The 72,089-nt window shown below is 38.3% G+C and overlaps 1 protein-coding gene across 1 annotated transcript; it reads right to left on the bottom strand.

Moving 5' to 3' along the window:
- Nucleotides 1–15,740: 15,740 nt before the first annotated feature.
- Nucleotides 15,741–55,582, bottom strand: NR2E3 (nuclear receptor subfamily 2 group E member 3). The gene is made up of 8 exons (XM_053719303.1): nucleotides 54,932–55,582; nucleotides 30,679–30,854; nucleotides 25,678–25,781; nucleotides 18,447–18,695; nucleotides 17,624–17,805; nucleotides 16,904–17,144; nucleotides 16,688–16,793; nucleotides 15,741–16,372 (listed from the first exon to the last, which is right to left on the bottom strand). The coding sequence occupies exons 1-8, from the start codon at nucleotides 55,580–55,582 to the stop codon at nucleotides 16,240–16,242; spliced, it is 1,842 nt and encodes a 613-aa protein (XP_053575278.1). The 3' UTR covers nucleotides 15,741–16,239.
- Nucleotides 55,583–72,089: the final 16,507 nt, after the last annotated feature.

Below are 72,089 nucleotides of genomic sequence, written 5' to 3'. Positions count from 1 at the left end.
CATTCTTACATTGTGTAGAAGACCTGTTAAAAATGGGAGTGATTCATCCTGTTCCATTAAGAGAACAAGGGATGGGATTCTACTCCAATCTGTTCATAGTTCCCAAAAAAGAGGGAACGTTCAGACCAATCTTAGATCTCAAGATCTTAAACAAGTTTCTCAAGGTTCCATCGTTCAAGATGGAAACCATTCGAACTATTCTTCCTTCCATCCAGGAAGGTCAATTCATGACCACGGTGGATTTAAAGGATGCGTATCTACATATTCCTATCCACAAGGAACATCATCGGTTCCTGAGGTTCGCATTCCTGGACAAACATTACCAGTTCGTGGCGCTTCCTTTCGGATTAGCCACTGCTCCAAGGATTTTCACAAAGGTACTAGGGTCCCTTCTAGCTGTGCTAAGACCAAGGGGCATTGCTGTAGTACCTTACTTGGACGACATTCTAATTCAAGCGTCGTCCCTTCCTCAAGCAAAGGCTCACACGGACATTGTCCTGGCCTTTCTCAGATCTCACGGATGGAAAGTGAACGTGGAAAAGAGTTCTCTATCTCCGTCAACAAGGGTTCCCTTCTTGGGAACAATAATAGACTCCTTAGAAATGAGGATTTTTCTGACAGAGGCCAGAAAAACAAAACTTCTAGACTCTTGTCGGATACTTCATTCCGTTCCTCTTCCTTCCATAGCTCAGTGCATGGAAGTGATCGGGTTGATGGTAGCGGCAATGGACATAGTTCCTTTTGCGCGCATTCATCTAAGACCATTACAACTGTGCATGCTCAGTCAGTGGAATGGGGACTATACAGACTTGTCTCCGAAGATACAAGTAAATCAGAGGACCAGAGACTCACTCCGTTGGTGGCTGTCCCTGGACAACCTGTCACGAGGGATGACATTCCGCAGACCAGAGTGGGTCATTGTCACGACCGACGCCAGTCTGATGGGCTGGGGCGCGGTCTGGGGATCCCTGAAAGCTCAGGGTCTTTGGTCTCGGGAAGAATCTCTGTTACCGATAAATATTCTGGAACTGAGAGCGATATTCAATGCTCTCAAGGCTTGGCCTCAGCTAGCGAGGGCCAAGTTCATACGATTTCAATCAGACAACATGACAACTGTTGCGTACATCAACCATCAGGGGGGAACAAGGAGTTCCCTGGCGATGGAAGAAGTGACCAAAATCATTCTATGGGCGGAGTCTCACTCCTGCCACCTGTCTGCTATCCACATCCCAGGAGTGGAAAATTGGGAAGCGGATTTTCTGAGTCGTCAGACATTGCATCCGGGGGAGTGGGAACTCCATCCGGAAATCTTTGCCCAAGTCACTCAGCTGTGGGGCATTCCAGACATGGATCTGATGGCCTCTCGTCAGAACTGCAAAGTTCCTTGCTACGGGTCCAGATCCAGGGATCCCAAGGCGGCTCTAGTGGATGCACTAGTAGCACCTTGGACCTTCAAACTAGCTTATGTGTTCCCGCCGTTTCCTCTCATCCCCAGGCTGGTAGCCAGGATCAATCAGGAGAGGGCGTCGGTGATCTTGATAGCTCCTGCGTGGCCACGCAGGACTTGGTATGCAGATCTGGTGAATATGTCATCGGCTCCACCTTGGAAGCTACCTTTGAGACGAGACCTTCTTGTTCAGGGTCCGTTCGAACATCCGAATCTGGTTTCACTCCAGCTGACTGCTTGGAGATTGAACGCTTGATCTTATCGAAGCGAGGGTTCTCAGATTCTGTTATCGATACTCTTGTTCAGGCCAGAAAGCCTGTAACTAGAAAGATTTACCACAAAATTTGGAAAAAATATATCTGTTGGTGTGAATCTAAAGGATTCCCTTGGGACAAGGTTAAGATTCCTAGGATTCTATCCTTCCTTCAAGAAGGATTGGAAAAAGGATTATCTGCAAGTTCCCTGAAGGGACAGATTTCTGCCTTGTCTGTGTTACTTCACAAAAAGCTGGCCGCTGTGCCAGATGTTCAAGCCTTTGTTCAGGCTCTGGTTAGAATTAAGCCTGTTTACAAACCTTTGACTCCTCCTTGGAGTCTCAATTTAGTTCTTTCAGTTCTTCAGGGGGTTCCGTTTGAACCCTTACATTCCGTTGATATTAAGTTATTATCTTGGAAAGTTTTGTTTTTAGTTGCAATTTCTTCTGCTAGAAGAGTTTCAGAATTATCTGCTCTGCAGTGTTCTCCTCCTTATCTGGTGTTCCATGCAGATAAGGTGGTTTTACGTACTAAACCTGGTTTTCTTCCAAAAGTTGTTTCTAACAAAAACATTAACCAGGAGATTATCGTACCTTCTCTGTGTCCGAAACCAGTTTCAAAGAAGGAACGTTTGCTGCACAATTTGGATGTTGTTCGCGCTCTAAAATTCTATTTAGATGCTACAAAGGATTTTAGACAAACATCTTCCTTGTTTGTTGTTTATTCCGGTAAAAGGAGAGGTCAAAAAGCAACTTCTACCTCTCTCTCTTTTTGGATTAAAAGCATCATCAGATTGGCTTACGAGACTGCCGGGCGGCAGCCTCCCGAAAGAATCACAGCTCATTCCACTAGGGCTGTGGCTTCCACATGGGCCTTCAAGAACGAGGCTTCTGTTGATCAGATATGTAGGGCAGCGACTTGGTCTTCACTGCACACTTTTACCAAATTTTACAAGTTTGATACTTTTGCTTCTTCTGAGGCTATTTTTGGGAGAAAGGTTTTGCAAGCCGTGGTGCCTTCCATTTAGGTGACCTGATTTGCTCCCTCCCTTCATCCGTGTCCTAAAGCTTTGGTATTGGTTCCCACAAGTAAGGATGACGCCGTGGACCGGACACACCTATGTTGGAGAAAACAGAATTTATGTTTACCTGATAAATTACTTTCTCCAACGGTGTGTCCGGTCCACGGCCCGCCCTGGTTTTTTTAATCAGGTCTGATAATTTATTTTCTTTAACTACAGTCACCACGGTACCATATGGTTTCTCCTATGCAAATATTCCTCCTTAACGTCGGTCGAATGACTGGGGTAGGCGGAGCCTAGGAGGGATCATGTGACCAGCTTTGCTGGGCTCTTTGCCATTTCCTGTTGGGGAAGAGAATATCCCACAAGTAAGGATGACGCCGTGGACCGGACACACCGTTGGAGAAAGTAATTTATCAGGTAAACATAAATTCTGTTTTTTAATTCTAGACGAAATTACACACAGGAAGAGGATTATATAAAATAACTGTACTATTAAAGGATAGATCTATCTGATTTAGAGAACACTTTACAAAGGGTTAATCAGATTAATCGCAAAGACCTTCTAAAGGTCAAACAATAAAATGGGGCTATGGAGGGACGTCCTAAGTTCATTACCACCTATAACATTGAACATCATAATATACGCCACATCCTTCAAAAGGATTGAAACATCTTAAAATTAGATCCACTTCTTAAAGAGTCTGAATTGGGAAAACACGGGGTGCTGTTCAAAAAGAGAGCTGAAAAATATCTAGCTCCCACTAAACTCCATACAAAAATTCAGAGACCCCTCAACAACTGGTGGGGAGGAAGACTAGGTCTCTTTATTAGATGTGGTAATCAGTGGAGGTTCTTGCAAAAAAAACTCGGTCCTCAGTGGCATACCTACTACATTGTTGCTGAGAGATACTCTGTGAACTCTGAGCTTAGATGTGGTAATAGTAAATGCTGTATGTGCCCTCATATTAATCGCAGTATTGACAATGCACAATTTGGGAACTACAATGGGTCCAAAACATTTAAAATAGATGAAGGAAAAGGAGGGGCAGGGTGGCCTTGCATGATATAGCACAGGGCCTCTCACTGTCGCCTTGCGTTTGCTACGAAAGGCCCCTGGCTGTATATAATACGATGACAAGTTGGCCAGTTTCCGTCATGGTCATCTTAACTGCTTCAAACAAAATACGAGGAGACACTTCCTGAGGACAAAGAAGATTTGCCAAATGGGGCTTTTTATGGCTTCAGACATTTCACAGCTGAGACAAGCTATTGAAGAGTGTATGCAGGCGATTTTAGAGTTCCCCGGGAACTCGGACAAGCAAAAAGATGTAGTGGTCAGACTTAATCATCTGTGGCTCAAACTGCAACAACTTAAAGAGACACTTAACCCAATTTTTTTTTTCATGATTCAGATAGAGCATGCGATTTTAAGCAACTTTCTAATTTACCCCTATTATCAATTTCTCTTCGTTTTCTTGCTATCTTTATTTAAAAAGCAGGAATGTGATGCATAGGAGCCGGACCATTTTTGGTTGAGAACCTGGGTTATGCTGGCTTATTAGTGGGTAAATGTAAGCCTCCAATAACCATGCCCTATCCATGGTACTGAACCTAAAATCAGCACCATGTCCCCTAGTTCGCATCAGGCAGTAATCGTCATAAGCATACTTCTGTGTGTTTATGTGAGAGGAGAGCGCTTCACAAGCGCTTTTATACAGGACACAGACAAATTATACAGTCCTATTGTATGGAAGCCACTACACTCAATGTAAGGTCATTGAGAAAGTTATATTGGTAACGACAAAACGCGCTTGACCTTGCCTTAACAGTGTGTACTGAGCTTTGCTATAAAGAAATAAAGAAGTATCATATTTTTATCAATCAACCTGGATTGCTACTTTGTTCCACCTTGTGCGGTTGTTGCTGGATATTTTGTTATCTCAAGCGATGGTGCAGCTCTTATTTCCGGCACCGGCTTTACATGGGTAGCAGTATACCTTCATTAGCTGGATTAGGGGAGGTTTGTGCAGCAGCTTGAAGAAAGCTGTGCAATTGCGACAGCAAACAGATCTGCTTGTATTCTACACAGTCAAAGAAGCCTGTTTTCTTTGCCAAATTTGCATGAAGGTGTAAACCCTGGTCTAGATCGTCCGGTAGGTGGACAGATTATGCCTTTTTTCCAGGGGGCTTGGTTTTATACTGTTCAAGATCCATGGGTTCTGAACTTTATTTCAATAGGATACAGAATAGGTTTCAGGGGAAGGTTTCTTATGACTCATATTCCAAAGAACCCTGTGAAGGCAACAGCTTTTTTTTCCGCCAGTCAATTTCAGATCAAGATTCTATGAGTGTAATAGTTCCAGTTCCAGAATTGGAACATGGTCAGGGTTTTTATTCTTACCTCTTTATTGTTCCCAAGCAAGAAGGAATTTACAGACTCATTCTGGATTTGAAAACTTTGTTTCTCAGGGTTCCTTTTTTCAAGATGGAAACTTTTTGGACTGTTCTTCCTCTTGTTCAACAAGGACAGTTAATTTCCTCTATAGATCTGAAGAATACTTATTTTCATATCTCTATTCTCAGGGATCATAGTCAGTTTGGTCTGGCTTCCACTCCCAGAAATCATACCAGTGTGCCAGCAAGTCATGGTTCTGGGGTCTCTCTTATCTGTGATAAAAGCTCTGGCTTTTGGTGTTGCCTTACCTGGACAATATCTTGGTACAAAAACAATCTTTACATATAGCAGCATCTTTTTACATCAGACTTTTGTTTCTTAAAGAGGATGGTTGGAAACTTTTCAAGAAGTTATCTTTCTCTTGAGTCCAGGATTATTTTCCCGGTTTTAATAATCGTCTTAGTGTCCATGACTCTTTCTTTGACAGATCAGAAAAGGATGAAGATTATCTCAGCTTGTGTAAATCTTCAGTTCCTTCTGTATCTCTTTGTATGTAAGTTCTAGGTCTGATGATTAACCGCTTCAGATGTGACTCCTTTTTGTTTGGTTACACATGAGGCCTCTTCAGCTTTGTTTGATATAATATGTCTATTCTTTTTTTCTTTCTGTATCAGTCATCGATCCATCAAAATTGGGACTGTGATCTCTACAGATGCAGGTCTTTTAGTCTCAGAGAGCACAGGGAGTTTTGTTACTTCGAGTGATGTTGTTCATATATTTTCTGGAACTATGTGCAATTTTCTTCAGGGACCTTCAGTTCTGGCCTCTGACTGGAAATGCAGATAAATCTCTTTCAATAGACAATGTCACAGCAGTGGCTTTCATCAATCATCAAGGAGGAACTCCCAGTTACCTGTCAATGATGGAAGTTTTACGAATTCTGACGTGGGCAGAGACCAGTCCCTTCATCAAGGGAAGAGTTTCTTTATCTGGAAGTCTTTAGTCAGATTGTAGACCTGTGGGGTTTTCCAGAAGTAGATCTGATGGCTTCTCATTTGAATATCTAGCTCCTCAGATTCTTTGAGGGATCCAAGGATCCTCAGGCACATTTTGTGGAATCTTTAGTACTTCCTTAGTTGTTTTTTCAGTCCTACATTTTTTTCAGCTCTTGTTCTGTTTCCAAGAGTAGGAGCCTGGATCAAGCAGGAGGTATCATCAGTGAGACCAATTGCTCCAGCTTGGTTTTGTAGGCTTTACGTTTTTGAGTTCTGGTACATATTTCCAATTGACTTCTGTGGCCTTTTCCTCTATGACACAACCTTTCTGTATTCAAGATCAATTTTTTATCAGGATCTAATATCTTTAAACTTGATGGCTTGGAGATTGAATGCTAGGTGTAAAGGCAGAGAGGTTTCTCTGTTTCTGTCATTGAAACTTTGGTTCAGGTCCTTAAACCTGTTACAACGTAGTTTTTCACAAGATGTGAAAGGCTTTTATTTCCTAGTATGTGGAACATGGGTTCAGTTGTCACTTCTTTTAGAATTCCTAAAATTTCTATTTCTTCTGGATGGTATGGGTAAGGGTTTATCTGCTAGTTATTTTAAGGGCCAGATCTCTGCCCTTTCTGTTTTGTTTCACACGAAGATTACTACATTTATGGGTATTGAAAATTGTATCCAGTCCTTAGTCAGATTATGTCTGTATTTAGACCAATTTCTCCTCCATGGAATCTTAATTTGAAGAGTTTAGCAGGTTCCTCCTTTTTGAACCTATGCATGTTTTGGATATTAAGATTTTGTCCTGAGTAGTAAGAGTATGGAGGTTATGTCAAACTTTTTTGACAAGTGGACACGCCCCTTTCTCCTCCCCTAAACCCGCCCCTTTCTCCTCCCCTAAACCCGCCCCTTTCAACTCCCACTTTTACGCCCCTTTTTGATATCAATTTGATATAAAATTGATATAAAAAGGGGATTTTGATACAAATTTGATATAAAATTGATATTAAAAAAGTGTTTTTAATACGAATTTGATATAAAATTGGTATTAAATTGTTGGGTTTTTTTATTAGGATTTGTATTAAAAGGTTATAAGAGGTTATTAAGCGTAATTATTTTGATATTGTTGATTAGGAGCTTTATAAAAGACTATAAAGTTTAATGTTATTAAAAAAAAAAAGGTATAAATTATACTTTGATATTGTATTCTATTAAAAGGGAGATATAAAATCTTAATATATATATCCTCTATAATGTTCAATAGGTTTAATAAGGCATGTCAGGACTTGCTATGAAAAAATGGATATAAAATGTGTTGATTAGGAGCTTTATAAAAGACTATAAAGTTTATTTAATTAAAAAATGTGTAAATTATACTTTGATATTGCATTCTATTAAAAGAGGGTATAAAATCTTAATATATATATCCTCTATAATGTTCAATAGGTTTAATAAGGCATGTCAGGACTTGTCTTTTGCCAGAAATTCTAACATTATGTTAGGGGGCGTGTCTTTTAACCAAAAACAATGAGGCGTGCCAGGACTTATCTTTTTGTCACAAAAAATGTTACGTGGCATGTTAGGACATGTATTTTACTCAAAACAGACTAATATCTCACACGTATTTTGTAAAAATCATATAAATCAATGTTTTATGAAAAACTAGCTGTATACTGCCTAAAGAATGGAGTCTGCTAACGGCAATCGTGGACTTGTATTAAGAGAATTATATCATAATCCTACAAACCCCGGGTCATTAGGCGGTGTTGAAAATCTGTACAAAGCAGCTAAAAAATATGGATTCAACAGAAAAAAAATTGTAAAATTTTTAAATCAGCAAGATGTTTATACTTAACATAAACCAGCCAGACATATTTTTGAAAGAAATAAAATATATGCACCTTCTTTAGATATACAATGGCAAGCTGACCTGATGTCCATGATAGATTACCATAAATATAATGATGGTATAAAGTATATTCTAACCGTTATAGATTGTTTTTCTAAATACGCTTGGGGTGTTGGATTACATAATAAAACTGGACCAAGCATCGCAAAGGGGTTTGAAACAATATTCAAAGATGGTCGTGTACCTATGAAAGTACAGACTGATAAAGGCAAAGAATTTTTAAATGGAACAGTACAGAAGTTATTGAAAAAAAATTAAAATTCAACATTTTGTCGCAAACAACTGTGTTAAAGCAGCAATCATAGAACGATTTAATCGTACTTTAAAGACTAGATTGTGGCGCTATTTTACACATCACAACACACACAGATATATAAACATATTGAACAAATTAATTCATAGTTATAATAATACATACCACAAAACCATACGTTGTAAACCGGTAGAAGTGACGCAAGAAAATTCACTTGTCGTCTGGAAAAATATTTACGGTTCCTCCCCAAAAACTAAAAAGGTTAAACCTGTTTTAAAAATCGGTGACCATGTTAGGATTTCGAAACATAAGGGCACGTTCACAAAAGGTTATGAGCAAAATTTCACAGATTAAATTTTTATAATTGAAGGTCTGAATACAAGAGGATTTAAAGGGCCACTGTAAGTAAATATTTTCTATGCATGTTACTAACTAACTACCCCAAATACGCTTTTTATCAATAGCATTTCATTAACATATCTCTACCGTATATCAGAAATCTTGTCTGCAAATTTAATTGTTTTCCAAACCCACTCCGTGGGTATCCTTTGCTCTGTACCAATCCGTTTACAATACCTAGGTTTCAAAATGGCGCTTTAAACACAAAGTTATTGGTTAAAGTATTTTGAACATGCAGTGCTGAAAATAGTGGGCAGGATAACGTGACATCATCGGCGAATAAAAGATATAACTTTTAGAACGTTATGAAACTTCGTTTTGGAGAAAATATAGGTCAGTAGGTTTTAATTAATGTTTATTAACTTTAATATGTTAGTTGTTTAGCTTAAAAATTATAACAGAAAGTAATCCTTTAAACCTCTTTACAAAGTGAAAGATTTAGCTGATGAGTCTATCGAAGGTAGCTTTTACCCCGAAGAACTTCAAAAAATAACATAAGATCAAAAACGCATTTACAAAATTGAAAAAATCTTAAAACAGAAAAGTTTTAGGAGAAAGGAGTACGTTTATGTTAAATGGAAGGGCTATCTGGATAAATTTAACAGCTGGATACCCAAAAGTCAGTTAACCGATATATAGAATAATGGAAGCATCACCATTTTACTTAACGTTACCTAGTAACGCATTGTACAACATTTTTCCTAAAAATAAGATATCTAGTTTTACAACAAAGTTAGCTAAACCCGTTATATTAAAAGGAGAATGGGAAGTGGCTCTGACGGAGATACAATACCCCCATACGTGGGACACCCTAGATGCCACTGATTCTAGAATAATTATTACGTCACCAAACAATTTAACTATGCCATTATCCGTAAAAGCAGGCTATTATAAAGATATAAACGATTTAATAAAAACTATCAATGAAAAATTAGTATCTCTCCAAGCCATTAACATAGATGTAAAGCTTAAATACGACGAACTGGGTAGAGCTGTGCGTATCTTAGGTAACTTTACCATCTCAACCTCAGAAAGGTTGGTGTATATATTTGGGATTAAAGGTGTAAAGAATGATGGTGGCAAAATATATTGCGATATAAATGCCGGCTTCTACACACTCTATCTATACAGCCACCATTCTTTTAGTAAAAGTTGTTCTTGTGCGGCCTAAAGTGTAGCTTAATGATTGCCTTTCCGTATTTAAATCCCACGTTCTTGTTCTGATTGTTCTTAATTTCAATTGTTATACGGTCAAAATGATGATTGTTTACAGGTATGTAGTCTGGCTTGGTGTACCGTTGAGTGATGATTTCATTATTGCCACCTGTAATTTCTACTGTTCTTAGTAATGGTACATATTCGTCACCCACACGTTGATGTTCTATGATGTCTGTACAGATAAAGAGTGTGTAGAAGCCGGCATTTATATTGCAATATATTTTGCCACCATCATTCTTTACACCTTGATTGTTAATCCCAAATATATGCGCCAACCTTTCTGAGATTGAGATGGTAGAGTTACCTAAGATACGCACAGCTCTACCCAGTTTGTCGTATTTAAGCTTTACATCTACGTTAATGGCTTGGAGAGATACTAATTTTTCATTGATAGTTTTTATTAAATCGTTTATATCTTTATAATAGCCTGCTTTTACGGCTAATGGCATAGTTAAATTGTTTGGTGACGTAACAATTATTCTAGAATCAGTGGCATCTTGGGTGTCCCACGTATGGGGGTATTGTATCTCCGTCAGAGCCACTTCCCATTCTCCTTTTAATTTAACGGGTTTAGCTAACTTTGTTGTAAAACTAGATATCTTATTTTTAGGAAAAATGTTGTACGATGCGTTACTAGGTAACGTTAAGTAAAATGGTGATGCTTCCATTATTCTATATATAGGTTAACTGACTTTTGGGTATCCAGCTGTTTAAATTTATCCGGATAGCCCTTCCATTTAACATAAACGTACTCCTTTCTCCTAAAACTTTTCTGTTTTAAGATTTTTTTCAATTTTGTAAATGCGTTTTTTATCTTGTGTTATTTTTTTAAGTTCTTCGGGGTAAAAGCTACCTTCGATAGACTCATCAGCTAAATCTTTCACTTTGTAAAGAGGTTTAAATCCTCTTGTATTCAGACCTTCAATTATAAAAATTTCATCTGTGAAATTTTGCTCATAACCTTTTGTGAACGTGCCCTTATGTTTCGAAATCCTGACGTGGTCACCGATTTTTAAAACAGGTTTAACCTTTTTAGTTTTGGGGGAGGAACCGTAAATATTTTTCCAGACGACAAGTGAATTTTCTTGCGTCACTTCTACCGGTTTACAACGTATGGTTCTGTGGTATGTATTATTATAACTATGAATTATTTTTTTCAATATGTTTATATATCTGTGTGTGTTATGATGTGTAAAATAGCGCCACATTCTATTTTTTCAATAACTTCTGTACTGTTCCATTTAAAAATTCTTTGCCTTTATCAGTCTGTATTTTCATAGGTACACGACCATCTTTGAATATTGTTTCAAATCCCTTTGCGATGCTTGGTCCAGTTTTATTATGTAATCCAACACCCCAAGCGTATTTAGAAAAACAATCTATAACAGTTAGAATATACTTTATACCGTCATTATATTTATGGTAATCTATCATGGACACCAGGTCAGCTTGCCATTGTATATCTAAAGAAGGTGCATATATTTTATTTATTTCAAAAATATGTCTGGCTGGTTTATGTAACGTATAAACATCTTGCTGATTTAAAAATTTTACATTTTTTTTTCTGTTGAATCCATATTTTTTAGCTGCTTTGTACAGATTTTCAACACCACCTAATGACCTGGGGTTTGTAGGATTATGATATAATTCTCTTAATACAAGTCCACGATTGCCGTTAGCAGACTCCATTCTTTAGGCAGTATACAGCTAGTTTTTCATAAAACATTGATTTATATGATTTTTACGAAATACGTGTGAGATATTAGTCTTTTTGAGTAAAATACATGTCCTAACATGCCACGTAACATTTTTTGTGACAAAAAGATAAGTCCTGGCACGCCTCATTGTTTTTGGTTAAAAGACACGCCCCCTAACATAATGTTAGAATTTCTGGCAAAAGACAAGTCCTGACATGCCTTATTAAACCTAATGAACATTATAGAGGATATATATTAAGATTTCTCTTGTAAGGTGTATCCAGTCCACGGATTCATCCATTACTTGTGGAATATTCTCCTTCCCAACAGGAAGCTGCAAGAGGATCACCCACAGCAGAGCTGTCTATATAGCTCCTCCCCTAACTGCCACCTCCAGTCATTCTCTTGCAGCTCTCGACAAGGGAAGTATCAAGAGAGATGGGGTGAATTAGTGTAGTTTATCTTCAATCAAAAGTTTGTTATTTTTAAACGGTGCCGGCGTTGTACTGTTTTTTAACTCAGGCAGAAATTAGAAGAAGAGTTTTGCCTGAGGTTTTTGATGATCTTAGCAGGTTATACCCACACCATTTGCTACACTTTAGCAGATTAGTGAGTGCTTCATATATCATCAATATGTGAGAGTCCACAAGTCCCCGTCCTATTATTTTTTATTGTGATTGTTTTTTTCTGGAGGCAGGTCCCCGTCCTATTATTTTTTATTGTGGTTGTTTTTTTCTGGAGGCAGTTTGAGTATGCACCTCCTTTTTCCATGCTCATTTTTTTGTATTTCTTTTATTTACTTTTCTTACCTTCTTCTTTTCTAGATTAGCTATACATCAGACTAGTTTCCATTAAGGTGAGAGGGGGTTTTAAGGGCTCTGGGAGTTTTGGAATCTTTGCCTCCTAGTGGTCAGGAGTATAATTCCCAGGAGTAATAGAGTGAGGACTCTCACCACCATGAAATAAATTAATTTATCAGGTAAGAGTAAATATGTTCATGAGTCAGATAGAACATTTACATTTACATTTGTATTACTTTTTATTTGTAATCTCCCTTGTTTCTTGCACCCATTCCGGACTGGGGTTAACTGCCTGTGGCTCTGGTGACATCACAGCTTTTTTGGAGTGCTATTTAGCACCCAGGGCTGGATGTTACTGAGTCACAGGGTGTGTACCTGATCCGGTCTTGGAGTGCAGTTCCCTTCCATGTTTTGTATTTTCTATGGGTGATTACAGCCACCTGTGCACCCCTTCTTTGTTCTCAGTTTGTTTAGCTTTGTGAGCTCGCATGATGGTGTGCCTGTGTTAGGGACTCAGGCGAAGGAAAGGACCTTGACGTGGTGCCTGAGCTTTCCCATTTGGCCAGATGCGGTGACTAAACTTTCCAGTTGTGATTTTATCTTATCTGTGAGCTAGCTGGTGAGTGCTGGGTGTTTCTATGTGTTGTATTACTTTTTATTTGTAATCTCCCTTGTTTCTTGCACCCATTCCGGACTGGGGTTAACTGCCTGTGGCTCTGGTGACATCACAGCTTTTTTGGAGTGCTATTTAGCACCCAGGGCTGGATGTTACTGAGTCACAGGATGTGTACCTGATCCGGTCTTGGAGTGCAGTTCCCTTCCATGTTTTATATATATATATCTCATGCGGTACGAAGCCCCATCGTACCTCATACCGTATATATATACACATTCGGAGCTGCAGTAAGCTCCAGCAGTCTCGAGTGTAAAGTAATGACCAAGACTGCTGTTCCTGAGCTGCAGGCCATCTGTCCTCATATGGAAACAGAGCACACTTGTTGCTCTGTAATATGAGAATCTGCACTCATTTGGTAACAGACACGGAATCCTTCAGTGGAAGAGAAGGAGGGAGTGGGAGGGGCCCTACACCGAGGGAAGGAAGGCTACACTACAGAGAAACAAAAATCGGGGGGGGGGGGGCTACGATGGGTGAGAGAAAAAAAAATGGCAGTAGCTAAGATGGTGGACACCATTAGGCGGCAGGAGGGTTAGAGAGTTGTTTGGGAGTGATTATGGAGGTGGGATGGTAAGGGGGGATCCTACACTTCAGAAAATAAATAAATAAAATGAATTTATAATTTATGCTGCAGACTGTCTGTCAGTACCTAAAATGGTGTTAAGGAGTGTGGATGTTGGTGGGGGAGTGCTGTTTGGGAGAGATCAGGGCAGTGGGAGGGTAATCCTTACACTAGAATACTATAACCCCTCCACTGCTAGGAATGTCACAATTATGGTGCGCAGTTGCAATTAGCAGCCTTCTAATTATCAACAAAAAAAAATGTCAAAGCCATGCATACCTGCTACTTCTGAACAAAGGGGACACCAGAATAGCTTTTACATCCATTTTTGTTATAACTGCACACGCTGTATGTAAATAATATCAATGAGTTAACCATTTTTTTTATATGATTGCATTTGATGGCAAAACAGTGGTATGAAATATCCCAAAAGTGGCCTAGCTCAATAACTTGGGTTGTCTACTAAAATATATATTTATAGTTTTGATTGGTAAATAAAAAAAGACTCTATTTCTGTTTAAATGCTAAAAATTGTACTGTATTTTGGACTTTTGGACGGTTAAACTTATTGCTCCCAACATACCCACACCATTAGCAGATTAGTGAGTGCTTCATATTGTATCCTTTATTCACTCTTTTTACTGATAATTGTGTATATACGTCTATGAGTCTGTGATTGGCTGATAGCTGTTATATGATAAGGGCTGCAAGGAAATTGGGGTTTGTCAGTAAGAAGAATGTACTGCACCATTGAAATTCAGAGTAAGTATTATCGCAATTTAAAAAAAAATTCTACTGTAATGCTTCTTTAATCAACAGTAATTAATATTTTACACTTTAAATGATTTCAAATATTTTATTTGAATACCTTTCTTGTGTGTTTGGATCACTTCTCAGACCACAGACGAACATAAAAAATTTGATTTATATTTAAAGGGTCACTAAACCCAAATTTTTTTCTTTCATGATTCAGTTGGAGCATGCAATTTTAAGTAACTTTCTAATTTACTTCTATTATCAATTTTTCTTTGTTCTCTTGCTATCTTTATTTGAAATAGCAAGAATCTAAACTAAGGCGCCAACCCATTTTTGATTCAGCACCCTGGATAGCGCTTACTGATTGGTGGCTACATTTAGCCACCACTCAGCAAGCACAACCCAGGTGCTGAACCAAACATGGGCCGTCTCCTAAGTTTACATTCTTGCTTTTCAAATAAAGATAGCAAGAGAACAAAGAAAAATTGAGTAAATTAGAAAGTCGCTTAAAATTGCATGCTCTATCTGAATCATGAAAGAAAAAACTTGGGTTTACTATCCCTTTATTAAAGGGACATGAAACCAAAAAAAATGTCTTTCATGATTCAGATAGAGAATACAATTTTAAACAACTTCCTAATTTACTTCTATTATCTACTTTGTTTCATTCTCTTGGTATCATTTGTTGAAGGAGCAGCAATACACTACTGCTTTCTAACTGAACACATGGGTGAACCAATGACAATCAGTATATATATGCAGCCACCAATCAGCAGCGAGAACCTAGGTTCTTTGCTGTTCCTGAGCTTACCTATATAAACCTTTCAGCAAAGGATAAGAATAGAAGGAAGCAAATTAAATAATAGAAGTAAATTGGAAAGTTGTTTAAAATTGCATGCTCTATCTAAATCATGAAAGAAAAGTTTTGGTTTCATGTCCATTTAAAGTGATGGTAAATTCACCTCACGAACTTCAGATATATTGAAAGCTCTGGTAATTATAAGCATATTAAGGTGCTTATTTTCTTCAAAAACAAATACAACTTTATATAAAAGACCTTTATTGTGAGGCTCCGTTACCTGCTTTAATACAGCCTCGTCATAGATTTTCTTAGTATGGTATTTGACTGGCAGCTCTTCCAGCCAATAGGAGCCTCACCATGCACCCTATGTAATTTACTTAAAGCACGCTCCCGTACTTCTAACTCTTAGCTGACTTAGCCTTGAAGTGCAACTGTGCACGCGCAGCACGCTACGCTAGATTACCTGTTACAGTAAGCAGCCTCACTGTTTCGGTTGCGCAAATAGCGTAGTGAGCTGCGTGTGCAGTTGCACTTCAAGGCTTAGTCAGCTAATAGTTAAAAGCACAGGTAAGAAGGTTTAAAAAATCCATTTGTAAACAATATAACCAGAAAATCAACTATATGTAATGTCCTGGCTTTAGTCTTGGAATCATAATATGAACAGCACTGCAATCTCTCATTATCCTTGAAGCACACATGGACCATGTAGATGTATGGATAATTGTGAATCCATTGTGGTTACATTGCATCCGTTATGGAAATATAGTAAAGTTCTTTTCAATTATGATGGTGAGGTAAATAGAGAAGAATCCCATTTTCTCTCTGGTTTTACCATAATACTTGGTAATGTCCCAGCATTGATGGTTTGTTGCGTTATTGTCTGTGCATACCATTTATCTCATTGGTGCCCTGAACTCAGCACTGTGCCTTCAGTATATTGGACAGCCTGCAGATCCGTGACCTATAGATGCTTTGAAACATTTCTGCATCTACTTATTCAGAGAGTCTTCTGGCAGTACAACACCAAACTGTCTCCAAAGTTGATTGTAGGGTTAGTTCTTAAACATGTCACAAAGCAGCTTTTCCATTGGAGTGTTCCCAATAGTTCGGTGAAAGAATAGAAGCTCAATTCGTTCAGAGGAGATGAACCGCAGTGATGGAGAGAGGAGCAGAAGCTTTCCAAACCTAACATATATCAAACAAAAAAAAGTCAACACTGACCCCCTAGCAAACAGACCTGCATCCTACACAGATAGTCCCATTTATTACTCTATAAGAAGGATACCACTATTATAATTATTATTATCGGTTATTTGTAGAGCGCCAACAGATTCCGCAGGGCTAAAATCAGATTGTTTTCTTTAAATTAATTTGTGTAAAGGCAACCAAAACAGTTATAAATGGAAAGTAATAATAAATCCCATCTTTCCTTGTGTAGAAGTGTAGCTCTCAAAATAGTTCTAGCTGAGTTAAGGATAATGTATATTGCCTATAAAATACCTGACAGGCTGAGTGGGATAGTGACTCCTTGTGTGTTGGGCCAGCATCATCTGGGACTGGTCCTGTAAATTTTCCACTTGTTCAGGATCTTTTAGTCCTCTGGTCTCTGTAGAAAAAATAAGTAATAATAGAGATTTGATGCTTATTTTAAGTAGAAAGAACATACAGAATTGTTCTACTGAAATACTCCACATACACATTTCTACAAATACTCACCCGGCTTAAAGAGCAGAACAGCCTTCATACAGGCAAACTCTGTGGGGTCAACATTAAGAGATTTAAAGCGACTAATAGTTTCCTGGAGGATTCGAACATCTATACTGGAGGAGACAGACTTTCCATGCACATTGGCAGATAGGTCTGGTACAGACAGAAGAGGACAGCTGTCTAGGGGCATTGACCACTGTATAGCACACAGAAGAAACAGCTCACTCCAAGCTTCCTCCAGGAGAATCACCTGCATTAAATATAGAATAAGTTACTTGTAATACTGGGCAGTAAAGACATACAGAGCATTCTTTAACTTTTCTAACCAAAATTTCTATATGGAAGCTTAATATTTAGAAGAAAAAAAATAATTATATCTTCAAAAAAAAAAACAACAGTCCATTAACACTTTTTTTTCTATAAAATGACTTCTTTGACAATTAGGATCAGCATATTATTTTGAGAAAGGCGATATTCTCAAAATAATGAAACAAGTTACATTTGGGGGAAAAACAAAACAAAGAGTGGCCAAGATTTTGTCGACTTCATGAGAGAACATAAAATAAAGAATGTATCTACGTGTTGGACTGCAACGATATAGAATCATGTAACTCAATGGTATATATGTTTTGCTTGTCTTACCCTCGAAAAGATTTACAGATAAAATTACAACATACAGCATTTGTATGTCTAAGTACTGATGATGCTTAAGTCATTCATCTTCCATACCTGGTCCCTAAAAGGAAGATTGGCAAAGACTGGAAGGTTCTTTGCCCATTTCACTGCCATGAAGAGAAGTCTAGCAGAAGTTTCATACACCCCCTCTGTGCAGGATATGGGGAACCCAGACATGGGAAATTCCGATGGCGGCTGTTCTGGCTCGTTAGTTGTGACATCTATATTCTCCTCAGCTGTAAAAAGAAAGTTTGATAAAGAACTATATTTGTAATATTTTGTATCTGTTGTCAGTGGTCTGACCTAATTTGTCTTTGTGCTGTCGTTTTTTTTTTTTTGGAACATTTACACACATATCAGATGCATTAAAGGGACAGTCTAGGCCAAAATAAACTTTCATGATTCAGATAGAGCATGTTATTTTAAACAATTTTCCCATTTACTTTTATCACCAATTTTGCTTTGTTCTCTTGGTATTCTTAGTTGAAAGCTTAATCTAGGAGGTTCATATGCTAATTTCTTAGACCTTGAAGGCCACCTCTTTTCAGAATGCATTTGAACAGTTTTTCACCACTAGAGGGTGTTAGTTCACGTATTTCATATAGATAACACTGTGCTTGTGCACGTGAAGTTATCTGGGAGCAGGCAGTGATTGGCTAAACTGCAAGTCTGTCAAAAGAACTGAAATAAAGGGGCAGTTTGCAGAGGCTTAGATACAAGATAATCACAGAGGTTAAAAGTATATTATTATAACTGTGTTGGTTATGCAAAACTGGGGAATGGGTAATAAAGGGATTATCTATTTTTTAAAACAAAAATTCTGGTGTAGACTGTCCCTTTAACTTACACACGTTTCCTTGACTGCATAGATACTCACCTTCTTCTGGTTCCAACTTGGCGCATGTCTCTGCTGTCATTAGGCTGGCCATAAAGCGGTGGTTATGTGGTGGGCTGAGGGATCCTGAAATGGAGCTGGGCACTGAGGCTCGGATGTTGTTGACTGGTTGGCATGGAGGAGGAGGCTCCAGTGTAGTGGCAAGATGCTCAGAACGGCTATCTGTATCCAGATCAATGCTGTCTAGGCGGATCTGAGCTGTACTACGAGGTTGACGCTCATTTTGGACAGCTGTAAAAAAGTCAATGATACCTGCATTGAAACCTAGTTTCCAAAATTGTGGCACCCATTTGAAATTTATTTAGTGTTTAATGGAATTTTTATGGAATAAGATTGCTGTTAAAATGGCAAGTGTGTGTGATTCTTTATCATTGTACATAAATAGTGACAAAACAGTTATCCCGACGTGTGTTAACTTCAATTGCGCTCAAGCGATTGTGTTTACTTTCAACTTGTAATATGAGTGCAACACCCGACGTGCGCAAACATGTAATGTACTCCAGCTGTGTGTAATTACCATATAGTGTGCACAACCTCCCAGAGCACCTTTCCACAGGTTTCTATCCCATTGCTGTCAGCTTTAGCTCTATTTCTAAATAATTTTTGAGTAAAGGAAAGTTGACTGTAGCTCTGGTTCAGTGTAACGAGATAACTTTTTGATATCAATCAATATAAAAAAGATGATTGTGACTGCTCTAAGACAGGATAGTTTCCTGGATGAGCCCCCCGATCTCTGTCCATGACTTGTTTTTATGACAATCTTGTCATTGTTTTTTTAAGAGTCACTGAGCTGATTATAGTAATGGCTCACTATAGCTGGTTATAGTAATCACCTAGTATGGCACTGATACATTAATGCTAATTCCTAGATCTTAAAGGTAATAGATTTGTGCTATTTATAAATTTAGGGTGAGTCTCCTTAAACTTGGGGCCTTCATTACAGTTAACCCCTACCGCAAACTCTATCCATAAGTTTCCTCAACCACTATGAATGCTAATGAATTTGACCTCCAATTTCTATTAATCCTAACCCTGCTAAAATTTCCATCATACTGGCCTTAAACACTATTAACCCTAATGGCCAGGACACCCATAACTGATATAAACCCTAGCCCCTCATTTACTATTCTAACTTCACCAGATTCCTTAAAGAAATCCCTCTGACTATTAACCCTAAAAGCACTAGCCCCCAACCCTATTAACCCTACATCACAATTAATCCCTACCTGCCCAGACCAATACTGTAATTAACACATTATGGCTACAGTCACTCCATGACAAGTTAATAGTATATTCCTTTGATCACCTAGCACTCAAAATCCCTTTCTACAATACCACACAAATGCAAACTCCTAAAGCCAATGGTAAACCCGTATGGCAGACTAACCAACGCAAGCTACTCAGAACCCTTGTTCTACTTCATAGCCCAAGCCCCTCTCACATCTGGGACACCTCCTCCTAGCACCTAATGAGCCTCCTAATAAATAACACCCTCCCCTACAAATGGGCAACAACAATACAGGTTTTTTTTCCTACAGCGATATCTATCTTCAGCTACTGCCAACAAAACTCTCAGAAGTCCCAGGAATTTTGTCACTGTATCACAAGCCCTTCACAGTTTTATTGGGGCAGTCTTGTGTTTGCTTGGCAATAAATTATAGAAGCTTTATATATCTAGTCATAATGTCATACAGGTACACCTAAACAATATACTTACCAGTGTTATTTATATATTTTGGGGGGTTCTTCCAATTCCCTGGCTAAATCCCCAAGTAATTCTAACTGATCCACTATATACCCTAACCATGCCAGTTAACCTCTTTAACGGTTATTAACGTTTGTTCCCCAGTTGCTATTAAAGGGACAGTATACACCAATTTTCATATAACTGCATGTAATAGACACTACTATAAAGAATAATATGCACAGATACTGATATAAAAATCCAGTATAAAACTTACTTAGAAGCTTCCAGTTTAGCTCTGTTTAAAAGGTTACTGTAACACACACTGCAAGTGGCAAATAGACACTCCCCCCTTCCTTTGCATATGAAAAGACCAAGTTTACACAAACAGAAGCAAGCTGGAGTAGGTATACGTCGGTATTCTCCTAAAGCTTTGGGGCTTGGTTAGGAGTCTGAAAATCAGAGCAAAACCATCCATTTAAAAAAAAAAAAAACTTTATGGGCTATATAAATAGATAATCTACAAAACATTTATGCAACGAAAAAACAAGTGTATAATGTCCCTTTAACTGTCGCCTAACCATTAACATAGGAACACAAACTATCAACACCAGGTCTGTCATTAACCCTAACTGCTCTGCCCCAACCTAAGATTTCTAACTGATGTTAACCCGAACTTCAATAGAAAATCATTGCATTGAGCCGTCATCTGTATGGAACAACACCGAAATAAACCTTTTTAAGTTTCAAACCTCCACCAAAAGTATATAAAGCTCAAATAAAATGATTTGAAAATATTTCTCACTCAAATAATGCCATTAAACATTTTAACCAAAGTATTTGATAGGACGGCACTGCTTACTCTAATCATATGTAAGTCATCTCAACTATAAGTCGCCTTCCCTACTGCATACAGTAACTAGTGCTACACACACACATACATGGTAGTGCATTCAGCATCGTCTAGTCTAGGCAAACGATAATATGAAAATACGCAGAAGCATGTACCCATTGATAACCTCTGAGGCAATACAATTCTCCAAATGTTTAAAAAAAACACCAAATTGTTGTACCAGTCAGTTCACGTTCGTGCCGGTGTCTGTACCTGCCAACCCTGGACCCTCATAAACTGAACCACTTAACTTCATTAACAATAACTGCACTGATCCAACCTCTATTAACCTGAGATTTCAAACTGCTGTTAACCCAAACCTCAATAGTACACCATTGCAATGAGTCATCATCTGTATGGAACAACACCAAAATAAACCTCTTTCCGTTTCAAACCTCCATCAACTGCAAATTACCCCTCAGCCACCCCAGATAATTTACTCCTTATCATAAAAGCCTCAGTAGGAACCCCATACACTATCTTTGGTGGAACTCCCCCACCATCATCCTCCATTGAAGGCAATAACACCTTGCATATAACACATAAGGTGCAACTAACCAATAATCATACTCCCCCCTCCTCCCCCCCCCCCCCAAAAAAACAAAACATTTTTATTTCAAGGAGAGTTAATTTATTACCAAATACAAGGGAAATATTTATGTAGGTCCTTCACATAAGACATCAACATTAACTGTTCATTAACTGAATTGTTCATCTAACAATTGTAACTCAGTTCTTAGTTAAGCCATAAGCTATAAGCTAAATAATACTAAAGCATGTAATGTGACATATATCATTATATTTACTTTACTTTTATTCTATATAAATAGAGCTTGAATAACCACAAACCAAAACAGTTACTAATCCAGGTGATTAGATAGATAGATGATAGACAGGTGATAGATAGAACTACCTAACCATAGTCCACCAAAAAGGTATATCATATATAGTTATGTGAGTGCTGTGCCTTTCTGTATCTTCATTATATTTTATTCTCTCTTCCTCACACACTTTATTTATTTACTGTTGTATTTGTTAACTGTGATCTTAAAATTTTGTTAAAACATTTATAATGCAAAGAATTTTAAGAGGAACTTTAAGATGATGTATTACATGTGTGTGTGTGTGTGCGTGCTCGCCAGCTGATGTGCATTACATGTGTGTGTGTGCGTGCTCGCCAGCTGATGTGCATTACATGTGTGTGTGTGTGCGTGCTCGCCAGCTGATGTGCATTACATGTGTGTGTGTGCGTGCTCGCCAGCTGATGTGCATTACATGTGTGTGTGCGTGCTCGCCAGCTGATGTGCATTACATGTGTGTGTGTGTGCGTGCTCGCCAGCTGATGTGCATTACATGTGTGTGTGTGCGTGCTCGCCAGCTGATGTGCATTACATGTGTGTGTGTGTGTGTGTGCTCGCCAGCTGATGTGCATTACATGTGTGTGTGTGCGTGCTCGCCAGCTGATGTGCATTACATGTGTGTGTGTGTGCGTGCTCGCCAGCTGATGTGCATTACATGTGTGTGTGTGTGCATGCTCGCCAGCTGATGTGCATTACATGTGTGTGTGTGCGTGCTCGCCAGCTGATGTGCATTACATGTGTGTGTGTGCGTGCTCGCCAGCTGATGTGCATTACATGTGTGTGTGTGCTCGCCAGCTGATGTGCATTACATGTGTGTGTGTGTGCATGCTCGCCAGCTGATGTGCATTACATGTGTGTGTGCGTGCTCGCCAGCTGATGTGCATTACATGTGTGTGTGTGTGCGTGCTCGCCAGCTGATGTGCATTACATGTGTGTGTGTGCGTGCTCGCCAGCTGATGTGCATTACATGTGTGTGTGTGTGCGTGCTCGCCAGCTGATGTGCATTACATGTGTGTGTGTGTGCGTGCTCGCCAGCTGATGTGCATTACATGTGTGTGTGTGCGTGCTCGCCAGCTGATGTGCATTACATGTGTGTGTGTGTGCGTGTTCGCCAGCTGATGTGCATTACATGTGTGTGTGTGCGTGCTCGCCAGCTGATGTGCATTACATGTGTGTGTGTGCGTGCTCGCCAGCTGATGTGCATTACATGTGTGTGTGTGCGTGCTCGCCAGCTGATGTGCATTACATGTGTGTGTGTGTGCGTGCTCGCCAGCTGATGTGCATTACATGTGTGTGTGTGTGCGTGCTCGCCAGCTGATGTGCATTACATGTGTGTGTGTGTGCGTGCTCGCCAGCTGATGTGCATTACATGTGTGTGTGTGCGTGCTCGCCAGCTGATGTGCATTACATGTGTGTGTGTGTGCTCGCCAGCTGATGTGCATTACATGTGTGTGTGTGTGCGTGCTCGCCAGCTGATGTGCATTACATGTGTGTGTGTGTGCGTGCTCGCCAGCTGATGTGCATTACATGTGTGTGTGTGTGCGTGCTCGCCAGCTGATGTGCATTACATGTGTGTGTGTGTGCGTGCTCGCCAGCTGATGTGCATTACATGTGTGTGTGTGCGTGCTCGCCAGCTGATGTGCATTACATGTGTGTGTGTGTGCGTGCTCGCCAGCTGATGTGCATTACATGTGTGTGTGTGCGTGCTCGCCAGCTGATGTGCATTACATGTGTGTGTGTGTGCGTGCTCGCCAGCTGATGTGCATTACATGTGTGTGTGTGCGTGCTCGCCAGCTGATGTGCATTACATGTGTGTGTGTGCGTGCTCGCCAGCTGATGTGCATTACATGTGTGTGTGTGCGTGCTCGCCAGCTGATGTGCATTACATGTGTGTGTGTGCGTGCTCGCCAGCTGATGTGCATTACATGTGTGTGTGTGTGCGTGCTCGCCAGCTGATGTGCATTACATGTGTGTGTGTGTGCGTGCTCGCCAGCTGATGTGCATTACATGTGTGTGTGTGTGCGTGCTCGCCAGCTGATGTGCATTACATGTGTGTGTGTGTGCGTGCTCGCCAGCTGATGTGCATTACATGTGTGTGTGTGTGCGTGCTCGCCAGCTGATGTGCATTACATGTGTGTGTGTGAGTGCTCGCCAGCTGATGTGCATTACATGTGTGTGTGTGCGTGCTCGCCAGCTGATGTGCATTACATGTGTGTGTGTGTGCGTGCTCGCCAGCTGATGTGCATTACATGTGTGTGTGTGTGCGTGCTCGCCAGCTGATGTGCATTACATGTGTGTGTGTGTGCGTGCTCGCCAGCTGATGTGCATTACATGTGTGTGTGTGCGTGCTCGCCAGCTGATGTGCATTACATGTGTGTGTGTGTGTGCGTGCTCGCCAGCTGATGTGCATTACATGTGTGTGTGTGTGTGCGTGCTCGCCAGCTGATGTGCATTACATGTGTGTGTGTGTGCGTGCTCGCCAGCTGATGTGAATTACATGTGTGTGTGTGTGCGTGCTCGCCAGCTGATGTGCATTACATGTGTGTGTGTGCGTGCTCGCCAGCTGATGTGCATTACATGTGTGTGTGTGTGCGTGCTCGCCAGCTGATGTGCATTACATGTGTGTGTGTGCGTGCTCGCCAGCTGATGTGCATTACATGTGTGTGTGTGCGCGTGCTCGCCAGCTGATGTGCATTACATGTGTGTGTGTGCGTGCTCGCCAGCTGATGTGCATTACATGTGTGTGTGTGTGCGTGCTCGCCAGCTGATGTGCATTACATGTGTGTGTGTGTGCGTGCTCGCCAGCTGATGTGCATTACATGTGTGTGTGTGTGCGTGCTCGCCAGCTGATGTGCATTACATGTGTGTGTGTGCGTGCTCGCCAGCTGATGTGCATTACATGTGAGTGTGTGCGTGCTCGCCAGCTGATGTGCATTACATGTGTGTGTGTGTGCGTGCTCGCCAGCTGATGTGCATTACATGTGTGTGTGTGTGCGTGCTCGCCAGCTGATGTGCATTACATGTGTGTGTGTGTGCGTGCTCGCCAGCTGATGTGCATTACATGTGTGTGTGTGCGTGCTCGCCAGCTGATGTGCATTACATGTGTGTGTGTGTGCGTGCTCGCCAGCTGATGTGCATTACATGTGTGTGTGTGTGCGTGCTCGCCAGCTGATGTGCATTACATGTGTGTGTGTGTGCGTGCTCGCCAGCTGATGTGCATTACATGTGTGTGTGCGTGCGTGCTCGCCAGCTGATGTGCATTACATGTGTGTGTGTGTGCGTGCTCGCCAGCTGATGTGCATTACATGTGTGTGTGTGTGCGTGCTCGCCAGCTGATGTGCATTACATGTGTGTGTGTGTGCGTGCTCGCCAGCTGATGTGCATTACATGTGTGTGTGTGTGCGTGCTCGCCAGCTGATGTGCATTACATGTGTGTGTGTGTGCGTGCTCGCCAGCTGATGTGCATTACATGTGTGTGTGTGTGCGTGCTCGCCAGCTGATGTGCATTACATGTGTGTGTGTGTGCGTGCTCGCCAGCTGATGTGCATTACATGTGTGTGTGTGCGTGCTCGCCAGCTGATGTGCATTACATGTGTGTGTGTGCGTGCTCGCCAGCTGATGTGCATTACATGTGTGTGTGTGCGTGCTCGCCAGCTGATGTGCATTACATGTGTGTGTGTGTGCGTGCTCGCCAGCTGATGTGCATTACATGTGTGTGTGTGTGCGTGCTCGCCAGCTGATGTGCATTACATGCTAACATTCAGCAGCTGTTCTCACCATCCTTGTTCATGCCAGTCTGGAGGCATTTCTTCAGTCTGCATGCCTGACATTGGTTTCTATGGGCTTTATCCACAGGACACATTCCTGTTCCCGCCTGGCACCTAGAGTTAACAAACAGAAGCTCCATAAGTTGAGAGAAATTGTGCAGACAGAGCACATAAATGACAAGAGCACTCATGTTGACAGATCTACATGGTAATAATTAAAGAAATGTAGCCCTAACAAAAGAAACAGAGAACGGGACATAACAGTCAATATTAAAAAGTACATCAGTGCATTGTTACTTTGAATACATGCATTTTTGCAGATAATACTGTTTTCTTGGATATATGTACATATGCTGTGCAAGCCCAGTGCGCATGCAATCAAATACCACTCCTGCTCAGAGTGCTGTTGGTAATTTGTATGACTCAAATTGAGTCAGAAATACATGCCACTTCTAGTTCTCTGAGCAGGAGAAGTCTTTGAATGCACTGGGCATGAGCAGCATATGTACATATATCTGTTCAATCAATAATTGTTTTCCAAGTAAACATGACAATCACATGATTACTGTGTCACTGATTAGAAAAAAGATGCTTACTTTAAAGGGATATGAAACCCACATTTTTTATTTCATGATTCAGATAGAACATGTGATTTTAAACAACTTTCTAATTTACTTCTATTATCTAATTGGCTTCATTCTCTTGATATCCTTTGCTTAAAAGCATATCTAGATAGGCTCAGTAGCTGCTGATTGGTGGCTTCACATAGATGCCTCATGTGATTGGCTCACCCATATCCATTGCTATTTCTTCAGCAAAGGATATCTAAAGAAGTAAGCAAAATAGATATTAGAAGTAATTTGGAATGTTTTTTAAAAATGTATTCACTACCAGAATCATGAAAGAAAATTTTTGGGTTTAATGTCCCTTTAAATATATATTGCAGGTGCATTTTCAATTAGCATGTGGTAAACCAAAAGTTAAAAAAACAAAGTACATAAAGCTCCAATAAAATGATTTGAAAATATTTCTCACTCAAATAATGCCATTAAATAGTTTATCCAAAATATGTGATAGGATGTCACTGTTTACTCTAATCATATGTGACAGTACAGAAGTTAAAAGAACATCCAGCAATTGCAAATATGTGTGCAAGCCCAAGGGTCACTGCACAGACCCACAATAACCAGGAAAAATCCTCTTTATTGGGAAAATAGAAGCAAAGAAAAAATAGGCTACATGCCCTTAGTCGTGCCCTACATAACATTAAAGTATTAAAATAAAGAACTGCTGCTTGCATCTGGACAACTTTGGTGGGTGAGTCAGCTGGGTCCCATGCGTCTTACTGGGATACTGGAAAACTTCAGATAGATCCACTCTAACTGTAGTGGCCTCCCACTGTACTCAACACATACCCCATACAAATGGGATGTTCCGCTTGGACAGGGGACGATACATGCTATTTCCAAGCAACTGTTTTGACTACCAATTCTGCATCAATGTACAGGTGTATGACCATAGCAATATCTCTGAAATGTAGTCATGAACCCTTAGCTAATCTCAGTTGAGACTGGCTTTTTCCCTACAACCCCCCCCCCCTGCTCCTTCTCGCCACTTACCCTAGTTTGAAACCCAATTGCTGTAATACAGATTTAGTGAACTTGGTATAATCTGATCACTAATGGTATCACTTCCTTCTCAGGATGGTTCTGTGTCAATGTAAGTTCCAATAATCATTTTGGCTACCACACCATTATTTAATATACAGATAAGGAAACCATGAGAATCATTGAAAAGTAGTCTCAACATCACACCAGACTTCGCCCGAGATTGACTCACCGGACATTATATTTCTCTTGTACCGAGGACAAGATAGCAGGCATAACAGACCTTGTACAACCTACAGCTCTACCAAACCTGAGACAGACCCCCCCTCCTCCCCTACCCCCTTTTTTTTTTCTTCCTTGCTACCTCAGTTATTGTTTGATTTTTGTTTGATTATTTAATGGATATAAAACACGAAAAAGGCTCAAGAGTGAGATAGGCTACTACTGCTTGTACTAATTTACTCATTCCAATGCAACTTTTCCTTTATGTTTATGTCTCGGATGTACAAGTTATGCATATGTGAGTCATCTCAACCACCATGACTCACCTCCTGCACACAGTAAGTTGTGCTACACACACATAGCAGTACATTTTAGCACCCTTTAGTCTAGCTAAAGGATAGTATAAAAATACACAGTAGCATGTACCCATTGGTAACCTCTGAGGCAATACAATTATCCAAATGTTTAAAAAGACACCAATTTTTTGTACTTTGCCAGCTCAAGTTATTGTTGTGCCTGTGTCTGTACCTGCCAATCCCGGTTCTGGGAATTAAATAACACCCCCTACTTTTCATCCACTACAGATTAAACTTAAACATGGCCAGCAGTGATGTGTTATATGACAGCATGCTGATACCCAGCTGACTGATCTTTTATAAGAAACATCTCTATACTATTAGCCAGAATATGTTCTCCTCATGTACCACACATGTAAAATGCCTACTGTATCCCATGGTCCTACCAGATCCAATTATAGATCAGTTTTTGGTTGCCTGGGTTCCTAAAAAAAAAAAAACAGCTGCATTGCTGTTGCTGATGGTAGGCTGCTGTATAAACAATAAGTAGGGGGTGGAGACAAAACTACATCGGAAGCCGTTAAGATGCATAGTAAATGTTCCATTAAATTAAAATGATCAGATGGCTCTGATTTTCTGGGACAATCCTTTATTTATCATCCTATTGTCAAGTAAAAGTAACCAGGATTCACAAACCCAGCTTTAAAAGGACAGTGTACTGTAAATGTTTCCCCTTGAATTTGTTCCCAACAATCCATTTTATCTGGTAGAATGTATTCAATTGTTCACAAATAACTTTAATTTTATTTTGCCATTTGAAAAAGCTGCTTTTGCCTGTTGAAATTGTCACCTACATTGAAAGCTTCAATATTATAGTAATGGATGACAAAAAACAAGATCCAGCAGAAGAACTTACACTTCCATTGGGAATGGGAGAAATAAATACTGAAATGTTTATTTTCAATTGTTATCTGAGACAGAGTGATAAGATTATTAGATCTGTTCTCCCTGAAAGCTCAGCCCATTTTAATGGGTTGTAGTTTCAAAGAGCAAAATTGGCTATTTCATATACAACAATAAACCTAAAGTAGCCATTTCCCATACATCTTATACTCTGCAACTGTTATAACAAGTAATTGGAAACACATTCATGGGAAACTAATTTTACAGAACATTGTTTCTTTAATGGCACAAAACAGAACATACATTAATTAAAATGCTACAAAATATGCTGTCAATCCCAGCCCAGTAAATATAAGAGGATTTGAAGTTTTGATATATACCCAGCTTTCCACTTTTGTCTCCATTTCCTCTCATTCCATTACTACTTTTTAGTCTACTTTTCACATTTCCTCATCCAGGTTTATACAAATGTATTTCTGTACATTTCAGTCACTTACAGTTAGGAAAGGTTAATACTTGAAGTTTAAGGGTTAAGTTATGTTAAAAAATACCTTGTCTTTAGGAGTGCTCTGACATTATTTTGTTTTACTGTTACAATGGAGCAACTATTATTCTTTTCAACAATACATATTTATATATATACAATATATACCCAAAAGTGTGTGGACAGCCCTATTAATGATTGAGTTCAGGTGTTTTAGCCACACCCATTGCTAACTGCAGCATAACAGCCGGTGCATAGTCATGAAGTCTCCATAGACAAACACTAGCAGTACAATTGGGCATACTGAAGAGCTCAGTGACTTTCAAATTGGCACTGTCATATGATGCCACCTTTTCCACAAGAAGGTTTGTGTAATTTCTGTCCTACTTCCTAGTCACCTGTAAGTGCTATTAATGCGAAGTAGAAGTATCTGGGGGCAACAACAGCCTCTGGAAGCAACATCAGCACAAGAACTTTGTGTCGGGGGCTTCATGAAATGGTTTTATATGGTATAGCAGCTGTGCACATGTCTCACATCAACATGCCAATGCCAAGTGTCGACTAGAGTGGTATAAAGCCTGCTGTCACTGAAAGCAATGGAAACATGTTATGTGGAGTAATGAATGACAATTCACTATCTGACAGTCGGATGAAAGAAGTCTGGGTGTGTGGATACCAGGGGAAAGCTACCTACAAGAATGCATAGTGCCTACTGCAAAGTTTGGTGGAGGAGGGATAATGGTCAGGGCTTGGGCTAGGTCCCTTAGTTCCAGTGAAAGGTCATCTTAATATTACAGGATACAAAGACATTTTAGAGAATTGAGTGCTTCCAACTTTGTGGCACCAGTTTGGGGAATGCTATTCCGTCCAGCACGACTGTGCCCCTATGCACAAAGTGAGGTCCATCAAGACATGCTTTGATGAGTATTGGATGGAGAAACTCAAGTGGCCTACACACAGCCCTGACCTCAATCCCATTCATCTTTGGAATGAATTGGAACACTGATTGTGGGCCAGACTTTCTCTTCCAACATTAGTGCTTGACCTCACAAAGCTCTTTAGGCAGAAGCCCAAATTCCCACAGACATGCTCCAAAAGCTTTGGGAAAGCACTCCCAGTAAAGTGGCACCTGTTATAGCTATAAAGAAGAACCAACTCCAAATTAATGCTAATGGGTTTGGAATGTGATGTCCAGCAATATGATATAGGTGTGATGGTCAATTGTCCACATAGTTTTGGCCATATAGTGTGTGTATTATATATATACTGTATATATAATATACATGTATAGGTTATAAACCCCAAAAATAAAAACTTACCCTTCCTTGAACTAAACAAAAAGCCTTACGCTTTACTGCATTGCAATCAAAGAGGTGAGTAACTATATGATACCCATATGATGATGCCCCATTGACACTAAGCACTGAGTACACCTACACCTCTGCTTTCCCACTACAACAATATACAGTTTGTTGTGTTAAGAATAGGACAAGACCTACCTATATATGAGTTTCCGGCGCACACTTCTCTTGAAGAAGCCACTGCAGCCATTGCAAGCAAAGATGCCATAATGCTTCCCACTGCTGCTGTCTCCACACACGCGGCACAGGAGGGCTGGGCTTGGGGCTGGTCCGGGAGCTGGACTAGGGACTGCAAGGAGAAACTTACACTGAAATTATCTAAAATACACACAGTGCCAGCTCATATTCCTTTGAATGATTTGATGCCAGTCTTTCTAAGAATACATTTGATGGCTTGTCAGGGGTTGCTTCCTCAGGCCTCCAAACAGGACAGGTTTTCTGGATTACCTTGGATGAGAGCAGGTAAAATAACCATGGTTACTAATCAGCTCATTGTTTCACCTGTGCTCTAGTTCAGATATCCTCATAATGTGGCCTATTCGGGAGACCTGAGGGCAGGTTTGAAAACCAGTGCTATAGACCATAAAATGCAGGAGTGCAAAACAGTTAGATCACAGTGATAAATATTGAGTGCCCTTCTACCTATTCTTTATGGTATATAAGTCCCAACTACTCCCTCCTTTATACTTCTCCTTGCCCTTTGTAGATAAAAAAGCACTACTTAGCTGGTATATGAGGGTAGTGGGTGCTACAATACTGAATGGCGCTACCGCAGCTCAGAACAGGGAGGCCTTTAGGTTTATCCATCATCAGAAAATATGTTTACTGCTGGAGCTTTGTCATTCAAAGGCAAATAAAAGTTTAATTTAAAAACACTTTTTAGATTCCTATAGAAATAATTTCACACATGGTTCACTGCTGCTATATTGTCAGCTGGTCATGTGCCCAATACAAATGATTAAAAGTGCTGATAACTTTTAAACATTTTTGCAAATACAATTTAATTCTACTACTTTTCCTTAAGGTGCTGTATTTTGACTTAATTTGTTTATATATCATTAGCATAATTTCAGAGGGAAGATAATTATCTAAGCAATTATAAAGTTAAAACACATATCTTGAAGTGAGTTGTTATGACAACATGGCTGCTACTTTTCAGTACAGTAACTTCATATAGCATTAGACTGTATTATTGAACACCTTTCAATATGGTATTAATCTTAGCCATTGTTAGAATTTGTTTCCCCCATATGTCTCAGTTAGAGGTTTTGAAATAGATATATCACTACACTCCTTACTTTATACAATCTAAATTAATAGGACAAACCATTATAACCACAATGTCTTTATCTACATAAAAAGTTATTATCTGATCAGAATACACTTTTTATTCCCTTGAATGTTGCATTAAAACCAATTAGCATCAAAGGGGTTAATGTTTCTTTTGTAATGCTATTCTCTAAAAAGCTAATTGCTTATTTATAACTTTCTGCTGGATAATCTTTTGCATCTGCGTGCATTTTAAATTGTTATTAAGGTTTATTGAACTGAAGGGAATAGTTTGCCACTAAATTTCAAAAAGGGCCCTTAAATAGAATTTTGTCTTTGCAGGGAGAGGCCTGGTCTAACTGTTTGGTAACTAGAATGGGTAAGTAGAGGTATTCTTACCTGACTGACTGTCTTCTGCACTGGTGCTGAGCACGGATCCTGTTGGAGAAGTCATGTTACCGTAACGTTATAACCGTTTCACTTGACGATTTGTTTTTACACCTTGAAATGTAATTCCTCTTCGCAGATTTGTGAGACCCTTCTCAGCTCTGCTTCAAACTTGTGAGTTGCCTTTAATCTTTGATTTTGGTTTTAAATGACAGCAGCAATAAACCAGAATAAAAGGGAGGTCCCTGTAGCAGAGATGAAAATGTGGATAGAAAGACACAACCTGAGTGGAAACGTTTATCTTTGTCTCTCTTCTCAGTCTCTATCAGGAGTTTTCTTAGGGCCTGGAGATTAGCTTCTAACGCTGTGTAAGCAGATGCCTCTCTCCATCCTCTTAATCTTTACTGTCTATAAGAAGGTGGATCAGTCATCCAGCCCCATGAAGAATTAACGAGGTGTCTATTCTGTGAGCTTAGTTCTGAGCAATCAATAAGAGGTTTTAGTCTGAATCATAAAATACCTGTTTAAAATTCCCACAAAAACCTAATATTTATTGAATGGCACATACAAGTTTTACACTGAGGAGTCCAACAGAGTATTGAGAAGGCCTTCAAAAGAAAGCCAACATGTTTTAGACAATTTCCAACATGTTTTGGGCAACTCATGGCAGTTTTAAAGCGAATATTAATGTTTGATACAGGTTTGTGATGAAGAATAAAATATTAAGGCTGATGTTTTTAGAAAATAAATATTGCTGTTTAAAGGTTTATACTAACTGTATAATAATAAAACAGAAGCAGTTTTTTCCCCCACAGCTTGATGTCAGGTGGTAAGACTTATTTCTATTCCCTGGCACATTTTCTATAACATGTACATCACTCTTATTGCAAGGTAATGAGCACTCAGAGACATGTAAGGTATGTAGCATAGATAGGGAGACATTTGTATTTATTATCTGTTTCATCTTTGAAAAAGTTAAATAAAAGTTATTAATATTAAAAAAAATAATGATAACATAGACACAGAGCAGTCATAGTCCCCTTCTCTGAAAGTAAAGTATTATAAGTTAATATCTTTCATCTTTTTGTATGCAGTTAGAAATAATACTACAGTGGGTACGGATGGTAAATTATTTTTGTGGTTAAGATCTCTCATTGCAGAATGGACGATGATAAATTAGGGTAATTAGATAAATCCACAAGCAATCCATTAATCCAGAAATTAAAGAACAAGCAAAAAAAGACAATTAGCCTACAAATGTGTTCACGGAGTCAACTGGCAGATGGCAGTGAGACTGGAGAGCTGAATTTTTTCTGATAAGGAAGAAATCATTAAAGACATTCGTACAAACATATTTGTGTCATCTTTATTTCTTCACTAAACTAACGTGATAATCAGATACATTTGGGTTTATATATATGTGTACATATGTACGTCTGCCACATTTCTATTGGTCTTTTTCACAGTCTTAGGATGATCTCCATCCTGGTGCTGTTTTCACATCACTGGAGGGAATGATGATACATTGAGATTCAACGCTGCTATAAATCTCATAATCCTCTGCTAATATGTTTACACATTGCATTAAAGTGAGACGCAAGTAGCTGTAAATGCACAGCCTACTGCCCCTCCTGTGCCCGTAAGACTTACATAAGGAATGTGAAATTGGTTTTAATTTTACAAATATTTTAGTCATCTTTTGCTGACAGCCAATCCCTTCAAGTGTAAATGTGACAAATCTAAATACATGATGCAAGTAATGTATGGAAGACATATGTTCTAACATACACATCCCTTTCAGTCTGAAATAAATCTAATCCTACACATTTCCAGGGCATTCGGGAGAGCCCACTGTAGCTCCTTGCTAACACCCACTGTGTCCCAGTGCTTTCTAAGATCCCCTTTCGGTTATATTGATTTATAGTCTCACTCTCAATCTCCGGTGTCTTGAAAGGCCAGTGGTATCTTTCACAATTTTTTATATGTTTTTAATGAGATCCCTTTTTGGAGTATTGAGCTTAAAGGGCCATAATACCCAAATGTTTAAACACTTGAAAGTGATGCTGCATAGCTGTAAAAAGCTGACTAGAAAATATCACCTGAACATCTCTATGTAAAAAAGAAAGATATTTTACCTCAAAAGTTCCTCAGTAGCCACCTCCCATTGTAAAGGATTTCTAAGCAGCATTTTAGTGTGTTTGTCCTGGGACATCTGAAGGGACTAGCATCGTGCACTCTCATATTATTTCACCAATCAGGTAAAGGAAGCTTACTATGAAATCTCATGAGAGTTAAGTGAAATCTCATGAGATCACAGTAAGAGTTCATGACCTCAGCACTGCTGATGCTGATTGGCTGCTGTTCATTTCTTCATTTTTTTAAATTTGTTTACCTGCAGCTGGGAGCAGCTGAGTATAACTTTTTACACATAACTTACTCAGGTGAGCTGAGGAAATTATGAGGTAAAATATCTTCCTTTTTTACATAGAGAAGCTCAGGTGATATTTTCCTGTCAGCTTTTTACAGTTATACTGCATCAGTTTCAAGTGATTTAGCATATGAGTATTATGTCCCTTTAAGCCCAGGAGGTGATGCACAAATATTCCATGAATAAGGCCATTTGTCATATTTTATGTGTGGCACTGTGTATAGAGGGGGCAGAGAGCTTAGGGTATTGGGGAACAACTGTCATCCCTAGGGACACATGCTACTCATCCTGTCCTCTTAAAATAGCCACGATGCCGCATTTGTATTTGTGCAGTATCAAAGTCCTACATTTTACCTAACATAAGCCTAGATTATGAGTTTTGCGTTATGAGTGGCTCGGTAATAATTTGCAAGTTATTTCCACCACTCACCTTTAATAGCGCTGCTATTAAAGGTTTGCAAAAAACTGGCGTTAGCGGGCAATATGGCAGCGTTGAGCTCCAAACCGCACACAAATACCAGCGCTGCTTTGAGCTGGTTTTACGTGCTCGTGCACGATTTCCCCATAGACATCAATGGGGAGAGCCGACTAAAAAAAAGCCTAACACCGGCAATAAAGGAGCGTAAAGCTCCGTAACGCATCCCCATTGATTCCTATGGGGAAATAAAAGTTATGTTTACACCTAACACAAACCCTGAGTCTAAACACCCCTAATCTGCTGCCCCCGACATCGCCGACACCTATATTACACTTATTAACCCCTAATCTGCTGCCCCCAACGTCACCACTATACTAAAGTTATTAAACCCTAAACCTCTGGCCTCCCACATCACTAACAATTAAATAAATTACATTAATTAAATACAATTAACTAAATTACAAAAAAAAATAAACACTAAATTACACAAAATAAAAAAGAAATGATCAAATCAATCAGCCAATAGGATTGAGCTCGCATTATATTGGCTGTTCCAATCAGCCAATAGAATGCAAGCTCAATCCTATTGGCTGTTTGGATCAGCCAATAGGATTGAAGCTCAATCCTATTGGCTGATTGCATCAGCCAATAGGATTTTTTTACCTTTAATTCCGATTGGCTGATAGAATCAGCCAATCGGAATTCAAGGGACGCCATCTTGGATGACGTCATTTAAAGGAACCTTCAGTGTACGGCTGGGACCGTATGCTCCGGGCCGGATGTCTTGAAGATGGAGCCGCTCCGCGTCAGATGGATGAAGAAAGAAGATGCTGTCTGGATGAAGACTTCTGCCTGCCTGGAGGATGACTTCTTGCCGCTTGGTTGAAGACTTCTACCGGCTTCGTTCAGGACTTCTGCCCACTTGGATGAAGACTTCTCCCGCTTTGTTGAGGATGGATGTCCGGTCTTCAAAAACTGTAAGTGGATCTTCGGCGGTTAGTGTTAGGTTTTTTTAATGGTTTATTGGGTGGGTTTTATTTTTAGCTTAGGGTTTTGGGCAGTAAAAATAGAGCTAAATGCCCTTTTAAGGGCAATGCCCATCCAAATGCTCTTTTCAGGGCAATAGGGAACTTAGGTTTTTTTTTCGACTGGATTTTATTTGGGGGGTTTGGTTGTGTGGGTGGTGAGTTTTACTGTTGGGGGGTTGTTTGTATTTTTTTTTTTTTTACAGGTAGAGGTTTGCAAAAAAGCTGATTTCTTTGGGGCAATGCCCCGCAAAAGGCCCTTTTAAGGGCTATTGGCAGTTTAGTTTAGGCTAGGGTTTTTTTTTATTTTGGGGGGCTTTTTTATTTTGATAGGGCTATTAGATTAGATGTAATTAGTTTAAATATTTGATAATTTCTTTTTTATTTTGTGTAATTTAGTGTTTATTTTTTTGTAATTTAGTTAATTCTATTTAATTAATGTATTTAATTGTAGTGTAGTGTTAGATGTTAGTGTAAGACAGGTTATGTTTTATTTTACAGGTAAGTTTGTATTTATATTAACTAGGTAGCTAGTAAATATTTAATAACTATTTACTAACTAGTCTACCTAGTTAAAATAAATACAAACTTGCCTGTGAAATAAAAATAAAAACTAAGCTAGCTACAATGTGACTATTAGTTATATTGTAGCTAGCTTAGGGTTTATTTTACAAGTAAGTATTTAGTTTTAAATAGGAATTATTTAGTTAATGATAGTAATTTTTATTTAGATTTATTTTAATTATATTAAAGTTAGGGGTGTTAGGGTTAGACTTAGGGTTAGGTTTAGGGGGTTAATCATTTTAGTATAGTGGTGGTGGTGACATTGGGGGCGGCAGATTAGGGGTTAATAATATTTAAGTAGTGTTTCTGTGATGCAGTAGTGCGGCGGTTTAGGGGTTAATATGTTTATTATAATGGCGGCGATGTCCGGAGCGGCAGATTAGGGGTTAATACATTTATTATAGTGTTTGCGATGCGGGAGGGCCTCAGTTTAGGGGTTAATAGGTAGTTTATGGGTGTTAGTGTACTTTGTAACACTTTAGTTATGAGTTTTATGCTACAGATTTGTAACATAAAACTCATGACTACTGACTTTAGATGGCGGTACGAATCTTGACGGTATAGGCTGTACCGCTCACTTTTTGGCCTCCCAGGCAAAATTTCGTAATACCGGCCATATGGAAGTCCCATTGAAAAAGGACTTTTTGAAAGGTGCGGTAGTTGCGTTGCGTTACAGCCAAAAAAGTGTGCGGTACAGATATACCTGCAAGACTCGTAATACCAGCAGTAGTGAAAAAGCAGCGTTATGAGGCTTTTTCACTCATAACGCAAAACTTGTAATCTAGCCGTTAGTTTTAAACACATTTTAAAACATTTATTTCCCATTTCTAATATTTCTAGAATATATTTTTATGATCAAGTATTTTGACAGATATTATTCATTCAAAAAAGGGCAAAATGGAATGCTTGTTGAACCACTTTACCATTTATAAAATGGAGGAAACTTAAACATCCCTAAGTTTATTTCAGCTTCCACATTTTCCCTTTGGTCTGTTGATATATGCCCTAAATTTCACAAACGAGGTTGTAGCATCAAATAGTTGAAATGCAATCCTTTATATATATATACACACAAGTTTCCTAGGTAATTTTGCACTCTTACTATATAGCTCAATTATGCAACAGCCACGGTGCACAGTCAGAAGTCAGAAGTAATTCAGTTTTAAATAGAAGACTGCACTCGCTGGGCTTCTATAAAAAGTAGCTTATATTTAAAAAGGGAAAAGAGCATGATGGTTTGATGCCCTACTGGCATCTTTATCAAATGTCCCTAAATCTCAATGTAGCAAGATCACCAGCGTGATGCCCCAAAGGAAGTCATTTTAAAAGTGCAAATGTTCAGTGTTTTATAGCCCCTCCTATGTAAGCAGTCAGCGAGACATCCATCCGACAGTGAGTAGGACTAGTAAAACTGCATACAGAGTACCAAATCTAATTGCTGATTGTACATCGCTGTATGGGATTCAAATAACTGCTCAAATAGGAGGGGCTATAAAAAGCACTTTTTAAATGACTTCCTTTGGGGCATCGAAACGACATGCTCTTTTCCCTTTTGTAAGTTTGGATAAATAAAAGCTACTTTTTAAAGAAGCCCAGCGAGTGCAGTCTTTTATTGAAAACTATGTGTATATATAATAGGATATTATTAATGCATTTTCTTCATAATTAAGCAATATAGAATGTCCAATAGCAGTGTATCAGCTATAAATACCCCCCATTTACTGACTTGAAAAATATCTTACATATAATTATGGCTGCATCCTGGTAACATTATAATAGGTGAGAGTGTGGACTCCTTTGGACCCAAATGCCTGGGCCTATTTTTGGGACAGATTCGAAAAAAAAACTCGCCAGCATGGATGGAAATGATATATTATTGAGCACTATCCAGTAATATGTCTTCACATACAGACAATTAGAGAACTGATCTTATTAATAAGGTTCTCAGTTCTCAAGGTAAATATTGCCTAAAGAACATTCCCAGAGGGGAATCATAGTACTAATGAGGCCTCTTATAGAATCTCACAGACCAAAGAACTTTAGAAAAGCAGGCCCTTGGTCCCAGTGAAGTCGTACGATGTAGTGATTTGTGATTGTAGCTTTCTTGGCTGGTTTTATGAACCTTAAATGGATCAAGATGGTAAAAAGATAGAGAGGGAGGGAAAGAAAGAGAAAGAACAGAAATGAGAGAGAAACTGCATTCACTCACCCACGTTACCCACTCAATACAGCCCTCATGCAGTCAGCAGCTGCTTTTTCTCTAAAACATTCCAGTAAGTTTTATTGCCCTAACGTATATTTTTAGGCATGGTGGGGGTAGGAACTAGTCTAACACAGGTCTATGCTGACGAAGGTGGTAGAATTAGGAGCTTAGGCTGACTGTCTGTTTATTTCAGCATCTGTTTACTCTGCTGAAAGATTAACAGCTTCTCATGAGTAAAGGCTGTCATAATCTATCCTGGTGTCCACACTGTATTTACTCAGCTGCCCGTCTGATATTCACCAAGCCTTGTCCTCTGACCACTGAAGTTAACTAATCTACAGGCCAGAGTCATTAGTGCTGTGAAACATGTAATGTGTTCAGATTGCTGTCATGTGTCTTCAATATTCCCATTTGATACCAGAATGTCCATGAAATCTAACATTGTGCATTGATTAAGAATGCTTTTGTTCCCACCCTCCTCAATATCGTTCCTTCAATAAGAACTAAAGGCCAAGAAGAACGATGTCCAGGAAATATGAGTTGCTTCTGTTCTTTTGCATTATTTAAAGGTTCAGTATTCACACTCACAGCTATATCAGGGATCAAACAGTGGAATCTTTCATCATCCATTTATTTAAAGGGCCATTATAGTGAAAAAAATGACATGCTCTCATTCGTTAGAGTATGTAATTTTATCACTATCCACCCTTCAAATCTATGTGTTTAATCCCTGAAAAACACATAAGTAAAGTACCACTCTGGAGCCTCAGAGAACTGCTGGCCATGAGCAGAAACTGCTGCTTGATGGACAGCTGGATCGTTAACACATATATGATGTTTCCTTCATGATTCAGACAGAGCATACGATATTAGTCATCTTGGTATCCTTAAATGAAGGAGCAATAATGCAATACTGGGAGCTAGCTGGATACATCTAGTGAGGCAGTGACAAGAGGCATATATGTGCAGCCATCAATCAACAGCTAGCTCCCATAGTAAAATGCTGCTCCTGGACCTACCTAGGTATGCTTTTCAACAAAGGATACCAAAAAACAAAGCAAATTAAATAATAGAAGTAAAATTAAAAGTTGTTTAAAATTGATTTCTCTTTCTGAATCGTGAAATCAAATTTTGGGTTTCATGTCCCTATTTGAGTCCTACTCCTACAAATTTAGGGCAAGAATACAAGTTGCACAGCAAATCAGTTAGGAAAAAAATGCACGCGTTATGGCTTTTTTCACATTTGGGGTTGCACAGCTATTACAAGTTGCACGGCAAATCAGTTACGAAAACACTGCACGCGTTATGGCTTTTTCGCATTTGGGGTTGCACAGCTATTACAAATTGCAAAATAACTTATTTTTCTTGCGCGTTAAGCCGCGTAATCCAAACAGCCAAATCGAGTGCGCGTTCACATATCCCCCATAGATGTCAATGGAGAAGACAAATAGAAAAAAAACAACTAAAACCCTAATCTGTTGCGCAAAGCCTATGAAGTATTCTCCTCGAAAAATGTACATGACAATGCGAATATTTCATATTGCGAGAATGTTATCATAACGTAATATGTTCTATTTATTTAAAAATAAATATTTCTCTCTATAGGTGATGATTTTTGGACTCATATCTATTTATAGCGAGATATGTATATGAATAAATATGTCTAGATATCTCGAGATCTATATGTGATTATCTCATTAAAAATCCCTCTGAGATATTGTTTAATTTACATTAGATTGTAATGTAACATCTTTTAATTATCTCCGTAGTTAAACATATCTGTATACATATAAATCCATGTTACTCTATGTATGTGTGTGTATGTCAATATAAAATCCCATCATTTGCCTTTTTTTTTCTTTCTAACACCAGAGATCTCCTATCTTTCAGCCCTTATAACTTTTGTGTGCAATATTTTTTTTAATTAATTTTTAATAGACAGTGTTAATATGAGTGTAACTGTACTTTGTAATGAATTTTTGAAGTGTTTTGTGAAACTTTTTTGTTGCGGAAAACTGTTAACTACAGCTCTTCGAGGCGAGCGCGGATAGGATTGTTGTGTAAAAGGCGATTGCACGTGTGCAATCACGATTTCTCAAGACTTGTAATACCCGCGCAATGGAAATTGATTGCAAAAAAGACCATATCGCACACAAACAACCAATACCGCGTGACTTGTAATCTTTCTTTAAAATGAGTAATGCATTTTAAGTGAGTTTTAACCTTATATGATAAAAGGAGGTTTCAATTACCATAAACATAATGCATTATTAATGATTACTCTGTGTTCTTGATTCAAATTTTTTAAATTTAGTGCATTTCAATTTTGAATAGCAATATTTGTGCACTACACAGTGTATCAACAAAAATGCTTCCAGCTAGCCCCACGGATACGAAGGAACGTAGGGGGAGGGGGCTTTTGACCCATGGGAGGAGTTAGTCCCATATTTGGTGGAGTGGGGTGGGTCCCAGGAAAAGGCTATATAAGGAAGTGTGGCACAAACATCTTCAGAAAATAATTTGCATGGCAGCAAGAAGTTTTCCCTCCCTCCCTCCTATTGTTCATGGTTTTTATGTTTTGTCACAGCTTGGTGGGTGCTAGTTCCCTCACGTTTGCAATTGGACTATGGCCATAAGTGAATGGGTTAACCTCCCCACGGGGTGGGAGAGCAGGTTAAGTAGCTTCTTGGACACTGGGTTCCTTGGAGCTTGGGGTTTTAAAGAAATAACTGACTTATTTAAGTCCAGGTGAATTTATATATGGCCTGGTCAACAAGAAAAGGGAGATTAATTAATTAAGTTTGGGAGCTAGCATCTTCAGAGTTAATGGAATTTTTATATGGTTTAAAGAGTTATTTTTTTGGTGTTTTAAATTTGTTATTTAATAAACAGGCTGTGGCCAGTATTTTTACCAAGCAACAAGTGTCTGTGTATTTAATTGGTGAATGATTTAAGGTAATTTAAAGTTTATTATAAGGGGACAGCAATCGACGACTCTTTTGGTCACATGCTGGGTGCATACAAATAATTTATACACATACATTTCCACTCCACACCAGTTGTCGCTTGCAACATGATTCCACAAACCGAGCAGATGCACCCTCAAAAGGTGTTGTACAACATGACATCTATATATATATATATATATATATATATATATATATATATATATATATATATATATATACAGGTGGCCCTCATTTTACAACGGTTCAATTTACACCGTTTCAGAATAACAACCTTTTGTTCAGTCATGTGACTGCTATTGAAAAGCATTGAGAAGCAGTGCATTTATTAAAATAGCCAGTAGGTGGAGCTGTCCGCTTGTGTTGCAGCAAAGCCAAGCAAGCTGAAATTAATCAGTTTAACCAGACCTGAGCTATCGAGCAGATTTCAAGGGAACAAGATCTTCCTGTCTATAACTCAGTCCAGATTGGAATGCATAGAAAGAACTGCTTGCAAAAAATTGCAAGTGAAGTCTGTGTTGTGTTTAGCAAATGTGTTTGTTCATTTAACTTAGTTTAATTATATATTTTGTGTTGTGTGATTATTTTATTAGGTTTATAATGCTGTCTAGCATTTAAAGTCTTCATTTCAAAGCTTTAAAAATAATGTATTAAGTGTTACTTATGACAATTTTAAAAGGGGCATGGAACCGATCTCCCTCACTTCCCATTAACTTACATTATAAACTGGGTTTCAATTTACAACGGTTTCGATTTACAACCATTCCTTCTGGAACCTAACCCCGGCGTAAACTGAGGGCTACCTGTATATATATATATATATATATATATATATATATATATATGCTCTTCTTGCAAACATAAAGATAACATTTATCATTGCAATTAGAAGTTTTTAAAATTGAAATGCACTTATTTCAAACTTAACTGGAATATTCCTTTTTGTTATAGCAACCAAAAACACCAATCTGAAACCAAAAACATGAAAATTGTACATAACAACTAAAATATCATAGATATTCCATAAATGGTGTATGAAGTTGCATATGACAATTGTATGTATAGTGACTGTGTATAGAATAAAAATATTACAGGTTTCAAATCATTTTGGGAAACAGTCCTAATCGAAAAGTGTTTTCAAGCAATCTGAAAACAGCTGTCAGACTAGAATATTAAGAGTGGATAAATCAATATGACCATCCCTATTAATACCTTAGAGTTGAATCTTTGATATAGAGCTCTATGAATTTAGCATTTGGATACAGTATCTGTGCTAATTTGGACATGTGCACTAATTTAGACATGCGGGCTAATTTGGACAACATGCGCGCTAATTTGGACAACATGCGTGCTAATTTGGACAACATGCGCGCTAATTTGGACATGCGTGCTAATTTGGACATGCATGCTAATTTGGACATGTATGCTAATTTGGACATGTGTGCTAATTTAGGTATGTGCATTAATTTGGATATGTGTGCTAATTTTGATATGTGCGCTAATTTGGACATGTGTGTGCTAATTTGAATATGTGCACTAATATAGACGTGTGCTAATTTGGATATGTGTGCCAATATGGACATGTGTGCTAATTTAGATATGTGCGCTAATATGGATCCAGAGTGCCTACCAGACTCTAAGCCCTTGCAGCAGGTGTTGATTCCATGCTCTGGCTGGCATACACGCTAAGGGTGTTTGTGCCCTCATTCATTTAATAGATATTTATTCAGACATTAAAACATAGGAGGCTCTTGATTTTATTCGCTAACCCTACAGGATTAGGATAATGATTTTAGAGCCTGTTTACTGTGGACATGTTATATTTCTAAACATGCAAAACAACCGGCGAGTCTCAAGGCGTTTAACAGGGTATTTCATAAAAAAAAAGCTTTATTCCATCGGAGACATAAAATTTAAAAACATGTCATGACACATAGCAATACATGACTTACGCGTTTCGGCAGGAAAAACACAGCCTTACTCATAGACATATTGCTGAAGTGAGAATGATGGCTTAAATAGCCCTCAATCAATTCAGCAATTGTTACAAGCTGTGTGCCTTAAAGGTAAATTACACTTAGCACTGAGTGTGGATAGTGCACAGAAGGAACAAAATGTATTATTAGATCTCTAGACTTACTAGACTTAATTCTTGTAAACTCCTACAGTAAAATTATATAATTTGTCTATACTCATTAATTGTACGATTCATGTACACTTGTCAGCTGTTACAAACATAGGAAACATATGTGACACTATTTACACAATATCTATTGGCTGACATATGGCTATTAGTAATCGATAGGGAGTTCAACTATAGCTCTTCTCTTGTTAGCTTATAATGATGCAGTGGCTATTCTACATAGGGAGAGAACAGTAGGAAAATAAATTGTCACATCATACGCCTATGTATTGGTTTGTTTTACTCTAAAAAGAGAGTTATATTGATTAACCCAAGAGAGACTTATTCTCATATATTACAGGCAAGTAAAATGGTGATGTAGTCAACTTGAGGCTGCCTTCCTATGAAAGGATGTCATCTTAGAAGGCACCATGATCCTTCACTTATTTGCTGGGTTGCCAAAAATTGATCACATCACCATCTATATTAAATCCATGTGGTTTTCTGGTTTTTAGATAAAAGATCCAAAAGGCACCTCTATAGAATAATTTAGCATTGGTATCGCCACCTCTCCTGGGAGGTCTGACATGTTCTATGACCTGCCAAGAAGAGCTTGTAACATTTTTGTTATGATAGTTAATAAAATGCCTGGCTAGGTCTCGACATTCGATGCCTTTCTCACAGAGAAACAATATGTGGGCTGCTCCTCTAGGGAAGCCAGGTTTCGGATAAGGGAACATCTAAATAATATAGATAAAGGTATCGAATGTTCAGACCTCTCTTGGGTTAATCAATATAACTCTCTTTTTAGAGTAAAACAAACCAATACATAGTCGTATGCTGTGACAATTTATTTTCCTACTGTTCTCTCCCTATGTAGAATAGCCCCCTCATCTTAGATTATAAGATAACAAGAGAAGAGCTATAGTTGAACTCCCTATCGATTACTAATAGCCATATGTCAGCCAATAGATATTGTGTAAATAGTGTCACATATGTTTCCTATGTTTGTAACAGCTGACAAGTGTACATGAATCGTACAATTAATGAGTATAGACAAATTATATAATTTTACTGTAGGAGTTTACAAGAATTAAGTCTAGTAAGTCTAGAGATCTAATAATACATTTTGTTCCTTCTGTGCACTATCCACACTCAGTGCTAAGTATAATTTACCTTTAAAGCACACAGCTTGTAACGATTGCTGAATTGATTGAGGCTATTTAAGTCCTCATTCTCACTTCAGCAATATGTCTATGAGTAAGGCTGTGTTTTTCCTCCCGAAACGCATAGGGCATGTATTGCTATGTGTCATGACATGTTTTTAAAATTAATGTTATTTCTCCGATGGAATAAAGTTTTTTTTTATGAAATACCCTGTTAAATGCCTTGACATTCACCGGTTCTTTTACTTGTTTGGATCTCTAATTTTTAACTGGTTGGAGTCTCGGCGTCTTTTAGGTCGTTCAGCATACTACGGCTTTGGAGAGTGACGTATCTATAGAAAGCACCAATCAGCTGTCTGCCCCCCATGTAGCGTCACACGCACCATCTGTGAAATGAAGGAGCCGCACCTGAGATGGGTGAATCCTGGAATTCGACCGGAGGGCACATATGAGCCACGGCAGTATACATCTTGAGGTAGGCAGTGACCGACTACAGTGTACATCATGGTAAGACTTTTCGTCTAAATAGTACGGTCATTTAACTGCTGTAGTCGAGCTGTAACTGTGATGCTTGTAAGAGCAACTGGGAATTGTGCACAGGGAAGTGTGAGCTGGTGTTTGGGGGCAACTGAGAGTTCTTAAGGGACTTTAAAATGCTGTACACTTAGAGCCCTATTGGAAAATTATCTGTTGAACGATGTTATATTTCTGTTCATAACATGGTATTTTTGCTAAATTTTTCTTACATTATAAAGTGGGCTTCTGTATTATTTTGCCTTCCAATAACTGGAAACATGCTATACTGCCAGAGGTTCTTTATTGATTGACAGTCAGACTTAAATGTCATTCTACCAATCACATGAACAATCTGTAGGGTACTACTTTTTCATGCTGTGCTGTTGTACATGAGTGTTTGTATACTTTGTATCTGTAAGATAATGGTAATCAGGAGCCTTTTATTAGAGAGTTCAATAAAACTAGTATTATATCCCCAGATTGTCCTAATTATGAAAACTTGAGCTTGGTTCTCTTGGTTCATGCTGGTACCTTCCTTACGCCTAGATTTAGAGTTCTGTGTTAGGGTTAAAAAGCAGCGTTAAGGGGTCCTAACGCTGCTTTTGAATGCCCGCTGGTATTTAGAGTCAGGCAGAATAGGGTCTACCGCTCACTTTTTGTTCCGCGACTCGAGGCTACCGCAGATCCCTTTACGTCAATTGCGTATCCTATCTTTTCTATGGGATTTGCCTAACGCTGGTATTACGAGTCTTGGAAGAAGTGAACGGTAGAGCCTCTACCGACAAGACTCCAACCGCAAAAAAAGTCAGTAGTTAAGAGTTTTATGGGCTAACGCGGGAAAATAAAGCTCTTAAAGGGACAGTCTACACCAGAATTGTTATTGTTTTAAAAGATAGATAATCCTTTTTTTACCCATTCCCCAGTTTTGCATAACCAACACAGTTATATTTATATATATTTTACCTCTGTGATTATCTTGTATCTGAGCCTCTGCAAACTGCCCCTTTTTTCAGTTCTTTTGACAGACTTGCAGTTTAGCCAATCAGTGATAACTCCCAAGTAACTTCACGTGCATGAGCACAGTGTTATCTATATGAAATTCATGAACTAACACCCTCTATTGGTGAAAAACCTGTTAAAATGCATTCTTAAGAGGCGGCCTTCAAGGTCTAAGAAATTAGCATATGAACCTCCTAGGTTAAGCTTTTAACTAAGAATACCAAGAGAACAAAGCAAAATTGGTGATAAAAGTAAATTGGAAAATTGTTTAAAATTACATGCCCTATCTGAATCATGAAAGTTTATTTTGGACTAGACTGTCCCTTTAACTACTGTGCTATAAAGTACACTAACACCCATAAACTACCTATGAACCCCTAAACCGAAGCCCCCCCCACATTGCAAACCCTATAATAACATTTTTAACCCCTAATCTTCCGACCGGACATCGCCACCACCTACATTATCCCTATGAACCCCTAATCTGCTGCCCCTAACATCGCCAGCACCTATATTATATTTATTACCCCCAATCTGCCCCCCCCAATGTCGCCGCCACCTACCTACACTTATTAACCCCTAATATACCGACCAGACCTCGCCGCCACTATAATAAATATATTAACCAAACACTATAATGAATTGTATTAACCCCTAATCTGCCCTCCCTAACATCGCCGCTGCCACCTACCTACAATTATTAACCCCTAATCTCCTGCCCCCAACGTCGCTGCTATTATAATAAAGTTATTAACCCCTAAACCTAAGTCTAACCCTAACACCCCCCTAAATTAAATATAATTTAAATAAAACAAACTAAATTTACTATAATTAAATAAATCCTATTTAAAACTAAATACTTACCTATAAAATAAACCCTAATATAGCTACAATATAACTAATAGTTACATTGTAGCTATTTTAGGATTTATATTTATTTTACAGGCAACTTTGTATTTATTTTAACTAGGTACAATAGCTATTAAATAGTTAATAACTATTTAATAGCTACCTAGTTAAAATAATTACAAAATTACCTGTAAAATAAATCCTAACCTAAATTACAAATACACTATCATTAAACTAATTAAATAAATTACCTACAATTATGTAAACTATAATACAATTAAATAAACTAAACTATAATACAAAAAAACAAACACTAAATTACAGAAAATAAAAAAATTTACAATAAGTTTAAACTAATTACACCTAATCTAAGCCCCCTAATAAAATAAAAAGCCTCCCAAAATAATAAAATGCCCTACCCTATCCTAAATTACAAAGTAATCAGCTCTTTTACCAGCCCTTAAAAGGGCTTTTTGCAGGGCATTGCCCCAAAATAATCAGCTTTTTTACCTGTAAATAAAAATACAATACCCCCCCCAACATTACAACCCACCACCCACATACCCCTACTCTAAAACCCACCCGATCCCCCCTTAAAAAAACCTAACACTAACCCATTGAAGATCACCCTACCTGGAGCCGTGTTCACCCAGCTGGGCACCGATGGGCCAGAAGTGGACATCCGGAGCGACAGAAGTCTTCATCCGATAGGGGCAGAAGAGGTCCTCCAAGCGGCAGGTTTCTTTATCCAAGCGGCATCTTCTAACTTCAATCAACCGGAGCGGAGCCATCTTGAATCCAGCTGACGCGGAGCCATCCTCTTCAATCGAAGTCCTAACGAAGAATGAAGGTTCCTTTAAATGACGTCATCCAAGATGGCGTCCCTCGAATTTCGATCGGAATTAAGGTAGGAAAAATCTGATTGGCTGATGCCAATAGAATGCGGGGTCAATCCGATTGGCTGATTTCCTACCTTAATTTCGATTGGCTGATAGAATCCTATCAGCCAATCGGAATTCGAGGGACGCCATCTTGGAGGACGTCATTTAAAGGAACCTTCATTCTTCGTTATTACTTCGATTGAAGAGGCTGGCTCCGTGTCGGCTGGATTCAAGATGGCTCCGCTCCGGTTGATTGAATATAGAAGATGCCGCTTGGATGACCTCTTCTGCCCCGATCCGATGAAGACTTCTGCCGCTCCGGATGTCCACTTCTGGCCCATCGGTGCCCGGCTGGGTGAACACGGCTCCAGGTAGGGTGATCTTCAATGGGGTAGTGTTAGGTTTTTTTAAGGGGGGATCAGGTGGGTTTTAGAGTAGGGGTATGTGGGTGGTGGGTTGTAATGTTGGGGGGTATTGTATTTTTATTTACAGGTAAAAGTGATTACTTTGAGGCAATGCCCTGCAAAAAGCCCTTTTAATGGCTGGTAAAAAAGCTGATTACTTTGTAATTTAGGATAGGGTACAGCATTTTATTATTTTGGGGGGCTTTTTTATTTTATTTTATTAGGGGGCTTAGATTAGGTGTAATTAGTTTAAGCTTATTGAAATTTTTTTTATTTTCTGTAATTTAGTGGGGGTTTTTTTGTATTATAGTTTAGTTTATTTAATTGTATTTTAGTTTACATAATTGTAGGTAATTTATTTAACTAGTTAGGTGTATTTGTAACTTAGGTTAGGATTTATTTTACAGGTAATTTTGTAATTATTTTAACTAGGTATTTAATAGCTATTGTACCTAGTTAAAATAAATACAAAGTTGCCTGTAAAATAAATATAAATCCTAAAATAGCTACAATGTAACTATTAGTTATATTGTAGCTATATTAGGGTTTATTTTATAGGTAAGCATTTAGTTTTAAATATGATTTATTTAATTATAGTAAATTTAGTTCATTTTATTTAAATTATATTTAATTTAGGGGGGTGTTAGGGTTAGACTTAGGTTTAGGGGTTAATAACTTTATTATAGTAGCAGCGACGTTGGGGCGGGAGATTAGGGGTTAATAATTGTAGGTAGGTGGCGGTGGCGATGTTAGGGAGGGCAGATTAGGTGTTATTAAAATCTATTATAGTGTTTGCGAGGCGGGAGTGCAGCGGTTTAGGGGTTAATACATTTATTATAGTGGCGGCGATGTCTGGTCGGCAGATTAGGGGTTAATAAGTGTAGGTAGGTGGCGGCGACGTTGGGGGGGGACAGATTAGGGGTTAATAAATATAATATAGGTGTTGGCGATGTTAGGGGCAGCAGATTAGGGGTTCATAGGTATAATGTAGGTTGCGGCGGTGTCCGGAGCGGCAGATTAGGGGTTAATAATAAAATGCAGGTGTCAGTGATAGCGGGGGCAGCAGATTAGGGGTTAATAAGTGTAAGATTAGGGGTGTTTAGACTCGAAGTTTATGTTAGGGTGTTAGGTGTAGACTTAGAGAGTGTTTTCCCTTAGGAAACAATGGGGCTGCGTTGCTGATTTTTTTGCAGGTGTTAGGTTTTTTTGCAGCCAGCTCAGCCCCATTGTATGCTATGGGGAAATCGTGCACAAGCACGTTTTTCCAGCTTACCGCTACCGTAGGCAACACTGGTATTGAGAGTTGAAGTGGAGCTAAATTTGGCTCAACGCTCCCTTTTCTGAGGCTGACGCAACCATTCAGACAACTCGTAATACCAGCGTTGTCTTAAGGGTGTGCTGGAAAAAAAAGGCTCGTTAGCACTGCAGGTCTTTACCGACAAAACTCATAATCTAGGCGTATGTATCCTATATTGCATTGTAAAAGGGTGAGAGATCACTATGCACAGTTTCCTATAGTGATATTCGACTTAAAAGTGATTGGTTCATCTTTCTAGTCACTCAGCCTAAAAGCAGCACAGTTAATCGAGACTTAAAGGGACATAATACTCATATGCTAAATCACTTGAAACTGATGCAGTATAACTGTAAAAAGCTGACAGGAAAATATCACCTGAGTATCTCTATGTAAAAAAGGAAGATATTTTACCTCACAATTTCCTCAGCTCAGCAGAGTAAGTTCTGTGTTAAAAGTTATACTCAGCTGCTCCCAGCTGCAGGTAAAAAAATTAAAAAAAATGAAGAAATGAACAGCAGCAAATCAGCATCAGCAGTGCTGAGGTCATGAACTCTTACTGTGATCTCATGAGATTTGACTTAACTCTCATGAGATTTCATAGTAAGCTTCCTTTACCTGATTGGTGAAATAATATGAGAGTGCACAAAGCTCATCCTTTCAGTTGTCCCGGGACAGACACACTAAAATGCTGCTTAGAAATCCTTTACAATGGGAGGTGGCTACTGAGGAACTTTTGAGGTAAAATATCTTTCTTTTTTACATAGAGATGCTCAGGTGATATTTTCTAGTCAGCTTTTTACAGCTATGCTGCATCACTTTCAAGTGTTTAAACATTTGGGTATTATGGCCCTTTAACAATTTACATTATAAATATTGATTGTACTATAAGCATAAATCATGAGCATCCATTATCTAAAAGTATAGTATTATTATTAGAAGTGTACATAGATAATTGTTTAATTATGTAAATTATTACCCTATCATATTGTGTTATTCATTTGGCCCAAGGGTGGCCTCACTGTAACTACCAATAGAAATAGTCTCCATTGTTCAGAAGGAGTGCTCCATAAGTGTCAAGTTTTGTAAGAATTTTCACTTTTGTGTATCCAGGTCACAGTAAATATGATGGTTAACTAATTGTGCATGTGATATTCAAGTGACATATAAGATGGTATTTCTTTATTAGATTGCTGACAGTAACTTAGATAATTGTATGTAAGCAGCACTGCTCTTTGGGAAAATGTATATTTGTTTTGTTTAAACTGTAATCGTTTGTTGTTGCTGTGTGTGCTATAAATAGGTTTCCTGATTCTCTGAGCTCTCAGTCACCCTTACCTGGCAGGTGATTGTAATCTGGATCAGCTAGAGGATGCACAGTGACACAGGGGGGATTAAGTGATGCAAGAAACCAATGCAAAGAACCTGTCAACCACACAGCCCTGTTTACTACCATTGAGTTTATATCACATTCCACTGAGTGATCACTTGATATTTTGTATATGATGTAATTGCAGTAATGACAGTCTTTTGTTGAACCAGTGATCTGTAAAAAAAACAAATAAGCCATTTGACTTCCTGGTAGCTAAAAATATGTTCCCTAAAAAGTTTAGTTGTTTAAAGTATGACCCTATTATAGTAATCAGTCCCCCTTCCCCCGATGAGTAGTAATTTGCCTTGGGATCATTATGACACTACAAATTAAAATAAAAATAAAGCATAAATATATTGTGATTACTTAATTATCACAATTAATATCTGAGGTGAATACTATTTTGAGCTGCTGGATCCATTTTATCCAGAGGCCAAACTTCACTTCGCCTTTCTTGCTAGTGCATGCCATCTAGCATAGATTAAAGGGATATTAAACACTTTGAGATGTTAATATAAAATTATAAACTGTATATATAAATAAAACTCTGCAATATACTTTCATTATTTATTTTGTCCCCTTTTCCTGTAATTCCATTCTCAAATTGGGAGGTTTTCAGTTCCTGTTAGAAATGGAAGTGCAGAACACTGGTTATATTCCACACAGCCATTGGCTGCACAGTGACCTATAACTGTCTCTTATTGGCTACAGCAGAGAAAGTAACCCTAGTTACAACATGGCAGCTCCATTTGTTTTATAGACCCTAAAACTTTGGACTTATTTTGTCAATATTTAAACAACTAATGAAACTTTAAAAAAATACATCTACATGTTATTCTCAGACTAATCTTTTCTTTGAATGCATCATTCTATCTAGCATTTATTTCGTGTTTAATGTCCCTTTAAGTTTTTGGAACAAAACCTTTTTTTAGAGTGTAGCTACATTTTTGCAGCTGGGACTATTCCAAAACCCCTAACTGGGCGTTAATGATATACAATGGGCATAACTTTTTTTTGGTGGTGCATGTTTGTCGTCCTGTCAGTATCACAAATCTTTCATTCTTAGTAATTGGAAGGTATCAGTTTACTTTACTGGCATCCTACAATGTTCACAGAAATACATTTTTTTTTTTTTTTTTAATAATAAATTTTTATTGAGGTTTTCAAAACATACAACGGTAGATAAAGTTTTGGAAACATAAATATATATACGACATGTTACTTTAGAACAATATGTAGGGCTACATATCCATCTTAGTTTGAACTGAAAACAATCATGGCCCTGTTACACAAACAATGGTATAGCCATCTTTCAATGTTCAAACAAACATATCGGTATTACAAGTCATACCGTCAAAACACATTGTAACAGGAGGAAAAAAAAAAAAAACCCTAAACAAAAACAAAAAAAGAAAAACCAAAACAAAAACAAAGAAAAAAAAAAAGGCATTCATTAACATCACTGTCTTGATATGTATAATCATACAATTGTCTCAAGTAAACCAAAGTTATGAAATTTATATGAAGCAGAGTAAGAAGAAATAGAAGGGGAAAGTGCGATGGAAGGGGATAGAAGAGGATGATATATGTTGGAAGAGAATGAGAACCAAGGGTGGAAGGGAGAAAAGGACTCCTTGCTGGAAACATCTATTGTGTGTGAGTCATTTATCTGTAGTACCTAAAAAAAGAGTCCCAATAAAATTTGATATCATAAAATCTAGTCAGGGTTCCCCGTCTATAATAGACATATTCCTCGTGGGACAGCAAGGTAGTCGTGTTTTGTATCCAGTCATTCCTAGAGGGGATTCGAGAAGATTTCCAATTTCTAGCTATCAAATTCCTAGCGCTATTAAGTCCTATCAGCAATAGGTTCCATCGAATTTTGCAAATGTTTTTTGGTTTATAATTTAGAATTGCAGTCAAAGGGGACAGTACAAAAACGTCTCCTAATATTGTTTGAAAGTCCTTCTCAATCTGTGTCCAAAGTGGTCTAAGCCTGTCACATTGCCACCATATGTGAGACATGTTGCCTTTCATGCCACATCCCCTCCAACATCTGTCGTCTGCGCTAGAGTAAATATGTTTTAAACGATTAGGGGTCATGTACCATCTAGTCAGTATTTTGTGGTTCAATTCTAGTGTCTTTGGTGAAGCTGATGACTTATGGGTATTATGGAATATGTTCTCCCAATCTTCCTCTGAAATGGAAATCTCCAGTTCTCTCTGCCAACTTAAAGTGTAAGGTGGAAGTGCCTCAGTTATGGTGTCCTCTAGTAGCTGCTTGGTCAAAGATAAAGTTCCTGACATAGGTACCTCCAATAAGCATAATTTTTCAAATCTTGTAGGGGATCTAAGTAATTCTGACTTGTGTTTAGAATTGTGAACTAAATGGCGCAATTGCTCATGTTTTAGCCATGATGAGTAGTTTCCACCCGCTATCTCCCCCATTTCATGTCTATGCCTCAATCTACCGTTAATGGTCAATTTAACGAACGGGATCGTATATCCCAGGTCGCCTTGGGTATTTGTTTTAGGTTCTATTCCACCTAGAAATTCTGCGTTATATGATATAGGTGAAAGAGGCGATACCCCAGATGAAATGCCTATTTTAGAATCTCTTAAAGTATCCCAGCTGTTGAAAATATGTATATATAGTGAGGAGGTTCTAGCTAACTGTGGCCTTATGTGATGTGGAACCCAGCATAGAGCACCTAACAATGTTGCTTGTAACAGATGGGAATCAATTGTGGGCCATGCTTTGTTTTCGATTTTACCGTGCCAATTTAAAACACGTTGGAGTGTCACAGCGTTGTAGTATCTTTCTATGTTCGGCACCCCTATACCCCCTTTACCTAGAGGTCTATGCATGGTAGCTTTGTTTATCCGTGGTCTAACCTTTCCCCATATAAATGCATTTATTTCTGACTGTAGTTGCGATAGGAATGACTTATTAAGGTGTATAGGAACTGTTTGGAGTATGTATAAGATCTGTGGGAGCGTGGTCATTTTGATGGCCTGGATTCTACCCCACCAGGTCAAGGGTTTGTCTTGCCAGAGCCGAAAATCATTTTTTAACCTATTTAGCAGAGGGATGTAATTATGTTGAAAGAGCATGTTAGACTTTGGTGTTAGGTCAATACCCAAATATTTAATCTTACAATGTTGAAGTTTATACGGGCATAAGTCTTTCAACTTCTTAAATAGATCACTGGCCATATTAATATTGAGGATTTCGGACTTCTGAGGATTTATTAGGAAATTAGAAAGTTTACCGAATGTGACAAATTCAGCTAGTAGGTGTGGTAGGGATTTGTCCGGTGAAGTCATGGATATAAGGACATCGTCAGCATATAGTGTAAGCTTATATTCGTTTGGTCCGATTTTGAGTCCTTGGATATTGTCATTTTTTCTGATGTGTGCTGCTAAGGCCTCTATAGACAGTGTGAACAGGAGTGGGGACAAGGGACACCCCTGTCTCGTACCGTTATGGATTTGGAAAGTATTAGAAAGAATGCCATTAACCCTAACCCTTGCTGAAGGGCTATTGTAGACACTAAAAATTCTCTCAACCATTTTGTGGTCAAAACCAAATCTGAACAGACAGGCTTTAAGGAACCCCCAGTCTAAGCGATCAAACGCTTTCTCAGCATCTGTTGAAATAAGAACTGTGGGCTCCCCCGTCCTGTTCACATGTTCAATTAGGTGTAGGGTTCTGATGGTATTATCCTTTTCCTCGCGACCCGGGACAAACCCTGATTGGTCTACATGTATTAACTTGGGGAGTACTGAATTCAGTCTGTTGGCTAACACCTTCGTGTATATTTTAATATCAGTGTTAAGTAGGGAGATGGGTCTATAGTTCTCCACCCTCGTGTTGTCTTTCCCTGGCTTTGGAAGAACAGATATATGTGCCTCCAAGACGTGTGTAGGCCACTTTGTGTTGTCATCTATTGCTTGGAACATGGTGGTAAGATGTGGTGCAAGGATATGTTTAAACTGCTTATAATAGGCGTTGGAAAATCCATCTGGCCCAGGACTTTTGTGAGATGGCAGATTTTTAATCACCGCCAGCACTTCTTGCTGAGTGATGGGGTCTTCTAATTGTTTTGATAATTCTGTTGGAATTGTGGGGAGATCTATTTCATTTAGATATGTAGTAATTGCATTAGGTGTGTCCATCGAAGTCGAGGGAGGTTATATAAGTTTTGGTAATACATTTTAAAATTGTCAGCTATCTTAACAGATTCTTGAGAGTAGTTTCCATCATTATTTTGTATCTTATGTATATAGGAGTTGGTTCGTTTTGTTCGCAGCATTCTCGCCAGGAGGGTACCTGTTCTATTTGATTCTGCATAATACAGTTTTTTAAGAAAAAATGCTTTATCTTGTGCTTCTTTATATAATATGTGATTCAAGTCATTTCTAGCTGTTTGCAATTGTTTACTAATGTTGTAATCCCGAGGATTTGCTTTATGTATAGATTCAATCTTATGTAGGGTATTTACTGCGGCATTATATGCCGTCAAATATTGTTTACATAAGATAGATTTATGTTTGATAAGTTCTCCCCTCATCACTGCCTTGTGTGCTTCCCAGTTGGTAGAAGGGGAGGTTAGGTGTGGAGGGTTAAGGCTAAAGAATTCTTGTAAAGCTAGTGTGGTTTTGTTCAGAATCAAAGGTTTTTTAAGAAGTGTTTCGTCTAACCTCCACACATAGGGGGAGAGCGGTTTTCCCAACCCTTTAAGATCTACGCCTATGGCTGCATGGTCAGACCAGCTAATGTGTTGGATGTCTGAATCAGTTACTAAACTGTAGGAGAGTTGGTCAATGAATATGTAGTCGATGCGAGAATATGACTTATGTGGGTAAGAGTAAAAGGTAAAATTTTTCTGACTGGGGTGTTTTGTTCTCCATGCGTCAATTAAGGAGAGCTTTCTAAGGTTGACACTGATTTTACGTATTGAAGATGAGGCAACTGAGATCTGCCCTGTAGAGCAGTCTAATTCCGGTTCCAGCGCCACATTAAAGTCGCCAGATACTATTAGTGCGCCTTTTTGTATGGACAATATTTTGTTTGTTAGTTTCTGGAAGAATTTGTGTTGATTGTTATTCGGCGCGTAGACATTAACTAGCGTGATAAGTTGGTGATGCAGGTGACCTACCAGTATGATCCATCTACCCTCGTTATCTTCTATTCTATGCTGCAACTGAAATGGGGTTGATCTACTAAACAATATTCCCACTCCATTTTTTTTCTGCGTGTGAGATGCAAAATAGCCTACAGGAAACTCTCTATTGTGGAATTGGGGCATCCTATCCCTAGGAAAATGTGTCTCTTGTATGAAAATAATACTCCCTAACATCTTTTTGAAACTAGATAGAGCGACTGACCTTTTTGTAGGGGAGTTTAATCCCTTGGCATTTTGAGAAACTAATTTGATTCGGTTGTCAGCCATAATTAGTGTTGAAGGAGCGAACTATCATTCTCTATTCTAGACCTATTGTGTTGATTAGTACTCTTTCTGTGATTGTCAATCTGAGGGTTTACCTTGGTTCTGTTCACCCTTGGATGAGGAGAGAGAAGTAAAGATGAGACTAGGGAGAGAGATAAGGATACGGCAATACAATACTCACAGGATCTCTGTAATAATAAAAAGACAGTATTAGGTTCAACAATAACATATTCGTTAACAGTCAAAAACATTGAGATTAATATTAAAATTAAAGAACAGTAAGGATAAAACACGGAGTCCCCTGTAGTAGGGGGGTCCCTGTAAAATAACATTGGGGGGGGGGGGTTCTCGTCACACAGTAGTGTGACTCAGCAACCTGTAGGATTGAAATATCCTAAATGGGTTTAAAGTTAAAAATTAACTCTAACAAAGAATTCGATATATCATGTTGTTCGAGTAGGGGGTACAACTCTAATTGTAACTTTGACATTGCATCTGTCTATGTTTAATCTAAGGACAAATTAAAAGATGGGTCTATCAGTCATAAATAAGCAATTCTTATATTCATGTCCATCTTTGACATTTACTCAGTAATACTTTAACCTTGAACTGAGCAGCAAAGGCTCAAGTATGAACTGTTCATTCTGGAAGTTGCAAAAGGTCTGAAGTCTGATTTTTAGATTTCCTTTTCTTGGTTATTTTATTCCAGCCGGACTCTCGTGATTTTGATGGGCCATCTTCGTTATCAGCATGTTCTTCTCCTTTATTCGATATGCTAGGCATTTTTGGCTTTGAAATGCCCAGCTGTGAGCAGAAAAAGTCCATGTCATCCGGTGATTTATAAATAGCTGTGACATTTCCTTTGATCACTCTCAAACAAAATGGGAAGCCCCATCTGTATGGGATCCCCAAATCTCTCAAATGTAAGGTTAGATGTCTGGCCTCCTTCCTCTTGTTCAGGGTCATGGGGCTAAGATCAGCAAAGACTGAGAGGGAATTGTCCTCAAATGAGATTGGATGTTTTTTCCTGGCCGCTGTTAGAATGTTTTCTTTATCCCTGAAGCTGGAAAATTTAATAATGACATCTCGAGGTGGTGCTTTATCTTTAGGGGTAGGTCTCAGTGCCCTGTGATATCTATCCATGGGAAATTCTATATCTTCTTCTGTGTCCAAGATAGTGTTAAACAGTCTGTTTAAGTATGAGAGAAGGTGTCCTGTCTGTACCGTCTCAGGGATGCCTCTTATCCTAAGATTCTGGCGACGGCCTCTATTATCAAGGTCTTCCACTTGATCTTGCAGTTGTTCTATTAAATTTTGATGTAGGGTTGACTGTCTGGCTTGGGTCTCTAGAAATCTATTGGTTTGTTCTGCATCTTCTTCCAGGAGTTCTATCCTGTTACCAATTTCATTAATGTCCTTTTTCACCTCCGCAAGGCTGGATTTAATGATCTTGCTTACATGTGTGATTTGGGACGTGAAATCCTCCTTGGAGGGTAATGCTTGTAAGTCAGCTCTTGTTAATGGAGCCTGTTTATCAGAATCAGATGTAGTATCAGTAGTGTCACTTATGATATCTTCCACCTCAGTTGCCCCCTCAGTCGCAATCTCAGCAGTTTTATAAAAATTATGCAATTTGTGCGTTGGGGTATTTGAGCCTCTGGGTGGCTTATCCGATTTGGTGCGTTTTGATGTCATATTCATGTAATGATGGGGTTTTATGCTTATGTAGAGTCCAATATTTTATTGAGATGCAATATGGGCGTACTTGTGGCTGTATACGCAGTAAATTGCAATATAGCGTGTGACTTTTCAATTTTGTGAATACATGCACTGCGTATTATATGATGGTATTGACCCCCTTCTCAAGTGACCTCAAATGAGTAATATGCAGTTATTTGCTGTTATATCAGATTAAGACAGCATGTGAGTGCCTGTTGATTTGTCGCTAACACTGTGAGCACCACGTAATATATAAATTAGGCCGATGCGTGTATTAAGGAGTCTGGCCTATCCTTGCAAGTGATAAAGTTCATATAAAAAGTTATGAGCCCATCGGTACCTGTTTAAACCAGTTGTGTGGTAAGCTGAGCAGTGATCATTGCGGTCTGAGTGGTAGTTAGTGAAATCGCTGCACTGACATGCTGCTGTGGTTACTCTCTGCTACTGCGATGGGTAGCAAACGCCATGCAGCTAGGCCTCCGTCGTCGGCATGTTCCGAGATGTACGTTGAAAGCCTACTTAATCAGCGGTACGGTATATCACTCAGTATCTCCGGAGTTCCTGTACCCGTTACTTTGGGTTTAATTCTGCTTTTAGTCGATTTTCACTCCTAGATTAGCCCTGTTTGATTGCTGGTCTCACGGAGCTTAAGCCTCACACGACCATCTTGGCTGCTGGTCGGCTCCGCCCTCCAGAAATACATTTTAACAGTTTTTTTCCATACACAATAGATGATGCAAATTAATTGTGCTTAAAAGGATATGAAACCCACAGCGCATATTTAAAAATAATAATTAAAAAAAAAAAATTACTTCTATGATCAAATTTGCTTTGCTCCCATGGTATTCTTTGTTGAAGAGATACCTAGGTAGGCAACTGGAGTACTACGTGGCAGAAAATAGTGCTGCCATCTAGTGCTCTTGCATAAGAATAGCATTGCAAAATTGATGCCAGACACTTACACACTCCTAAGCAAATTTGCCTGCTTTTCAACAAAAAATACCAAGATAATGAAGAAAACTTTATAACAGAAGATAATTAGAAAGTTTTTTAAAACTGCACATTCTATCTGAATCATGAAATCATTTTTTGTTTTTTTTGTTTTATGTCCCTTTAACCAATTCATGACCAGACCACTTTTCCATGTGTTGACCGTCTGGGACCAAGGCTATTTTTGCATTTCTGTGGTGTTTGTGTTTAGCTGTAATTTTCCTCTTACTCATTTACTGTACCAACACATTATATACCGTTTTTCTCGCCATTAAATTGAATTTCTAAAGATACCATTATATTCATCAAATCTTTTAATTTACTATAAAAAAAAATATAAAATATGAGGGAAAAATTGAAAAAAACACACTTTGACCCCCAAAATCTCTTACACATCTACAACCACCATAAAACACCCATGCTAAATAGTTTCTAAATTTTGTCCTGAGCTTAGAAATACTCAATGTTTACATGTTCTTTGCTTTTTTTTGTAAGCTATAGGGCAATAAGTACAAGTAGCACTTTGCTATTTCCAAACCATTTTTTTTTTTTAAATTAGCGATAGTTACATTGTAACACTGATGTCAGGAATCCCTGCATAACCCTTCACACATATATATATATATATATATATATATATATATATATATATATATATATTTTAAAAGAAGACAACCTAAGGTATCAAACATGATGTATTTTGACTCTTTCCATGCAACCATTTTACCACCAATCTATGCCAAAGTTTGAAAAGAAAAAAAAAGTGGTGATTTTTTGACAAAATAGCAATTTAAGAATATATTTACTTAGAACATTAAGGGTTACTCCCAAATAACACCCCAATGTGTCTTCAGCAGCATCTCCTGAGTACAGTGATACCACCCATGTATAGGTGTGTCAGGTTCTCAGGGGGCTAAAAGGCCTTATTTTTAGGGGGTGCATTCCAGTTTTTCAACTTGGAATTCTCACATTTGTCATTATGCACCCATGTTCTATTTGGGACATTTCTGAAGCTGGCCAATGTACTTTCCCCTCATCAAACCATATAGTTTTTAAAAAGTAGACACCCTAGGGTATTTCAAATGCTGGTATTTTAATACTTTCAATGCACTAATTCAACCACCAGTCCAGTGTTAATTTTGACGGCAAGTTTCAATTTAGTCTTAGTTTTAGTCTTTTGACTAAAATGCCATTTTAGTTTTAGTCATATTTTAGTCATCTGAATTGTTTTAGTTTTAGTCTAGTTTTAGTCGACTGAATCTCCAATACATTTTAGTCGACTAAATCTCCAGTAGATTTTGGTCAACTAAAATCTAAGGGGTTTAGTTAACGTGTGATGCATTATTTAAGCATTTCTCCATCATTTGCAAACTGATTACATACTCCAGGAATAAACATAACACCTGTTAATATTTATGGTATTAAGGTTTAAACATGCAATACAGACACAGATTTAGCCGTTGTGATATGTAACATCTTTATTAAACTTAAAATTAAATAAAACCAAGTTTCATAAACAAACAGAAGTGCAACTTTAAAATATAAAAAAACAAAACTGTAAACTGTATTTGCTGTATTGAACATATTACCCAATATAAAAACTTTAACAGTTCTCTGTTAATAATTAAAACAAGTATCAAGAAACTCAACACAACAAAAAGTTTCTGCAGCTAGCACAGGCACAGCATAACTTAAACCCATATTCGTGGTTTATGCTTATTTCTATAGGAAGAATCAATTGATTGTTCACAGATTCAAAAACGTTTCGGCAACAATATTAGCACTGCTGTAGAACTTCCAAACTCATTATATGCTCCTGGAGTAAAGGTTTATTAACCTGTTTTCTTTTATGGTATTAAGGTTTGAACATGCAATACAGATTTAACAGATTTAACTGTTGTGGTATATAACATGTCTTTATCTTAAAATTTAATAAAATGAAGTTTCGTAAATTTTACAAAAGAGCAGTAATTGAATATGGATTGATTATAACAACTTGCATAAAAAAATTTTGTCAGCAAATTTTGATTTAGTTTTAGCCATAGTCTTTTGACTAAAATGTCATTTTGATTTAGTTTTAGTCATAGTCTTTTGACTAAAATGTCATTTTAGTTTTAGTCGTATTTTAGTCATTAGAATTTCTTTAGTTTTATAGTCATTTTAGTTTAGTTTTAGTTGACAAAATTAACACTGCACCAGTCTTTGTCAAACATTTGGGTAGTAATTTATTTGTGTTATTTTTCACACACATTGCACTTTAGGCATGGATTTTCAGTTCCTGTTATGTGTTGCTGCCAAAAAAACACCTCAATATGTGTTCAACAACATCTCCTGAGTACAGTGATACCACCCATGTATAGGTGTGTTGGGTTCTCTGGGGACTAAAATGCCTTATTTTAGGTTTAAATATTCTTTATTAAACATTTTATCAAGTTTCAACATTCACTTGCACAATTGTTCCGACCTGTGGTCCCAGGACCATACTACATAACAAACTGGTGGGTTAATTATACATTCAATTTTCATTAATAACATCTACAGATCCACTAATCCACCTCTGTTCCTCTGTGTATGTCCTAAAAAGGAGCGCTCGGCCCTCTAATGATGATCAGATGAGGGTATTACCCTTTCAGGTTCTGGGAGACCACCACATCAGCTCATCCACAGCGCTATGATAATATATATTAAAATAATTCTTACTTTAACAGTCATCCAGTTTTGTTAACAAACAGTAATAAGGGGGGGGGGCAGTGAAAGAAACAGTGACCTTCTTGTAGAAAGCAAAGTACCTTGTAAATAAAGACATCTATTCCACGGCACACTCCTGCATACCGACATCGGCTCAATCTAAGTTAGGACTCTCAGTGACTGCTCCTGTCTACCTATCCAATAGAACCATATCTTATGTATGACCTCCTTATTGTTTAGAATTCCCGCTGCTTCATACATGGTATATGTGTGTTGTACTTTATTGTATATTTCCATCCATGACGGAGCCCCTATCTTCCAGTATCTCGCGATACATGTTCTAGTGACTGTGCATAGAATTCTAATAAAGGTGTTAAGGTATCTATGGAAAACATATATGGGTTCATGCAGTAGTGCCTGTTGTATGGTAAGGGTAAACTCCTCATCTATTAGCTGACCTATAAACAAAGATAGTCTCCTCCACACCTCCTGTATGATTTCACAATCCCACCACATAGGTTTATATGTACCTCTTTTCCCGCAGCCCCTATAGCACAAGTCACTCCTCTGGGGATTCATACGAGAAGTCCTAACTGGGGTTAAGTACCATCGGAAGACTGTTTTCATTGTGATTTCCTTCAGGTCACGCTTAGTAGGCCTTTATCTCCCGACTGGAATAATGTTTCCCACTCCTGTCTATCTTTTATTATGTCTAGTTCTCGTTTCCATGCTAACATGATGTGGGTTTTAGGTGTGTTTGGGGGGGGGGGGATTGAATTGCCACATAAAGCCTAGATATAGAGTGTTTGGACCTATGGGGACTGAGGCCGTGGACACCTTGCCTGGTGCATTTTTGAGGAAGTTTCGGAAAGAGGACTGTAGCTGTAAATAAATGAACCAGGGTAAATTGAGTGGTGCAATTCTTCCCTGTAAGTGGGAAAACAACAAAATCGACCCACTCTCTAGAATGTCGGCCACTCTGTGCAGGCCCTTGTTTTCCCATTTCTGTAGGTGTTTACGTGTGTCCCCCTGTAATAAATACCTAATTGGCGTTAATAAGGAATTTCTTAGGAGAATATCTTCTCTCTTCCTAAGTTTCGTCCATAGTTTAATTGTTAGCTCACCTGTGTGCGGCTCTGGGGAGTGAACGTTAGCTCTAGTCTGTTGTATATCCTAAAGAATGGAGTCCGGGCCGCCCCTCCTTTCTAGTTCTGTCTCTAAAGCAATCCAAATGGCTTCGTCTGACCTCTTCAGCAACATTGCGTCCTGCGCTGCCCTATAATAACCAATCAAATTAGGGCCACCTACTCCTCCTAACGATTTATGCCAGTGTATTAGAGACTTAGATATCCTAGCTGATTTCACCCCCCTGATAAAAGCTAAAAGATCTGTCTGTAGTTTTTCTATATCTGATTTGACAATCGCTATCGGCAGTGCCCTGAATAAATACAGTAGTCGGGGTAATATAGTAATTTTGACCGCTGCTAACCTTCCTAGCTAGGAGAAGTTATATTTTCTCCATTTCGTGATGTCTTGCCTAATTTTTCGGAATAATGGTGGGTAATTATATTTGTACAAGTGTTGTATCTGTTGCGTAAGGTTAATCCCCAAGTATTTAAAGGGCCATAATACCCAAATGTTTAAACACTTGAAAGTGAAGCAGCATAGCTGTAAAAAGCTGACTAGAAAATATCACCTGAACATCTCTATGTAATAAAGAAAGATATTTTACCTCAAAAGTTTTTCAGTAGCCACATCCCATTGTAAAGGACTTCTAAGCAGCATATCAGTATGTCTGTCCTGGGACAGCGGAAGGGGCGAGCTTACGTGCACTCTCATCTTATTTCCCTATTCAGTTTAAAAGAAGTTTACTATGAAATCTCATGAGAGTTAAGTGAAATCTCATGAGATCACAGTAAAAGAGTTAATGACCTCAGCACTGCTGATGCTGATTGGCTGCTGTTCATTTCTTCATTTTTTTTTTTTTACCTGCAGCTGGGCTGCAGCGGAGTATAACTTTTTACACAGAACTTACTCTGCTGAGCTGAGGAGATTGTGAGGTAAAATATCTTCCTTTTTTACATAGAGATGCTCAGGTGATATTTTCCTGTCAGCTTTTTACATCAGTTTCAAGTGATTTAGCAAATGAGTATTATGTCCCTTTAAGTGTATGCTTGACCCATTTGAAGTAAAAATTTAACTCCAGTAGTTTCTGAGTCTGGTAAGGAATGGCTATGGGAAGTACTTCACAGTTATCCGAGTTAATTTTGTAACCTGAAATAGCTGAGAAAGAGTCTAATACTGTATATAAATTGGGTAAGAATATGAGGGGCTTTGTAATTGTTAGTAAAATATAGTCCGCGAGGACAAGGCGAGTTTGTATTCTGATTGTGCTATTTTGACTCCCGCTATGTCTGGGTGCACTCTTATGCTCGCTGCCAATGGCTCAATACAGAGCGCAAATAACAGGGGAGACAGAGGGCACCCCTGTCTCGTGCCTATAAGCATAGGTAAGGTATCAGACTTATAGCCCCCCGCAATCACCTGGGCCTGGGGAAAAGAGTAAATTGCTCGGATTGCTGCCATAAAAGAACCGTCGAAGCCCATCCTCTGTAAAACAGACATCATGTATCTCCAGTCAATTCTATCGAATGCCTTCTCTGCATCCAGTGATAACAGCTGAGAAGGCGTCCGCTGTCTCCCTAAGTGATAAATCAGATTGGTGATTCTGCGTATATTGTCTGGAGCTTCTCTATCTTTAATAAACCCCACTTGATCTGGGTGTATCAAACCGGGGAGAATTACCTTTAGTCGGTTTGCTAAGATCTTGGTAAAAAGCTTTAAGTCTTGGTTTATCAATGATATTGGTTGGTAATTCTGGAATTTTTTATGGTCTCTTTTTAGTGTGCATATCCATTTCTGTGGTATGTATGACCTTCTGTCCGTCATATAATTTGCTGTAAAATGTAGCAAATGTGTCCACTATTGTCTGTGGGCTGGACGTCAGCGTCCCCTGGTCTGTCTCTATGAGAGGGATAGCTGAGGCTCTACATCTCTCCCAAATTTTGTGGACCATATATTTATCCGGCTTATTAGCATAAATGAAATAGTGTGCTTTCAATTTTTGGATTGCCCTCGCCACCTGAGAGTTTAGTATCTTTGCCAGCGTGGCCTTTTTAGTCTGAAGGGTCTGTAGTGTCGCCCCCCTCCTTGTCAATTTGTGTTGTCTATCTAGTTTTTCTATCTCTTCATAAAGCTGTCTCATTTGTTTTCTGTGTTGTTGATTTAGTCTGGCTTTCTCCTGTATAAGTCGTCCTCTTATCACCACTTTATGTGCCGCCCAAGTGTTTATGGGGTTGGTTGTAGTATCTATGTTTATCCCCAAGAACTCCACCAATGCCTGTAAGATGCTATCATACCTCTGTGGGTTTTTCAAAAGAGTTGGATCAAATGTCCACGTCCTATTACGTTGAATATTTCACATCCCCCCCAATTTTAGTGATAAGATAGAGTGGTCTGACCACACACAAGCGTGTATAGAGGAGATTTGGAGCATTGAATAGAGAATCTGGCTAACATAAACATAATCCAACCATATGTAAATTCTGTGTGCTGCCGAATAAAACGTAGTGTCGCTCGTCACCCCATACAGTGTGTGCCAGGTATCAATCAAAGCGTGTGGTGCAAGTGAGTCTTGTATCAATTGACCAATCTATTGTGTCTGTGTTGTTTACTAGATAAGGGGACATTATTAACCGTTGTATGAGGGACCATAGTAATGTTGAAGTCTCCTGCCAGTATGATTTTAGTCTGAGACCACTGTGTTTTCATTGGGGACGTATATATTACATAAAGTAACCTCCCGTGTCCATCATCTGTCCTCTAACTATCAAGTATCGGCCCCCCAGGTCCGCTATTGTGCTTTCATGAGTGAAGCTAATGGAGGAATGTATCAGGATTGAAGCTCCTCTTCTTTGTATCTGCTGTGGCGTGATAGTGTGTATTGAAATGTTTTGCCCAGTATTTTGGGATGTTAGCCTTAAAGGGACAGTAAAGTCACAAAAAATATTTCATGATTTAAATAGGGCATGCAATTTTAAACAACTTTCCAATTTACTTTTATTACCAATTTTGCTTTGTTCTCTTGGTATTCTTAGTTGAAAGCTAAATCTAGGAGGTTCATGTGCTAATTTCTTAGACCTTGAAGATTGCCTCTAATCGGAAAGCATTTTGACAGTTTTTCACCACTAGAGGGCGTTAGTTCATGTGTTTCATATAGATAACATTGAGCTCCGGCACGTGAAGCTCCTAAGAGCAAGCACTGATTGGCTAAAAATGCATGTCTGTCAAAAGAACTGAAATAAGGGGGCAGTTTGCAGAGGCTTAGATACAAGGTAATCACAGAGGTAAAAAGTATATTATTATAACTGTGTTGGTTATGCAAAATTGGGGAATGGGTAATAAAGGGATTATCTACCTTTTTTTTTTTTAATTTTTTTTTGAGGTGGCAATAATATACAGAATCAACTCTTACAGATTTCATGGCAACACGCCTATCAACATACATAGATTTTTAAATATCTAATACAGAAGGCATGTCTTAGAGACCAAAAATAGCATACAATCCTAAACAGTGGGATAATATAACAAGCCATGGGTAGCACCTCATTTTGTATATATATACATTTTAACTCGGACAACCAGGAATAAATTAACTAATAGTTATCATACGGCCTGGCTTACATGTAAAGGTTCCAAGAAAAAACAAGAGTAGGCCTTTAGGTGTCCCTATTATTCACATCAGGTCATGAAACATTTAAATAATAAAAAAAAAAATTAATAGTACAAATTCTATACAGTATATCATGTCATAACATAACATAGAACCCCCTCCAACTGTATCAAAGCATATGTGGAATATACCTCATGTGAAAGTTAGCGGCCACTCTTGGGCCACGGGTGTGAAAAATAACTATAAGGTAAATATAGAGGGTTATGCCATCAGGGACCCTCTAGGGCCCAACATATTAATGCCATTCTATATAAACATATGTGCTGATCTTATAAAGAAATGATCTGTAGGTCGCTTTTGGGCCCTATACATTGTACTTATGCATCAGAAATTTTAAATACTGTGCAACTAAATACATTGGAGGTATATGTAAGAGCTCACAGCTGCACGTGTCTTCTAAGGGCCCTCTAAATATAGAAATATACTCTCTTGTACTATATACAGGGCATTCAAGTATTGTATTCCAACAATATTTCAAAGTATTGCGTTGACTAATACAGTGTAATAGTAATATCCATATGACTCTTGTGAACAACCCCTCATTAGAGGCCCCAACAAATGCGGAAATCACAGAGTTTACAGGTATAAAACCGTTTCTATAATATACACTTCAGACTTTCTTAAGATGTAATGTATAAACAGCGTGCTTACCACTCCGGTGTCAATCGATGGCTGTGTATATCAGACAGTTTCAGCTTAGTAGCGGATGCAAGTAACTCAGGTGTACTTGTTAACAAACCGTCTGCCCTCCGGCATGAACGCTGTGTACACTTCACTGTTATTTCGACAGGTAAGTGCCTGTGACGTATGCTGTCCTATGCTGTAACTGTTAGAGCTCTCCTGAACTCTTATTCAACATCAACGAATATGCAACAAGATTTCACAGTTCAGTCAATAGGAGTTTAAAGAGAGAGAGAGAGATGATTGTATATATTAAAATTTCATTTTATTAAGTTCGTTAAAACAGACCTGGCACAGCACATAGAAATCCCCACTGCTGACGCGTTTCCTGCCTCACGGGCAGTTCATCAGAGCATACAGAGATCACCTGAAGCTGCTGTTTAAACACACAGGTACACCAAAGAAGTCCAATCACATTAAAGCTAGGTGAGAGTGAGAAACACCCACACTTTAACTCATTCAATTCCATTACTATATTATACGTTGTTTAAATGTGACTGAACCAATGGGGTTCCTAAGAGGTAACAGCGCAAAAATAGAAATACAAAATATGAAAAACAAAATCTAAAATTTGAATGTTTGGAATAAAAACTTACTTGGGAACATTTTAAATCGTAACAATTAGCTGGCGAAAGTTACGCCTGTAATCTAATGTTACTTTGAAATAGCTAAAGTTTAATAATAATAGAGTAAAGGTGAGTTAGCCCATAGCCATTAAGATATATAAGATAAATGCAAGATGTTATCTAAGGGTCATCACCAAGACTGTATCAGTCAAATTAGAAAATAACTGAATAACTTTAAGCAAGTAAACCAACAATTTAGTTTTTAGCTACATTTTCCTGAAAAGGCACATATGAAGGATACATTATTGTTCTGAATTTGAAAGACACTAAATCTGTAATTACATATATTACGAAATGTTTACAAAAGGTCAGACTGGCCGAAATAATGAAAAAACACCTATATTTCTGAAGTATGTAATTATTGGATACAAAGATTTATGTATATAAATCAGCTCCTATCTATGAAAAGTTTAACATCGCTAATTTTATTAATCCCTAGTGGATGACCCGTTTTTAAAGTATGAATCCAAAAAATTTCTCTTTTTGATAAAGCCTGATATCTATCTCCTCCTCTAGCTCCCAATGTGACTTGCTCAATCCATTGAAAAAGAAAGTGAGCTAGTCTGTTGGTATGTTCAAAAAAATGTTTTGCAACTGGAGTCTTTGGAACCTCTGCTTCCAATGACAACAGATGCTCTCTTATTCGATCTTTGAGATTCCTTGAAGTGAGACCAATATATTGAAAATTACAGAAGGAGCAAGTTATAAGATAAACTACATAAACAGAATTACAATTAATGGATTCTCTTATTTTATAAGAAATCCCCGTCTGCATAGATTTAAAGCTATTGCCTACAAGAGCATAATCACAGCATTTACAAGGTTTAGTACCACATTTTTGAAAACCAATGTTGATGGGGAGCCAGTTATTTATTGTATTCTCCCTGATTTTGATTTTGGAAGAAAAGTTCTTTCTTATTTTGTCACCTATAGTATCAGACCTGCTTGCAACAAAATTACAATTAGATCAACCTAAGATCAGCATCTCTCTCCAGCAATGGTAATCTCGTTTTGATTATATTACAGATATCTCCAAATTGTCTACTGAATTTGGTGACAAAATTAATACCTTTTTTTTGTTTCAATCCGTGGTCAGAATTAGAAATAATACGATCTTTTAGTAAATTATTTCTATCAAAACTTGATACTAAGTTAGACTGTTTTTTCAAGTCCTCTAAGTCGTAACCTCTAGCTACCAAGCGCTCTGTCAAATCATTGGCATGTTTCCAATAATCACTTAGATTGGTACAATTGCGTCTAAGTCTAATGTATTGGCCCTTTGGTATCCCCTTTTTTAAATGTTTGGGATGGGAGGAATCTGCCCTAAGGATAGTATTGCCACTTATTTCTTTCCTATATGCTTCTGTAAATACTGTTTGACCATCATTCCTTAGATATATATCAAGATAAGGAATGCTGGTGTGGGATGCACTGAAGGTGAACCTAAGGTTACCATCGTTGAAATTAAGATAGTCTATGAAATGATTTAATTCTCCCTCAGTGCCCTCCCACACCAGCAAAATATCATCTATATACCTGGCATACATCTTTGTGATATAGTGTCTTTGTGTGAGCTACAGGATGTTGATCTAGATACTGGCAGTCATACAAAACAATGTCTGATTAAAGATTCGAAACCTAGTGTTTTTTATCCAGTGAATGCTAGAAATGATGTCATTGAGCTCTTCCATTCTATTTTGGAACAAGATCTCATCTCTTTGTCAGAGAAAGTAATTGATAATGAAAAGTCAGGTAAATACACTTATAAAAACTTAAGTAACAAAGAGACACAGGCATTAATGAAGTTAAAAAACAACCAAGATATAGTGATTGTCGACTCAGATAAAGGGGGCTCCATTGTAGTCTTAGATAAAACTGATTATTTAAAAGAAGCCTATAGGCAATTGGATGACATTGACACATATATAAAAAAAAATGACATTTAATCCTACAAACAAATTCCAGAAAGAATTAAGACATCATTTGGATTTGGGGTTGGAGAACTCAATACTCACAACCAAAACATGTGATTTTGTCTTTGTTGAGAACCCAAGAGTACCGGTTTTCAAATTTCTACCAAAAATACACAAATCTTTGGTAAATCCCCCAGGGAGACCAATCATTTCTGCGATTGGCTCCCTGGGGGAGAAACTAGGCCAATGGGTAGATGCCCAATTGCAACCAATTGTGCAATCGCTACCCGGGTTTCTAAGAGATACTAAGCATCTGATTAGGTTGATTCAAAATTTTCAATGGAAAAAGAGTTTTCTATTTGTCACCATAGATGTAACCTCTTTATATTTATGTATTCCGCATAATCTGGGGTTAAATGCTATGAAAAAAATGCTGGAGAGATATTCTGGATATGATGCTGAATTGATAGAATTTATTTTAATGGCTACAACTTTTGTATTGAATAGAAACTTTTTCATTTTTAATGGAGAATTTTTTATTCAACTTAGAGGTACTGCGATGGGGGCAAAATTTGCCCCATCGTATGCGAATCTCTATTTGGCAAATTTTGAAATTCTGAAGATTTTCAGTGAGAATAACATCTTTCATAATAATATTAAGATGTATACCAGGTATATAGATGATATTGTGCTGGTGTGGGAGGGCACTGAGGGAGAATTAAATCATTTCATAGACTATCTTAATTTCAACGATGGTAACCTTAGGTTCACCTTCAGTGCATCCCACACCAGCATTCCTTATCTTCATATATATCTAAGGAATGATGGTCAAACAGTATTTACAGAAGCATATAGGAAAAAAATAAGTGGCAATACTATCCTTAGGGCAGATTCCTCCCATCCCAAACATTTAAAAAAGGGGATACCAAAGGGCCAATACATTAGACTTAGATGCAATTGTACCAATCTAAGTGATTATTGGAAACATGCCAATGATTTGACAGAGCGCTTGGTAGCTAGAGGTTACGACTTAGAGGACTTGAAAAAACAGTCTAACTTAGTATCAAGTTTTACATAAATCTTTGTATCCAATAATTACATACTTCAGAAATATAGGTGTTTTTTCATTATTTCGGCCAGTCTGACCTTTTGTAAACATTTCGTAATATATGTAATTACAGATTTAGTGTCTTTCAAATTCAGAACAATAATGTATCCTTCATATGTGCCTTTTCAGGAAAATGTAGCTAAAAACTAAATTGTTGGTTTACTTGCTTAAAGTTATTCAGTTATTTTCTAATTTGACTGATACAGTCTTGGTGATGACCCTTAGATAACATCTTGCATTTATCTTATATATCTTAATGGCTATGGGCTAACTCACCTTTACTCTATTATTATTAAACTTTAGCTATTTCAAAGTAACATTAGATTACAGGCGTAACTTTCGCCAGCTAATTGTTACGATTTAAAATGTTCCCAAGTAAGTTTTTATTCCAAACATTCAAATTTTAGATTTTGTTTTTCATATTTTGTATTTCTATTTTTGCGCTGTTACCTCTTAGGAACCCCATTGGTTCAGTCACATTTAAACAACGTATAATATAGTAATGGAATTGAATGAGTTAAAGTGTGGGTGTTTCTCACTCTCACCTAGCTTTATTGTGATTGGACTTCTTTGGTGTACCTGTATGTTTAAACAGCAGCTTCAGGTGATCTCTGTATGCTCTGATGAACTGCCCGTGAGGCAGGAAACGCGTCAGCAGTGGGGATTTCTATGTGCTGTGCCAGGTCTGTTTTAACGAACTTAATAAAATGAAATTT

The sequence above is a fragment of the Bombina bombina genome, chromosome 6, assembly GCF_027579735.1.
Source record: "Bombina bombina isolate aBomBom1 chromosome 6, aBomBom1.pri, whole genome shotgun sequence".
Taxonomy (NCBI): Eukaryota; Metazoa; Chordata; class Amphibia; order Anura; family Bombinatoridae; genus Bombina; species Bombina bombina.
This window is presented reverse-complemented; position numbering and strand designations above follow the sequence as displayed.

Excerpts from the sequence above, each read along its gene's own strand:
- NR2E3 (XM_053719303.1), bottom strand. The coding sequence starts at position 55,582 with ATGGACACACCTAATGCAATTACTACATATCTAAATGAAATAGATCTC. Across the intron at positions 30,855-54,931 it reads ACAATAGCCCTTCAGCAAGG|TTTCAGTGTAAGTTTCTCCT; the intron begins GTTAGGGTTAAT and ends TATTTTAGATAA. Across the intron at positions 18,696-25,677 it reads GACTGGCATGAACAAGGATG|CTGTCCAAAATGAGCGTCAA; the intron begins GTGAGAACAGCT and ends ACTTTTTTACAG.